Source organism: Musa acuminata, chromosome BXJ3-2 (assembly GCF_036884655.1).
Source record: "Musa acuminata AAA Group cultivar baxijiao chromosome BXJ3-2, Cavendish_Baxijiao_AAA, whole genome shotgun sequence".
Taxonomy (NCBI): Eukaryota; Viridiplantae; Streptophyta; class Magnoliopsida; order Zingiberales; family Musaceae; genus Musa; species Musa acuminata.
Window position 1 is genome coordinate 341,383 of NC_088350.1, and position 69,430 is coordinate 410,812.

Consider the following 69,430-nt stretch of genomic DNA (forward strand, 5'->3'; position numbering starts at 1 on the left):
ATACTAGTAGTTCTTATCATATTTGTAATTTGTTATAGGTTATGGTAAGTCCAAAGAGATTAGAGAGAGGCAAGATGGACCTCAAGATGGACAATGGAGCAAAAGTTGTTGTAGTACCTATTGGCGATGTCACCCTACATCTGCTTGATGAAGCTATTATTGCATTGGATGCATATTATTTTATTCTTTCTATTATCAAAAATATTATTTTCATTTTGTATTTGATAGTTAGTGAATATAAATTAGTGTTTAAGAATAATGATTATTTAATATTATTAGATGATGAGATCATCACGAGAGGAACATTGCATAATAGTTTGTTCATGCTAGACACTGCTCCACACATCATGAATGTAAGTATGTCCAAGAGGAAATGAGATGAGGTAACGGTGCATATCTGTGGCATTGTAGGGTAAGTCATATCCATGAGGGAATGATTCAAAAGTTGCTAATGTATAGATATCTAGATCCATTCGACTATGAGTCATATACAACTTGTGAGCCTTGCCTTCGTGGAAAACTAACCAACTCTCCTTTTAGTGGAATTGGAGAGAGAGCCACTAAGCTACTAGAATTCATACATAGTGATGTATGTGAACCCATGTCAACTCATGCCATAGGTGGTTGCTCCTACTTTATTACTGTTACTGATGATTTCTCAAGGTATGGATATGTGTACTTAATAAACTACAAGTTTGAGGCCTTTGAGAAATTCAGAGAGTATAAGAATGAAGTAGAGAACTAGACTGGAAAGAGTATCAAGACTCTTCGATCAGATCGGGGAGGTGAGTACTTGAGTACAAAGTTCACTCGATTCCTTAAGGACCATAAGATTCTCTCCCAACGGATACCTTCTTATACACCTCAGCTCAATGGTGTATTTGAAAGGAGGAATCATACACTATTAGACATGATGCGGTCCATGATGAGCTTCGCCGACCTACCCATCTCATTCCGGGGATACGCCCTAGAGACCACAGCTTACCTTCTGAACAGAGTTCCAACTAAGTCGGTAGTGTCTACACCATTTGAGATATGAAAAGGAGATGGGTATCATTAACTATCTAGCATTCTATGAGTGGATCAATCAGTGAACTCATTCTCTAGTGAGCACTTGCACTATAGCCCTAGTGTCCATACATGAGCAGTTATGAGACCACCCGCCTCCATCATATGTATGGGTATACAGTACACCAATCTGTTTAGTTATCTCGATGTCCCTTTCGAGTAACCTATGACCGGGATTGTTTAGGATATGTGTTTAAAGGTGAATCGATCTCATTATCGTGATCTTATCGTGATTTGATTCACAGTGCATAGATTCATGGATATCACAATACATTTATGCATCAAGTAATATAAAGTGAGAAAATATCATAATAATAATTAGTAAAACGAATGTGTATTATGTCACATGTGTCATCACTCACCTGATTAGCTTGCAAGGCACCTATGACTAGTAGGTTTGTTTACCTTTGGGTGAGCAACATAAGGGGTCAGTTATCACATATCCATTTATTGTATAGAGAGCGTTGCTCTCCTCGGGAGGGTGACGAACATGAGGTAGCACTAATGGGACTCTCATGTGTCACTCTTGAGTTTGCATACTCTAGATTTAGTTGGGTATTTTAATGTCATGTAATAAGTTGAGATGAAGGCATGGAGTCGGTTGAGGATTTGGCAATCGATGATGACATTATAAGCCGATAGGACATCAATAGCTAAGAACTTGGTCTTCCCTATCTTTAAACAATTTCTTTCCTTGAGGTGACGTAGCGGTCCATCATCCCCAAGGGAGTGATTAAATCTCTGGTGAAATCAGTGAGAGTAGATGAGTTGGGTTGCAAGTCTTTTCTACTTAGTCTAATCTCTTGGAAGGTGTCATAATAGAGGATGTTGGCTGAGCTCCCCATATCAACCAAGATCTTCGATAAGGCATTGACAATTCTAAGCGAGATGATCAAGGCATCGTTAGGGTCAGGGTCCAAGTGCTTAACCTCTTCTTCTCTAAACACAATTAGGGTATCTCCCATTAGGCTAAACCTTTTAGCATGGGACTCTTGCACATAACTTTTGTGGGAAGATAAGTTGTTTTCACCCAAATCGAGTCCCCCAACTATCATGTCCACAACTGTTCGATGGGTCGTCTTGGTCTTAGAGATGTCCCTTGAACCCGGTGGAGGTAGCAGTTAAGGTGCCCCCTTTAAATAGAAATGGTGTGGACATTTCTTGTTTAGCAATGTCATAATAATCCTCCATCTATTGTTTCATATCATAATAATCCTCGGTGTTATGCTCATGGTCTTAGTAGAAATGGTAGAACTTGAAATAATTTTGCTTGTTTAGCAAAGTTTAAAAAAGAGGATGCAGTGTGTGGAGCAAACCTTTCTCCCTTATCTGCGCAACATCTTAGAATGAGATAAGTTTAATGGGTGAATTCCTAATGAGGAAGAGTTTGGTCCCCTTGGTGCATGTCATTGTGAGGTCGATTTGAGTTATTTGGCCGTGAGCTTTTCTCCTATTTGATAGCCTTCTTGAGCTCTAAGTTTCTCTTCCTAGTGATTATCGTTTCTGCCACTATATGCTGATTCGCCTCTTGCAACTAAGTTTCTGCAACTATGTGTTGATTGGCCCCTTGCTAGAGGAAAGTGGTTGGTGGCCGGGTGATGATTGAGTAGAAAAACTTTGAGGGCTGGAGGCAACCAATATAGGCATTAATCAAGACCGATGAGCTTAGATCTACCATTAGCCTAACCTTATTGTTGAAGCGTTTGATATAGTTAGCAAGAGACTCCTTGTCCATCTGTCATATGTCCAACAAGGAAGAGGTAGACTACATCGGTAATTTGTAACTGATAAAATTAGACTCAAACTCCTTCACTAGTTTCCCAAATGATGAGATCGATTTGGGATGGAGTTTGGAGAACCATTCACTTGCCGCCACCCTAAGAGTTGTTGAGGAAGTGTGGCACATAAGTGAGTCCACCATCCTAAACAACGTCATTTGGGCTTCATGGGTTAGAACTCACTTCATAGATCTCTAAGGTTGGTATTCTAGACCATTGCAGAATTGGTTCTTCCATGATGCTTTTAACAAAAGGAGACTTGAGGTAAGGATTGGCCTCAGGTTGCTTTCCCTGTCTTATTTCCCTTTTAATGTCCTTTAACCATTTATCTATCTCAAAGAGTGATCCTACACATTAGGAGGGGGTTCGGCTGACTGGGCAATTGAACTTCTTGGTCCGTCCACTTCCTAAAGAAGATGATTAAGTGGAGCTAATGGGGGGGTGATTTGGAGAGTTGTCTTCTTAGTGTGGCTTGGTCTCAAGTGGGCACAATTCTGCCATTATATTGGGAGTAGGGGCTGATGGTGGTACTAGAGTAGGAAAGTCCGGGGGTGTGAGGAGTGGGATGTACCTCTTGTTGTGCTAACTTGGTCAGCTAAGGAGATAAGGGGCTATAGATTGGAATACTCCTGTCAATAATTGGACTTCCTGAGCAAGGTTATGAAAGGCTTCAGCGGGTATGGTTATGGTCTGTGCTAGTGGAGCTGTTGATTGGATGGGTGGTGGGTTAGTCTCCAAGTCTCCAAACAATCGACCAAAGATCTGATGATTGAGTGATTGGAAAGTGGGGTAAGCAGGTCCGGCTAAGGGTCTAGGCTGGATTGGTCCTCAAAGAATCAATATTAGAGGATTCGAGAAGGTGCGTTTGGTGGAGTCGGGCTCAGACCCCCCTATCCATTCGGCCTACTTGAACCATTTAGGCTATTGGGCTCCTTGGGGTTTGGCTTTGATGGTCTTGTAAAATTTTCTTTAAATATTTTGGAGGCCCTCCTTCTAGCACTAATATGTTAGTATAGATTATAATTGTTCAAGTTGGAGTGAGATGCGGATCCAATCGAAACTGGTTCCAAGCCTATCTCAATTCCCGATGGTAGTTCTTCGAAGTGCTGATTTTGTAAAAACTAGGTCGAGGATATTCTCGACAAATGCTCCTCCGACAATCAACTTAATTCACAAGTTTAGATTACTCGAACTAATAAATTGGTGTTGAAAGAGAAGTCGTGTGTAAGTACATACTTGAAGTTTCCTTTTATAAGTGATTCAAGAGCAGTTATATCCGAGATTGTTAGCAGCAAGAGAACATACGATATTTTGGGCAAAGATATAGTGTGATGTTCATTATTCTTGAGGCCCATATTATCTGTCGAAGTCAATTACGAGGTTCGAATAGTTAAACATTCAACCATGTATGACTTGAGATGACCACGCATCATCAAATCCAATCGTCATGTATAAGCCACGTTTGATCGATAGAATCTTCGGACCATCAACCTCTAGGCCATGTGTCACTATGTGGTAGTTACGGTCTCCCTTAACTAACCTAGCTAGCATAACAAGAGGCATATCCCACTCCTCACACCTCAACTTTCCTACTCTATTATCACCATCGGCCCTTGCTCCCAATATAATTAGACTTGTTGAGCAAGGTTATGAAAGGCTTTAGCGGGTATGGTTTGTTGGGCTGACAGCCCATATTCAACACATGTGGGCTTTATCAGCCCACAGCCCACACCCCCTCTTGACCTAACTCTAGATCAATATAAGGGGGGTGTGGTGGCTGCGTTTTGACAAGGAGGTGGCTGTGTTTTTTGGGTAGAAAAGGGCAGCAACATGGTGATCTTCGCAACAGCAAAGAGGAGAAGAAAAAGGCAAAAAAACAAGAGAAAGAAAGAAAAGAAAATAAGGACAACGCAAAGAGACTATTCTCATCTCAAGTTAGATCAAATCTACAGTAGACTCTTGTTATGATTACTTGGGGAGGTTTTAGATATCGTGGACAGTGACATGATCCTTATATCCCAATTATTCTCTTGTGATTGTTGCTAGGGTTTAGGGCAAGAGATTGAGATTTGTATATTCATTATTCTCATAGTGGATTATCTCTAGTTTGCCTCGTGGTTTTTACCCTTCACATTGGAGGGGTTTTCCACATATATCTTGATGTTCTATTTGATTATGGTTTTTACCCTTCACATTGCAGGGGTATTCCGCTGCATATCATGGCCTGCTAGTATTTATTCATATATAAAGGTTATTCCGTTTTATATCCCCATCAACTGGTATTAGAGCAAGGGTTTTGGTGATTTAATTTTTGTATTTGAACATGGAGGCCAGTAATGTTTCTCGCATGATTAGTTTAAATGGAAACAATTGGATGATATGAAAACCAAGAATGGAAGATCTCTTGTATTGCAAAGATTTGTATGGACCTTTACAGGGGGATAGTGTAAAACCCACAACTATGACAGATGATGAGTGGAAGAGGTTAGATCGAAAAACAATTGGGTTTATTCGATAGTGGCTTGATGATAGTATCTGTCACTATGTTTCTACTGAAATTTCTGCATATTCTCTTTGGAAAAAGTTGGAAAGTCGATATGAAAGAAAAACAACTGGCAACAAAGCTTTTTTGATCAGAAAACTTATGAATCTAAAATATAGAGAGGGTGCTTCTATTGTTGAGCATTTGAATGAAATGCAAAGTATTACTAACCAGTTATCCTTTATGAAAATGTCTCTTAATAATGAGTTGCAGGCATTGTTACTTCTTAGTTCATTACCAGAAAATTGTGAGACACTGGTGGTTTCCCTCAGTAATTCTGCGCCAGATGGTGTTGTCACTATGAGTCAAGTAACAAGCAGTTTGTTGAATAAGGAGTTGAGAAGAAAGAGTTTACCAACATCTCAGAATGATTCACAAGCACTTATCTTAGAGAACAGAGGAAGGTCAAAGTCTAGAAACAGTTCACGCATGAGTAGGAGCAAGTCAAGATCAAGAAAAGATATTGTTTGCTATAACTATGGTGAGAAAGGACATTACAAGAACTAATGTAAGGAACATAAGAAGAGCAAGAAAAAGGGAAAAGAAATGGAGTCTACAGAGTCAAAAGATAATATCACAACTACAGTATAAGGTGGTGATTATTTGATTTTATCTCCTTCTAATGATATTTTTTCTTGTGTGTGTCAGGATCTTCAATGGGTGATTGACACAGATGCTTCTTATCATGCTACACCACGGAGAGAGTTTTTTGCTATATACAGGTCTGGAAATTTTGGTGTTGTCAAGATGGGCAACTATGGCACAACAGACATCCTAGACATGGGTGATATCCATTTAAAGACCAACCTTGACTGTAAGTTGGTGCTTAAGGATGTGAGACATGTGGTTGACTTGAGGCTGAATTTAATTTCAGTTGGAAGGCTAGATGATGAAGACTATGATAGCAGATTTCATAGAGGGCAATGAAAGCTCAGTAAGGGTTCTCTTGTTATAGCTAATGGAAAGAAATGTCATACTTTGTATAGGTTATAGGCTAAAGCTTATGGTGAGCAGTTAAATGCTATAGAAAAAGACTTCAACATGGAGTTGTGGCATAGGTGACTAGGACACATGAGTGAGAAGGGGCTGCAAGCTCTTTCCAAGAGAGAGGTATTGTCAAACCTCAGAGATATACATCTGAACCCTTGTATTGATTATTTGGCTAGTAAACAACATAGAGTTTCATTTGCTAGTCCTGCTTTGTCTAGAAAAATGCATGCCTTATACCGTATTTATACAGATGTATGTGGTCCTTTGAGGACAAAAACTCCTGATGGATCTGTTGATGTTTTTGGTATAAGTGGTGCACTTTATTTTGTCACTTTTATAGATGATTTTTTCAGAAAAGTTTGGATCTATGCTTTGAAGACCAAAGATTAAGTTATTAATGTCTTCAAAGAGTTTTATGCTAGGGTTGAAAGGGAGACAGAAAGGCAATTGAAATGCATAAGATCAGATAATGGTGGTGAGTATACAGGATTATTTAATGATTATTGCAGGTCACATGGGATCCAACATGAGATGATAGTTCCTGGTACACCTCAGCATAATGCTATTGTAGAGAGGATGAACCTCACCATCATGGAAAAGATCAGATGTATGCTTTCATAGGCCAAGCTACCCAAAAGGTTTTGGGATGAGGCTTTGAGGACTGCAATTGATGTGATCAACTTATCACCATGTACAACCCTAGATGGTGATGTTGCAGAGCATGTATGGTCAGGGAAAGATGTTTCCTACAGGCATTTGAGAGTGTTTGGTTGTCGTGCATTTGCACATATTCCAGACAATAAGAGGTCCAAGCTTAATGGTAAGTCTAAAGAATGTATTTTTCTTGGCTACTCACATGATTATTTTGGTTACAGGCTTTGGGATCCAGAAAAGCAGAAGGTGTTTAGAAGTAGAGACGTAGTCTTCTTTGATGATCAAACTTTTGAAGATTTGAAGAAGAATGCACCAGCCAATACTTCTGTAGAAGGATTAGCAGATTGTGACTCAATTACTCCTCTAGTATATCAAGGTGATGGGAGAGATGTGCAGGAAGATAGTGTAGAGCCTGATGTTGATCTACCTGCAAGACATGTTGAGCAAGAAGAAGTTGGAGAGCAACTTCCCACAGAACCTTAGTTGAGAAGATCTTCTAGACAACGTCAACCTTCCAGAAGGTACTCTACAAATGAGTATATGATGCTTACTGATGTAGGTGAACCAGAGAGTTACCAGGAAGCAATTGTAAGTGAGCAGAAAGAGATGTGGTTAGTTGCTATGCAGGAAGAGATGGATGCTCTTCAGAAGAACCACACTTATGATTTGGTGCTACTACCAAATGGAATGAAGGCCTTGAAGAACAAGTGGGTTTTCAGGTTGAAGACTCAAGAATATTGTTCTCAACCAAAGTACAAAGCTAGATTGGTTATGAAAGGCTTTGGTCAAAAGAAATGTATTGACTTTGAAGAGATTTTTTTTCCTATTGTTAAAATGTCTTCTATTCATGTTGCTCTTGGTATTGCTACTAGCCAGGACTTGGAGGTTGAATAGTTAGATGTGAAGACAGCTTTTCTTCATGGGGATTTAGAGGAGGAAATGTTGAATCTCGGATTTTGATGATATAATCAATTGGTGGGTTAATTGATCTAATCCATAGTATTGAGTTAAGTGTGCAGGATTAACTACGATAACCAGAAAACATAAAGCAAGGATACCGGAGTCGAGCTCGATGGACGTTTAAGAGACCGAAGAATCATCGGAGATGCTGCCGGAACCAACCGAGAAGAAATCGGGAACGTATCGGAAGTTCGTCGAAGAAATCGTCGGAGGCTCGCGGAGATCACCGAGAAGGCTCAGCTACTCGTTAAAGTCATCACAAAGATTGGGAGCTTGCAGGGAGTCCGTCGAAAGAAGTTCGTCGGAAAGCTCGACGGAACAAGACTCGACGTTCGCGGTTAAAAAACTTGCTTAGGATGTTTTTTTTTGTGTTATGTAGTTCACCTGTAATTAGGATTAGGATTAAGAGATAATCATATATCCTGGTTAGGGGCCAACTAGGCCCAAAGTCAGATTTGGTTTGGACTAAAATTAAGCCAAACAAATGAATTGGAGAGCCAGGCGGTGGCACCGCCTGGCTGGGCGGTGACACCTCCTTGGCTGGGTGGTTGCACCGTCCAGCACCCGAGCGCTGGGCGGTGGCACCGCCTGGCTGGGCGGTGGCACCTCCAGCACCGGGAACCCTAAGAGAATTCAAATTTTGGAGCCCAAAATTTGAATCCTCTTGAGGCCTATAAATACCCCTCAAATCTCAGCTGAGGTTACAACTTTTGAGAAGCATTTTGATTGAGAGAAAAGTCTTAGAAAGTCTTAGCAAGTCTTGTTTTCAATTTGCTAGAGAGTTCTCCTCCTTCTTTCTTATTGAAAATTTGTAAGAGGTTGAGCTGCTTGTAAAAGGTTATAAGAGGGGTGTTTACCCTTCCATTTCAAGAGACTTGCTAGTGGAAGGTGGGAGCCTCATCGAAGAGGGGCCTCGCAAGTGGAGTAGGTCATTTGACCGAACCACTCTAAAAATCAGTGTAATATCTGGTTTGCATTTTATTATTGTCATTTACATTACTGCAAATCTTCTTACTGCTTTAGTTCCTTATTACCCTTGCTACGCAACTTTAAGAATACGCTTTCAAGTTAAACTTTTCAAGTTCCGTTCTTATCGTACGAAAGATTTTGTTAAAATCGAAGTTTTAATCCGCTGCACTAATTCACCCCCCCCTCTTAGTGCCGCTCCGATCCTAACAAGTGGTATCAGAGCGAGGTTATCTCTCATATTTGGTTTAATACCCAAGAGAGATGGCTTACTCCGGCATGCAAGAGGGCCACTCTATTGCACGACCACCTTTGTTTAATGGGTCGGATTACACATATTGGAAGACTCGCATGAGGATCTTCCTCATTTCTATGGACTTTGAGCTTTGGTCTATTGTTGAGAATGGATTTCAAAAATCTTCTCTTCCGATGAGCGAATGGAATGAATCGGAGAAGAAGGTTTTTGCTTTAAATGCAAAGGCTATGAATGCCTTGTTTTGTGCATTAGACAAAAACGAATTTAATCGTGTTTCAATGTGTGATTCGGCTTTTGATATTTGGAGAACTCTTGAGGTCACTCATGAAGGCACTAGCCGAGTGAAAGAGTCCAAAATCAACATCCTTGTGCACTCTTACGAACTTTTCCGAATGAAACCAAGTGAGTCCATCGGAGACATGTACACCCGGTTTACGGATGTCATCAATGGACTCAAAGCTCTTGGTAAAGATTTTACTAACTTTGAACTAGTAACTAAAATCTTAAGATCCCTCCCTAAAAGTTGGGATCCAAAAGTTACGGCCATTCAAGAGGCCAAAGACCTTAAAGCATTCCCTCTTGAAGAACTCATTGGGTCTCTAATGACCTACAAAATGACATGTCAAGCTCATGACGAGCTCGAGAACCCCCTTCCAAAGAACAGGAAGGATATGGCACTCAAATCACAAGAAGACCACTTGAAAGGAACATCAAGTGATGAGGACAGTGACAATGACATTGCACTTTTGACTCAAAAATTTAAAAAATATTTAAGAAAGAACAAACTTAAAAATAATATAAAAAATAAATTTGAACAAAAGAAGGACTAAGTGATTTGCTATGAATGCAAAAAACCGGGACACTACAAGAACGATTGTCCTTAAGCCAAAAAGAGGACATCAAAGAAGAAGGCGCTCAAGGCAACATGGGATGATTCAAGCGCGTCCGAAGAAGAGGAGTCCAACACTGAGCAAGTTGCTCATTACGCGCTAATGGCTTTAGAAGAAGAGGTATGTGATTTATTTAATAAAGATTTATCTTTTGAAGAACTCTCTATCGCTTTTCATGAATTATTTGATGAATGTAAAACTGTTAGCAAGAAGTTAAGTATCTTAAAGAAAGAGCATGCTTTGCTACAAGATAATTTTGATAGTCTTCAAACTCCTCTATGCTCTAAGTGTGAGCATTTAGAAGCAATAAAAAATGAAAATTTGCTTCTTAAGGAAACCTTAAACAAGTTTAAGGTTGGTAGCAAAGGATTAGATATGATCCTTGCACACAAGGGTCACATCGCAAATAGAAATGGAATTGGATTTGTAAAAGGATTACATCAAAATCCTACCACTTTCATAAAAGGACCTACATTACATGTTTCCTCTTATATGAAATGTAACTTCTGTTACAAATCCGGACATATTGCCTACAAATGTCCATTTAGGAAAATTAGTTCACAAAAATTAATATGGGTTCCTAAAAGAACTATAAAGGATTCAAAAATAAATAACAAGGTTAGTGGGTCAATTTTTGAGGCACCCAAAATCAAATGGGTACCTAAAAATCATCCTCTTTTGTAGACAAACCCACAAGCTAGGAGCAAGAGATGGTATCTCGATAGTGGATGCTCAAGACATATATGACTGGAGATCCATCTCATTTCTCTATGCTCACTAGCAAAGAAGAAGGGTACGTCACCTTCGGAGATAACAACAAAGGCAAAATCATTGGCAAGGGAACTATTGGTAATAAATTTAGTTTTTCCATTGATGATGTTTTACTAGTTGATGGATTGAAACACAATCTCTTAAGTATTAGTCAACTATGCGATAAAGGTTATATCGTTAGATTTGAATCAAATATGTGCAATATTGAAAAACAAAATCATAACATGACTATGATTGCTTTAAAACAAAATAATGTCTATACCATCAATCTTGATGAACTAGGTAATGAAATGTGTTTCTCCGTCGTAAATGATGATGCTTGGCTTTGGCATAGGAGATTAGGTCATGCAAGCATGAAAACAATATCTAAAATCTCATCTCAAGAATTAGTACGAGGGATTCCGAATATGAAGTTTATTAAGGATAAGGTATGCGATGCATGTCAACTAGGCAAACAAATTAAAACAAGCTTCAAACCAAAAAATCAAATTAGCACCACTAGACCATTACAATTGATCCATTTGGACTTATTTGGACCAATTGATACAACAAGTCTAGGTGGAAGCAAATATGCTTTTGTGATTATGGATGACTACTCTAGATACACTTGGACCTATTTCTTAGCTCACAAAAGTGATTGCTTCAAGTGTTTCTCTAAGTTTTGTAAACTCACTCAAAACGAAAAAGGCTTCATGATTTCATCAATTCGGAGTGATCACGGTGGTGAATTCCAAAACCGTGACTTTCAAAATTTTTGCGAAGTTAATGGGTACAATCATAACTTCTCAACTCCAAGAAATCCTCAACAAAATGGAGTAGTTGAAAGGAAAAATAGAAGCCTACAAGAAATGGCAAGAACTATGTTAAATGAACATAGTTTACCCAAATATTTTTGGGCCGAAGCCGTAAATACGGCTTGTTACATCATGAATAGGGTCCTAATAAGACCATCTCTATCAAAAACTCCCTATGAATTATGGAATAACAAAAAACCAAATATTTCTTATTTTAAAGTTTTTGGTTGTAAATGCTTCATTTTAAATGAAAAGGATGCTCTAGGTAAATTTGATGCTAAATCCGATGAAGGCATTTTTCTTGGTTACTCCTCCGTTTCTAAGGCCTTTCGTGTCTTTAACAAAAGGACTTTAGTAATAGAAGAGTCTATTCATGTAGTTTTTAATGAAATTTCTGATTTAAAGAAAAATGATTTTGATGATGATCTTGATTTCGATAATTTGAATTTAAACGAACCCCCTCCTCAAAATAGCCATTTGAATGCATCTTCTTCCAAAATTTCTTTACCCAAAGAATGGAAGTATGTAGATGCTCATCCAAAGGAGCTAATTATAGGAGATACAACAAAAGGGGTTCAAACTCGTTCTTCTTTCAAGAATTTTTGTGCTAACGCCGCTTTCCTTTCTCAAATTGAACCTAAATGCATTGACGAAGCCTTAAAAGATGATTTTTGGGTCATTGCAATGCAAGAAGAATTGAACCAATTTGAGAGGAATGAGGTATGGAAGCTTGTTCCTAGACCAAGTGACCACTTAGTCATAGGTACTAAGTGGGTCTTTAGAAACAAGCAAGACAAAAATGGTATCGTGGTTAGAAACAACGCTAGATTAGTGGCCAAAGGTTTCAACCAAGAAGAAGGTATCGATTACAAAGAAACCTTCGCTCCCGTGGCTCGATTAGAAGCCATAAGGATGCTCCTTGCCTATGCTAGTAGTAATAATTTTAAACTATTTCAAATGGATGTCAAAAGTGCTTTCTTGAATGGTTTTATTTCCGAAGAAATATATGTCGAACAACCTCCCGGATTTGAAAATTCTCTTCTTCCTAATCATGTATTCAAATTGACTAAAGCTCTCTATGGCTTAAAACAAGCTCCTAGAGCTTGGTATGAAAGGCTTAGTTCCTTTCTTATTTTAAATAATTTTACCAAAGGCAAGGTTGATACTACATTGTTTATTAAACATTTTGAAAATAATTTTCTTATTGTGCAAATTTATGTTGACGATATTATTTTTGGCTCTTCGGATGAATCACTATGTGAATCATTTGCCAAATGTATGAGTCATGAATTTGAAATGAGTTTAATGGATGAATTAACTTTCTTTTTAGGATTACAAATCAAACAACTTAGTGATAGTATATTTCTTAACCAATCCAAATATACATTAGAATTGTTAAAACGATTTAACATGGATAATTCAAAAGCAATAAACACCCCTATGAGTACTGCGACTAAGTTAGATATGGATGAAAATAGTGAAAATTTCGATCAAAAAACATATAGAGGAATGATAGGTAATCTACTCTACCTCACCGCGACTAGACCAGATATTATGTTTAGTGTAGGACTTTGCGCTAGGTTTCAATCTAATCCTAAATTATCTCATCTAAAGAGTGTTAAAAGAATATTTAGGTATCTTAAAGGAACTCCAAATTTAGGATTGTGGTATCCAAAATCTGAAAAATTCGATCTAATAGCTTATGCAGATGCCGATTTTGGCGGATGCAGGATAGATAGAAAAAGTACATCCGGAACATGCCAATTTTTAGGACATGCACTTGTTTCTTGGACTTCCAATAAACAAAATTCAGTTGCACTATCTACGGCGGAAGCTGAATACATTGCTGCAAGTGCATGTTGTGCACAAGTCATTTGGATGAAAAATACATTAGAAGACTATGGAATTCACTTTAAAAATATTCCCATAAAATGTGATAATATTAGTGCCATATGTCTTACTAAAAATCCAATTCAGCACTCTAGAACTAAGCACATCGACGTTAGGCATCATTTCATACGCGATCATGTCCTTAACAATGATGTTGTTCTAGAATTCATTGACACAAAGCATCAATTAGCAGATATATTTACAAAAGCTTTGAATGAAGACCAATTTGAATTCATTAGAAGGGAATTAGGTATGTTAAATTGTCCCTAAGAATAAACTTGTTTGAATGGATTTTCCATAAAGTTTTTCATTCTCTCTCCGTTCCTCGGTGACTTGTTAAATTATCTTATCCTATCTTAAGTCAAACACCGCTTCCATCTGATCAAGATTAATGATTTTATGATATTTTGAATCTCGAAATTGATTCTGATGGCTTGATTATGAGTTTCAAGTTGACGAATTGAATTTGAATGGATTTGTATTCGAATTATGATCTTGACTTATTGGAGTTACTACTTAAAATTTTTTTTCTTATCCCAATCTCTTCTTTGTACATCTACAATTTTTGTTATTTATAAAAAGAAGAGATTTGATAATATGGATGAATGCTGAATTTTCCTTTAAGATGAACTCTGCGTAAATATTTTAGCATACTTAATTTTGAATGATAAAATCTCTGTATGATCAATGATAATATAGATGAGTGATGTATGATTAATGATAAAATCTTTGTATGATAAATTATGTGCTTCAAGTCTCATTCCCTTTTTGTTGATGACAAAGGGGGAGAAAAGTGATGACTTGTATCATTTTAATAGCATGACTTATATGAATTGCAAAAACTTGTGTGATATGAATGTCTTATATGACTTGCAAATCCTTAAAAATATCACAAGATTGATATCATGAAATTTATATTGAAAATCTTTATCTTCTGTCGTAGCAAAATTCGTCCCTTATCACAAGATTGATATCATAACTTATATGAATTGCAAAAACTTGTGTGATATGAATGTCTTATATGACTTGCAAATCCTTGAAAATATCACAAGATTGATATCATGAAATTTATATTGAAAATCTTTATCTTCTGTCGTAGCAAAATTCGTCCCTTATCATTTAACTTATGATTTTCATCGAAGTTTCGTACTTACTATTGTTTAATGAGGATAACGATAAGTTCTACGATTAGAACTTATCGGGTTATGCTTGAATCCAATGGGATGGAATTCAAGTGTTTTTTTATCTTCTCATAATATGGCATATAGATAGGGGGAGTTATGTTTAACTCCGTCATCAATTGATTGTCATCATCAAAAAGGGGGAGATTGTTGAATCTCGGATTTTGATGATATAATCAATTGGTGGGTTAATTGATCTAATCCATATTATTGAGTTAAGTGTGCAGGATTAACTACGATAACCAGAAAACATAAAGCAAGGATACCGGAGTCGAGCTCGATGGACGTTTAAGAGACCGAAGAATCATCGGAGATGCTGCCGGAACCAACCGAGAAGAAATCGGGAACGTATCGGAAGTTCGCCGAAGAAATCGTCAGAGGCTCGCGGAGATCACCGAGAAGGCTCGGCTACTCGTTAAAGTCATCACAAAGATTGGGAGCTTGCAGGGAGTCCGTCGGAAGAAGTTCGTCGGAAAGCTCGCCGGAACAAGACTCGACGTTCGCGGTTAAAAAACTTGATTAGGATGTTTTTTTTTTTGTGTTATGTACTTCACATGTAATTAGGATTAGGATTAAGAGATAATCCTATATCCTGGTTAGGGGCCAACTGGGCCCAAAGTCAGATTTGGTTTGGGCTAAAATTAAGCCAAACAAATGAATTGGAGAGCCAGGCGGTGGCACCGCCTGGCTGGGCGGTGACACCTCCTTGGCTGGGCGGTTGCACCGTCTAGCACCCGAGCGCTGGGCGGTGGCACCGCCTGGCTGGGCGGTGGCACCTCCAGCACCGGGAACCCTAAGAGAATTCAAATTTTGGAGCCCAAAATTGGAATCCTCTTGAGGCCTATAAATATCCCTCAAATCTCAGCTGAGGTTACAACTTTTGAGAAGCATTTTGATTGAGAGAAAAGTCTTAGAAAGTCTTAGCAAGTCTTGTTTTCAATTTGCTAGAGAGTTCTCCTCCTTCTTTCTTATTGAAAATTTGTAAGAGGTTGAGCTGCTTGTAAAAGGTTGTAAGAGGGGTGTTTACCCTTCCATTTCAAGAGACTTGCTAGTGGAAGGTGGGAGCCTCATCGAAGAGGGGCCTCGCAAGTGGAGTAGGTCATTTGACCGAACCACTCTAAAAATCGGCATAATCTCTGGTTTGCATTTTATTATTGTCATTTACATTACTGCAAATCTTCTTACTGCTTTAGTTCCTTATTACCCTTGCTGCGCAACTTTAAGAATACGCTTTCAAGTTAAACTTTTCAAGTTCCATTCTTATCGTACGAAAGATTTTGTTAAAATCGAAGTTTTAATCCGCTGCACTAATTCACCCCCCCCCCTCTTAGTGCCGCTCCGATCCTAACAAGAAATTTATATGGAGCAACCAGAAGGCTTCAAAGTCAAAGGTAAAGAGAACTTTATCTGTAAATTGAAGAAGAACTTGTATGGGCTAAAGCAAGCTCCAAGACAGTGGTACAGAAAGTTTGATTCATTTATGATAGAAAATAAATACAAAAGAACGGCTTCAGATCATTGTGTATACATCAAATGGTTTGTTGAGGATTTTATTATTCTCTTACTTTATGTTGATGACATGCTTATTCTTGGGAAAGATATGTCTAAAATTAATAGATTGAAGAAGAAGCTGAGTGAGTCTTTTGCAATGAAGGACATGGGGCTAGCAAAGCAAATACTAGGTGTACAGATTTTTCGTAACAGGAAAAATAAGAAGATTTGGTTGTCACAGGAGAAATACATCGAGAATGTATTGGAAAGATTCAGTATGAGCAATGCAAAACCAGTTGGTTCTCCTCTTGCAGGTCACTTCAAGTTGTGCTCAGAATAGAGTCCATCAAGTGATAAGGAGAAGGAGAAAATGCAAAAGGTTCCTTATGCTTCAGTAGTTGGAAGTTTAATGTATGCAATGGTATGTACGAGGCCAGACATCGCATATGCAGTTGGTGTTACTAGTAGATTTCTTGCAAATCTAGGCAAAGAGCATTGGGCAGTAGTGAAGTAGATTTTTAGATATCTTAGAGGGAGCTCTAAGGTTTGTTTAAGCTTTGGAGGTGGACTACATGTGTTGACAGGTTACACAGATGCAGATATAGCAAGAGATATAGATACGAGGAAGTCTACTTCAGGTTATGTACTTACTTTTGTAGGGGGAGCTATGTCATGACAATCCAAGTTGCAAAGGTGTATTGCTCTCTCCACCACAGAAGCAGAATATATTGCTACTATAGACATATGCAAAGAAATGTTATGAATGAAAGAATTCTTACAAGAATTGGGGCTGAAACAGAAAAATTATGTGGTGTATTGTGAAAGCCAGAGTGTCATCCAACGTTTCATTCCAAGTCAAAGCATATAGATGTCAGATACCACTGGATTCGAAATGTATTTGAAGAGAAACAGTTGCAGCTTCAGAAAATTCACACAGATGACAACAGAGTAGACATGTTGACAAAGACTTTACCAAAAGAAAAACAGGAGATATGCCGACAGCTGGTCGGCATGGCTTTACATTGAGGAGTTATGGAACAGCCTCCCTTATGGGCTGAAGGGGGAGGTTGTTGGGCTGACAGCCCATGTGGGCTTTATTAGCCCACAGCCCATACCCCCTCTTAACCTAACCCTAGATCAATATAAGGGGGGTGTGGTGGCTGCATTTTGGCAAGGAGGTGGCTGCATTTTTTGGGCAGAAAAGGGCAGCAATGTGATGATCTTCACAGCAGCAAAGAGGAGAAGAAAAAGGCAGAAAAACAAGAGAAAGAAAGGGAAGAAAATAAGGACAATGCAGAGAGACTATTCTCAATCATCTAGCAGTGTTCTCATCTCAAGTTAGATCAAATCTACAGTAGACTCTTACTGTGATTACTTGGGGAGGTTTTAGATATCGTGGACAGTGACGTGATTCTTGTATCCCAGTTATTCTCTTGTGATTGTTGCTATGGTTTAGGGCAAGAGATTGAGATTTGTATATTCATTATTCTCATAGTGGATTATCTCTAGTTTGCCCTGTGGTTTTTACCCTTCACATTGGAGGGGTTTTCTATGTATATCTTAGTGTTATATTTGATTATGATTTCATTTAATTTTGCTGCATATCATGGCCTGCTAGTATTTGTTCATATACAAAGGTTATTCCGCTTTATATCCCCATCATGGTTATGGTCTGTGCTAGTGGAGCTGTTGGTTGGATGGGTGGTGGGTTAGTCATCAAGTCTCGAAACAATCGACAAAAGATTTGATGATTGGGTGATTGGAAAGTGGGGTAAGCAGGTTCGACCAAGGGTCTAGGCTGGATTGGTCCTGGAAGAATCAATATTAAGGGGTTCGAGAAGGTGCGTTTGGTGGAGTCGGGCTCAGACCCCCCCCCCATCCATTCGACCTACTTGAACTGTTTAGGCTATTGGGCTCCTTGGGGTTCGACCTTGATGGTCCTGTAAAGTTTTTCTGAAACATTTTGGAGGCCCTCCTTCTAGCACTAATATGTTAGTATAGATTATGATTGTCCGAGTTGGAGTGAGATGCGGATCCAACCGAAGTTAGTTCCAAGCCTATCTCAATTCTAGATGGCAGTTCTTCGAAGTGCTGATCTTGTAAAAACTAGGTCGAGGATATTCTCGACAAATGCTCCTCTGACAATCAACTTAATTCACAAGTTCAGATTGCTCAAACTAATAAATTAGTGTTGAAAGAGAGGTCATGTGTAAGTGCATACTTGAAGGTTCTTTTTATAGGTGATTCGAGAGCAGTTATATCTAAGATTGTTGGTAGTGTTAGGATCAAGAGCACTAAGAGGGGGGGGGGGGGGGGTTTGAATTAGTACAGCGGAAAACTTTCGAGGATTTAAAACGACGTTCGTACGATGAAATCGTTTCCGACGTAAAACCGTTTTCGGAAACTTAACTTGAAAGCGAGTTCGTAAATGAGTGCAGCAAAAGTAACGAGGAAGTAAAGCACATATGGAGGTTTGCAGTAAGGTAAGCAACAAGAATAAATGTAAACCAGAGAAGACGAGAGTTTATAGTGGTTCGGTCAATCGTGATCTACATCCACTCCTCTGATTCCTCTTCCGTCGAGGCCACCGGCATCCACTAACGATCTTCCTTTACTAGGAGAAGATTAACCTCCTTCTTACACCCCTCTTCTCCTTTTACCGGGTTTAGGAGACAACCCTTACAAGCACTCACTCTCCTCTCTTAAACAGAATTCTAACACTTAAGCTAGAGGAGGAAAATTCTAGAGATTGCAGTAGCGTTTTCTCTCTTTTAATCTCTCTATGCTTGTGTATTTTACCCAAGGATGGGAGGGGTATTTATAGGCTCCAAACTGGTTTGAATTTGGAGCTCAAAAATATCGTCTCCTGGATTTCCGAGGTCCTGGCGGTACCACCTCCTGACTGGGGCGGTACAACTGCCTGGCAGCTCGGAGACTGAGCCTCTAGGCGGTGCCACCGCCTGACAGGGGCGGTTGCACCACCTAGTCTCGCTCGGAGACTAAGCCCTGGCGGTGCCACCACTTGAATAGGGCGGTTACACTGCCTAGCTTTCCGGGGAGATCATCTCCTGGGCGGTGCCACTGCCGACCCTGACGGTGCCACCGCCTAATAGGAATTATGGTCCGAATGGGTTGATTCATTCGGCCCAATTTGGGTCTGTCAAGGGCCCAATTGCCCCCAGATTAAGTTAATGGGATTACCTCTCATTCCTAACTTAATCTATATGCTAACTACGACATTGCTTAAGACATTTACTGCAACTTGCTCCGGAGCGTCAATCGCTTCTTCCGGCGAGCTTCCAACGAACTTCCGTCGATCATCCGATGAACCCTCGATGATGCTCCTGCGGACTTCCGGCAAACTCCTGGACTTGCGACGATCCACTTGGCGAGTTCCGACGAGCTTCTTTTGGCAAGCTCCTGGACTTCTCGGATTTGTTCCTGTAGAACCTCTGACGACCATTCGAACTTCCGTTGAACTCTCGAACTCCCAACGTGATCATAGTCTTGACTCCGGCGCAACTCCTACTGCATGTCTTAGTTCCATCGTAATTAATCTTGCATATGTAAAATAAAACTTCGATCGAGACAATTAATCCTAAGCAATTAACCAAGTTGTCCGGCATGTCATTGGTCCCTCGACGCTTCGTCTGATTATTCGGCGCATCATCCTCTCTTGCGGCCTATTACCCAATCGGCTAGTTGACTCCGCAACTCTGATATCCTTGGCACAATACCCGCGCTTCTTGGCCCGATGCCCGAGTCCACGGCCCGAAGCCTTTTGTCGATACGTCGACCGATCCACCGGCCCGACGTCCAATCTTCTCATATGTTCCTCCGGCACAATATGATTTTTCCTACTTTAATTGTCTCATCTTGATCGAAGCATCCTGCGTCACTCAAAACGCAGATTAAATCATAAACATATATCAAATAGTTTCATCATCAAAATACGATATTCAATAGGTAACAAGAGAACATACGATATTTTGGGCAAGGATATAGCGTGATATTCATTATTCTTGAGGCCCATGTTATCTGTTGGTGTCAATCAGGAGGTTCGAATAGTCAAACATTCAACCACGCATCATTGGATCCGACCGTCACGTGTAGGCCGTGTTTGATTGACAGAATCTCCGGACCATCAACCTCTAGGCCAATGTGGTAGTTCCATGCCCACAATGCCATTTCTAAATATATTTATGCTTCGGTGGAACAACCACAGTAATCCATCTCCGTTTGCTCATTACTAATTTGATATCCTTTTGAGTATGTTACAAAAAGAGTGATTCTTGGTAAGCAACTATGTCGTAAGAGTATCGCATGAGGGGAAAAGTTAAATCATGAGGGTTCAAAAGAAAAAAGAAAAAAGAAATCTTTTAATTCTTTTACATTGGGAAACAGGTTGAGTGTTGTTGTTTTTAGTTCTTTTAATTTGGGAAACAGGTTGATTGAGAAAGATTCACTTATGCTTTCTGTTATTACCTCATTTACTGCAGATTCGTTTCAGCTCAGGGATCGTTAAGATGGATATAGCAAGTCACACCATTAGGATGAATTATTTTTATATGATTAGTATGACTAGTCATCTTTGATGGATCAATTATTTCTAACTTTAATTAATTTGTTATAATAAACCCAGAAGCATTATAACGTGCAAAGTTGCGAGTCCAACGTTTAGGAAAAGAAACAGAGAAGATGTGAGCCGCTACGTGTACTGACAGTCGCCTACGGACATTCATAGAGTGAAACTGGTCATCTCACAGTCACATTCCTCTCACAAGATGAACACAGAAAACTACAAAAACAACGCACATGGTTTGGAAGATGAGAATCTTGGTTTGATATTAACACTACCTGAAAGCTTCCTATACTTAGTAGCCATACTTTGAAAGCATGCCTCTTGGTCACCAAGAAAGCAGGGCATGTGGCGCCAGAAGACTTCAATCACCACCATTTGTTTATTGGTGCAGTCCTCTTCTTGCTCTATCCACCAAGTTTGACGTCCATAAAAGCCATTGAAGCCAGCAGTCTGACACAAGACATTTACCAGGTCTTATGGAGCTATCTTCCCCACAGCTAGTCTGCTTCCTCCTCTTGCCTCTCTCCCTCTGCCTCTTCTTCCTCTACAGGAGCTGGTCAGAGCAAAGCAGATGCACTGGCCTCAAGCCCTACCTCTTGCTCGGTCTCCTTCCCCAGTTCCTCAAAAACCGGCACCGATTTCTCGACTGGATCACCGACGTCCTCGTCCACAGCCCCACCCACTCGATGACCTTCCGGAGCCCGGGGCAGGTCGGAGGTGTCATCACCGCCAACCCCTCCAACGTCGAACACGTGCTCAAGTCCAACTTCGAGAACTACCCCAAGGGCGAGCGCTCCTTCCGCATGCTGGTGGACTTCCTCGGCCATGGCATCTTCAACTCGGACGGCGAAGAGTGGAAGGGGCAGCGCAAGCAGGCGAGCTACGAGTTCAGCAAGCGCTCCCTTCGCAACTTCATGGTGGACACCATGCAGTCGGAGATTGCCCACAGGCTGCTGCCGCTGATGAGGAGAGCGGGAGAGAAGGGCGAGACGATGGATCTGCAGAGCGTCTTGGAGCGCTTCGCCTTTGACAGCATCTGCAAGGTCGCCTTCGACGAAGACCCCGCGTGCCTCGCGGAGGACGCCGTTGCCGATGCCACTTCCTCGAGCTTCATGAGAGCCTTCGAGGAAGCGCAGAACCTGATCGTTGGCCGGTTCATGGATGCTTTCGAGATCACGTGGCGGGTGAAGAAGCTGCTCGACATCGGGTCGGAGAGGCGGCTGAGAGAACTGCTCGCGGTCGTGCACGGTTACGCCATGCGGATCATTCGAGCAAGGAAGGAGAAAGCCTCAGAGCTGGACGAACACCACGACCTCCTCTCTCGATTCGCCTCCAACAAGAACAACTCGGAGGAGTTCCTGCGAGACATCGTCACAAACTTCCTCGTGGCAGGCAGGGAGACGACATCATCGGCCCTGACATGGTTCTTCTGGATCCTGTCGACGAGGCCCGACGTGGAGAAGAAGATACTGGACGAGGTCACAAGTGTAAGGACCATCAACAAGAACACAAGCGAAACGTTCAGCTTCGACGAGCTCCGAGAAATGCATTACCTCCACGCCGCGGTGACGGAGTCGATGAGATTGTATCCTCCGGTACCGATCGACACACAGTCATGCCTGGAAGACGACATCATGCCCGACGGGACCTTCGTGGGCAAAGGATGGTTTGTGACTTACAGCGCTTACGCCATGGGGAGGTTGGAGGACATATGGGGGCGAGACTGCACCGAGTACAAGCCGGAGAGGTGGCTGGAGAACGGAGTCTTTAGACCCGAAAGCCCGTTCCGATTCCCGGTGTTCCATGCAGGCCCAAGGATGTGTCTGGGGAAGGAGATGGCGTATGTACAGATGAAGTCCATCGTAGCCTGCGTGGTGGAAAGGTTCGAGATCGACGTGGTGGGGAAGGAGAAGACCCCCGAGCACGTGCTGTCCCTCACGCTGAGGATGAAAGGAGGCCTGCCAATTAAAGTCAAGGAGAAGGTTAAGCAGTGCTGTTAGCATCAGTAGAGTGTGGTGGTCGCATTTGTATTAGGCAAAGATGTTTGCATTATGTTTTGCTTGGATTGTTGTGTCGCAGCTGTTGAATCCTAGTTTCTGATTGCATTCACTACTTGGTATCTTGGAAATGGAAGTAGTAGTACAACTAAGCAGCGAGTGCTTTCTATTGATAGGCTTCGTTAATTGAGATGGTTTCTTTCTACATCTGACAGTGGTCGGTAAACTTCAAAATAAATGTCATCAGACATCCAGATTCCAGTCAACCCAATCATGCCCATTCTGACACATCCAGACAGTCTAACATGACTGAAAGATTAAAAAAAGTCAGACTAAATAAGCTTTTGGATTATGATCATATCCAATTTCTATGTACAGTAGCTCTATCTAGTTTAACTTAGATTCAAATAGCCGAAAAAAGTCAATATGATATCAAAGTCAAACGATCTAGATTGAAGTTACTCGGTAAAACAAAATAAAAAAGAATTTAAATCAGGTTGTCTAAGGGAAGTCAGATGCTTTAGGTGACCCAAGTGGTGTCAAACTATGGTTTGACCTAGTGAAGATGAGTCAAAGCAATAGAAAGACATGAATAAGTGCTACCTATACAAAGTTGGAGAAAAATTAATCCTCACAAGTAAGAGAGAAATATGCATAAATTTACAAAAAAAAAAAAAAAAAACTCTCTCAAAGTGACTCCTTTCCAATTGATCGGTGAGATAATCAATCCACACACACATGGAAGAAAAGATGTTAGGGATAAAAAAAAGACATAGGTGACACAGAAATTAAGATTCGATTAGGAATAGTTCTACATTACTATAATATTAAAAACAGAGGCTATATAATTTTTTTGATTGTAACGTGAAACAATTTGATTCAAACTCAAAAAAAAAAAAAACATACATGCTTCCATCAATTAATTTTTGAAAAGATCATAGTACTTGTATCACCCACTTAACATAGTAAAAAGAGTTCAAAATAAAAAATATTTCGATGAATGCAATAAAGTATCACCTTGTGTGATAAAATAAAAAATATTTCGATGAATGCAATAAAGTATCACCTTGTTTTAGTTTTGCTTCTTTTTTGACCTCATCCAAAGCCTCCTCGTTAGCCCAATTTCGGTTTCCATTACTTTCTTCAATCTCCCTTTTCTCCTTTATATGATGATGCATAAAGTTCTCAGGTTTGGTCTTACAAACTCCTCAAATTCTCTAAATTAGGCCTACCTTAAAATGATAATGCCATTTTATATAAAGTCGAGCATACAAGCCATTGCAAGGTGTTGAGTCCATGAATAGATTGTATGCATGATTATGGAACCAGTTTAACAAATAGACTGTATGCATCCAACCTGATATGTGTTTGATAAATAAAGCACACATGATATCGAACATACCTGATTGATATGAAGAAAAGTTTACCAATAATCTGAGCAAGAACATGTCCAGTTCCTGAAATGGTGAAAGCGGCTACGATCTCGCACAATTATTTCCCTCATGTAGATCCCAGATATGAGCTTTGTACTCAAGTGGCAGTCACCACAGACTCTCAAATTCTTCATAATTCTGATAGGAACACTCGGATCGGATGTAAGGAGAGCAAAGGCAATAGCCAGCCTCTCACTGTGGTAGGAGAGAGCATCTTCCTTATCCTCCTCTTCAACATCAAACAACACTTCCTTTGTTCTTGGCATGTATCCAAACTCATGCAATCTTCTGTCCATTTCGTCGAGCATCTTGTAGATCTCCTTCAGAAGAGGGTGAGTTCTGTCTCCCATCAAGAACTCGTGCATGGATCCCTCAACCTCGACTAAACTAGAACCAGGTGTTTTATCAATACCCTTCTCCTTCATCACCTTTCTCACCTGCATAACACCGTCCCATCGACAAATCTTGGCAAACATGTTTGACAATAAAACGTAGTTACCACCATGCTCAGGCTCCGAATGTATCAGCTGTGCAACCGTACGCTCTCCGATCTCCAAGTTATTATGAATTCCACAAGCTGTTAACAATGACCTGTAAAGGATCGCATTTGGCTTCATAGGCATGGATTGAATGACCTGCTCGGCCTCCTCAAGCTGTCCAGATCGGCCCAAAAGATCCACCAAACATCCATAATGCTCCATCTGTGGCTTGATTCCGAAATCCTCTTGCATTTCGTCGAACAATCTCTGCCCCTCATCGACCAACCCTGCATGCGCACAAGCGCTCATGACAACTACAAATGTCACCTCGTCAACCCCCACCCCCTCGCTCGTCATCCTATGGAACAGTTCAACTGCCTGGTGACCACGCCCGTTAGTCGCAAGTCCCCGAATCATGGCGTTGTAGCAGAGCACATCTTTCTGAGACAATCTGACGAACAGTTGCTCCGCAAGATCTAATCGTCCGCATTTTGCATACATATCGATCAAAGCCGTAGCCACGACCTGGTTCATGATTAAATGATTCTGCTCGATGTAGGCATGTGCCCAGATACCCTGGCCTAGGGCTCCCAGATCACCACAAGCACCGATCAAGGCCACGAGCGTGATCTCGTTCGGCCTAAACGTGGAGGAAAGCTGCAACTTTCGGAAGAGAAACAAGGTCTGCATGCCGGAATCAGCATCCTCGACGTCGCTATAGCACCGAGCATAGGCCGAGAGCATGCAATTCCAAGCGGGCAGGTCAGGGTTTGGAATGCGGTCGAACAAGCGGCGGCCAGATGACACGTCCCCGCAGCGGGAGTAGAAGCTGAGCAGCGCGGCGCGGACGAAGTGGTCGACGGAGTCGTGGCCGATGAACTTGACGACGTGGGCGTGAAGGGCGCGGCCGACTGGGACCCACGAGGGGCCGGCGGCGGCGCAGGCCTTGAGGAGGGAGGGAAAGGTGTGGTTGTTGGGCTTGGGGGAGTGGGGCTGGAGGAGGAGGACCCGGGAGTAGAGGGAGAGGGCGAGGTGGGGACGGCCGACGTCGGCGAGGGAAGAGACGAGCGTGTTGGGGAGGAAGGGGGAGGGGGAGGAGGAGGAGACCAGAGGCTGGCAGAGGAGGGCGGCGGCGTGGGGGAGAGAGGGGAGAGGGGAGGGGAGCGAGGAGAAGAGGAGAAGGAGGCGGGAGAGGGGGTAGGTGTGGCGGGCAAGGCCGGTGGTGATGAAGTGGGCGTGGAGTTGGTTGAAGGCGGACAGGGTTTTGGGGCACCTCTCCAAGAGGAGGAAGGTGGGGTGGCGTTGGCAACCGCGCGGGGTGGTTGGAATGCAGATGCTGCGACGTCCCATTCGTTCATTCTCGCCATTCCAATGTGATTTAATGATGCTGTAAAACTAGATTCATGTAGAACCACATCATAAATCTTTCACGGTAGCCACACTACATCCCCAAAAAAGTATAATTTAAAATATGTGAAGAATTTTTTTGTCATCTCCAATTGAGATCTTAATATTAAATAAAAATATATTAAAAAATTTAATTCAAAGGTCATTATCACTGGGTTAATTATATATTACTTCATGTTATTATATATCTTTTAATATTTTGATTTCTATATTTTTAAAGTTAAATTAAGAATGTTATACAGTAGAATATTTAATTTTATTTTTTTCTTTGACTAAAATATCATATATATACTTAGTGGTAAACAAAGTGAGACAGAGTTAACATTTGCTGATAAACTCTATAGTATTTTTATCATTAGATTCAATGGGAGAAACGAGATTAAATACTTTACTTTTATAAGTATAGTAATTCTAATATAATTTTTTAAAATATAATAACAGAGATACTAAATATAATTAATTATAGATAATATATAATTAATCTCTTATTTTGACTTATTAAACACATATTGTATAAATATTTCTTAACTCTTAAAACTCATTAATATGAAAGCTATTTATATATTTTGACACATTTTAAATGCGATAACAATATCAAAATATTAAGAATTGAATTATAAATTTTGTTTAGATAATCTGAAACAATCTTTTGAAATCATCACATCAAATTTAAGGGCTTAAATGTTTCTAGAACGTCAATTATAATTGTTGATATATGTAAAATAAATATTTGGGAGATTATTTATATTCATTTTGAAATAATAAAAATTTAATTGACAGCCAACAAGAAATGATTTATTAAAATTAAAATCCATTTGATCAAAATTTCAATTCTCAATTATTTTTACTGTAATTACGTCATAAATTTAAAATAAAATAAAATTGATACAAAATTGAAATATGATTTCAGCTTAAATTTATAACACTAAATCGTTTGGTAATGAGAAATTTAGAACCGAGAGAAATTTATTCCCCTCAATTGATCCCTTCACCATTAGATATTTTCTCGTATGCGACAACGGGAAGAACCCAATCTTAATCAACGAATCGAACGGTTGCAATCTTTCGATCAAGCTAAACATCAATTTCCTCTTCCCCTCCCCTTATCTCCCTTCTCCCAACCCCGCGCTGCAGGCCTCCAAAAGATCTCCATTGATGGCCGCTTAAGCCCCTCTCACGGACACAAATGGAACTCTCCTCTTCTCTCCATCGTCTCCCCTCCTTCGACCTCTCTTTCTCCTCCTCTCTCTCCGCCGCCCCCCTCCAGTCCCACCTTAAATTTCCCCACTCACGCCGCCCGATCCCCCGCCGACGGGCTCTCGCCGTTGCCACCAAAACCCCGCAGGAAGCACCCCCCAACAGCCCCCAGCGCCTCCTAAGAGAGCTCGCCGAGCGCAAGAAGGTCGCCTTCCCTAAGAAGAAGGTCCCTCCGCGGCGCTTCATTCTCAAACCCCCCCTCGATGATGCCAAGCTCACCCAGCGCTTTCTCAACAGCCCCCAGTTGTCCCTCAAGTCTCTACCTCTGCTGAGCTCCTGCCTGCCGCCGTCCCGGCTCAACAATGCCGATCGCACCTGGATCGACGAGTACCTCCTGGAGCTCAAGCAGGCTCTGGGGTACCCCCTTGAGCCGTCCGATCGGCTCGAGGACGACGCCAATCCCGCCAAGCATTTCGACACACTGCTGTACCTGGCGTTCCAGCACCCGGTGGCTGGCTGCGAGCGGACCAACGCCAAGCACGTCAGGAACGGCCACTCCAGGCTCTGGTTCCTGGGGCAGTTTGTGCTCGAACTGGCGTTCGCCGAGTATTTCCTTCAGCGGTACCCCCGGGAATCGCCTGCACCAATGAGGGAGAGGGTGTATGCGCTGATCGGAAAGAGGAATTTGCCCAAGTGGATCAGAGCTGCGAGCTTGCACAACCTGGTCTTCCCTTATGATGAGATGGATAAGATGATTCGGAAGGACAGGGAGCCCCCGGTGAAGTAAGTCTGCTTAAGTTATTATTCTTTTCATTCTTTTGCCTCCTAAATTTTTTGTTCTACTGATTAATGTTTGCTAAATTTGATAGTGGCAAATTAAGTTCTCACGACAATGAGTTTATAAACTAGGTTAGGTATATTAATTTGCACCAATGTTGGCACTGACAAGCTGGTTTCTGTTTGGGATGTTCACTAGGTTTCAGATGTCAAATTCCAAACACTTAAAATATTTTGCTATTTGTACTGCTTTTTACTCCATTTAGTTGCAATGATCTGAAAATTTGAAAAAACATGCTTTATAAATATGATTTTAATGCATCTTTCACCAAAATAATCAAATTTTATTTTTGTTGCTATTCAAGTTGTAGAGACTACAGAAATTTAGGGGCAAAGAGGTAAGTTCATGCGTTATTTCTGACTCATCTCCATAGTTGAATCCAAAAGCATGATTTTCTTTTTTACCATTTTGATTTGAGTATTTTGCATTATACTTGTTGGAGCATTTTCCTGTTCTGAGATGTGATGGTTTTGGTCATGTTTACTAGTCCAAAAAATATTGACTTACTGAACCATTAGATGCAACTAACCTGTACAGCAATCGGATTCTGATGTCAGTTTGAACTTTTCTATTGGATGAGCAAGCTTTTTCATTCTCAACAGGCTGCTCCAAGACATAGTTTAAACTTACAAGTGGAAGGAGTTTGGTTTAGGATAGCATGTTGAAGTTAATTATATGCACCACAAGGAAAATCTGATATGAAAAGACTTCACTTTGAGATTTTTCAAGATATGAATCTTTTGATACCGTGTTCCTATGTGGTCCAAAAGATGATCTAGTAGCAACCAACGAATAACTTCATGTGCAAGGTTCAATAGGAGATCTCAAGGAAAAATTTTTGGTAGAAGAGACTTCAAGAGAAGATCCAAAAGAAATTCTTGTAGTTAAAAAAAAAGGATTTGATCAAAGAATATTCTGCTAGGATTGTGTCAGATGAGCATCTTAATGCAAGCTTCATGCATGGTTGAAGAATAGATTAACTAAGGAGATCATAAGGAACTGCCATTCAGTGGGGTTTACAACAGGGATAAAGCGAACAGACCATTAGTTTGAAGTTTTAACATGAGTTTGAAGATCTGTATGTAATGGATCAAGGGAAGCAACTGGAGGCAAGTTCATGGGTAGTTGAAGTCCTTGCTTGGATTTCCACCAAACCTATTAGAATGAGAACACTTGTGAAAGAAGTTCCTATAAGAACTACTATAATTAGGATGCATAATTTAATGTGAAAGTTCTACTGGTAGTTGTGTTACTTCATATCTCAGTGGATTCTGATATCCTCATGGATTGATGAGTCTCATCATCAATTTTTTGTTACTCTTTGGTTAGAGCTCAGGCACATTCAAAGTTCTCAAAAGGTGGTCTCATATCCTCTTTTATTTTTCTTGTTGTCTTCATTCAGGTATGTATTCTGGGCATTGTTTGGGGCCATATATTTGTGCTTTGGGATGCCTGAAGTTTACCGTGTACTTTTTGAGGCATTTGGAATGGATCCAGAAGATGAGAGTTGTCAGCCAAAGCTGAGGCGACAACTGGAAGATGTTGATTATGTTTCAGTGGAGTTTGAGAACAAACAACTTAGCTGGCAAGATGTTGCTGCATATAAGGCATGAAGCTTTTTGCGGCCTTTCTTTCTATTGCTTACTTTTAAATCAATCCTGATGCAATTTTCTACTTTCATGTAATCACATTCTATCTTTATGCTGGCTCTAAACTTTTTGGACCTATATTATGCTGCAGCCTCCACAAGATGCACTTTTTGCTCATCCAAGGCTTTTTAGGGCATGTGTGCCACCAGGCATGCATCGGTTTCGAGGGAATATCTGGGACTTTGATAGCAGACCCAAAGTTATGGAAACACTGGGCTATCCTTTGCCCATGAGTGATCGAATTGCAGAAATCACTGAGGCCAGGAATATTGAACTTGGCCTTGGTCTTCAGGTAAACCACTGAATAAACTGTTCCTCAATGTGATCATTAGCTTCTTTTTGCAGAATATGATTTAAAGCTGTATACCTATTTGATAGGTTATGAAATTATAATTGTGATCATAATATGTTGGGCAACTGTTCATCATGGAGCCTGAGAGTCCATAATTTGATGAATCTACGTGCTATGGCCATCTAATCATAGGTTCTGTCCAAGCAATTCATTCTTGAGGCTCTCAAACTGCCACTTTATACATTCATGATGATAGGATGTATTTTTGTTGAAATCCCTAGTACCTTTACCACACAAATTTGACCCTAGCTTGGCAAAGCAACTGCTTTTGCAACCTAGAAATGGCTGACTGATAACTGGTATAGGCAAATTAGGGGGAAAAGGAACTTGCATGACCACCTCCAGAAACTATCTGAAGTATCATCCTGGGAAGACTTTGACACTGTTAATATCCGGGATGATGTTCAACTTTAGCGCATACAGTTCAAGAAATTCATAGCTGTGGTTGCAGATGTTTGTGTTGTTTGTGATTTGGGAAAATTAATATTAGAGCAGGAAGATGGAGATTTTGATGATATACATCTATCAAGGGATACAAATGGCTTTGAAATTCTAACTTGTTAGTTAATCCACTAAATAATAGCAGGATGATGTATCATGTTTACTAATTCAGGCATTTTGTTTTGAACCCTGTGAAATTTTGCTGACCAAAATGGTTATTTGCTGACCAGCATTGCTGGTTTTGTGAAATAATATTTAGTTAATCCACTAAATATCCAGCGGCATATGGATGCTGGTTATTTGCTGATCAAAATGGTTCATGCTATGCTGTGCTTTCTCAGCCAGCATAATTAATGTGTGATTGGTTCTACAGGAAATTAAAGAGAAAGAAAGTAGAGAAAAAAATTCTGTCAGTTAATTTTTATCATGGGTGACCAAGGGAGATTAGTCATTCAACATGGAAAGTGTGTTGCATTGCAAAATGAGCATGGGACTAAGGGGGAGATTGCTATGGAGGAAAAAGAAAGGGGGCAGGTAGCAAATTTGATGTGGAATTTGAAGGCTCTTTGTAACTCTGACATGAGGAGTATTTGGTTCTTAAATTTTTCATGAAAATTTTTTGATAGTCAAACTGGGTACATCTTGTGAATACTCTTTTCCCTAATGATATTATTTTACAAGGAGCATAATGTAATCAGGTTAGACATCCTAGGGTCATGGTGCTATATTTGACAAATGGAGGTTTGAATCATATTATCACAAAAATGTAGGGTTTGAAACAAATTTTTATTTTGCTGTTAAGGTTGTCATGACTTGGCAATAGAATAAGGATGTCAGGATGCGAAAAATAAAAATGGCTTAAAGCTGAGATGAATACAAATTATTAAAAAAATAGGTAGTTTGGAACAAGGTATGTAATATCGTATCGTACCGGTGTTTCGAGGTTGGCTTGGTATGGTACGGTACCATGTATCGAGTGGTACGTCAGGGCGTACCAAACGGTACGCTATGGCGAACTGAGCGTTACACCTAATTTAGGTGTAAAACCCTTCGAAAATACCTGAAATTTTTTTAAAAAGTTAGGATAGGGTTTTGAAGTTAGAAATAAATATAGTAATAGCATAAGTTTAGCAAAATCAATGTAAATTAGGTAAGAATAGTATCACATATCTTTTTCGGGCTTTGAAGAATATCTTGTGCAAGGTTCGTATTTCAGTCCATTACGGATTGTCCTTATGTAAATATTGAAATATCTATAGAATAATCATTTGAATAGGGGAGTATAAATGTGAGAAAAAAAGAGTTTGTAGAGTTTAGGAGAGTATGAGAATATAATGGAGTGTCCTCTTGTAGAGTTTAGGAAAGTACAAATGTGAAAAAAAAATGAATTTAATATAGTTTAAGAGAGTATGAGAATGTAATGGAGTGAAATAGGGGAGCAGAAGGGTTTAAATACTATGAGAAAGGGCTCCAACCGTCAATTTGACCGTGAAGCACTGTAGCACTGTTACAATGCGGTAACGATCGAAATCGACCGTTACCAAGTTGTGCCGGGCGGTAATGGTCGAAATTTCGAGTGTTGCCGCCCGATATTACCCCGTATTGTCCGATACGGGATGCTTTTAAATATTCCGCCCGGTAGCGGGCGGTCCGCGTGCCGGTATGCCGTCGGACCGATACATACCGCCCATACCGGGCGGTACCATTCAAAATTGCATACCTTGGCTTGGAAATTGGTTGTCAAATCTTTGGTTCTTGTTTAAATATTGTTATAACCAAGGTTCGCTGTATCGTACCATACCGACGTTTCGACCCGGGCTCGGTACGGTACGGTACCGGTGTATCGGACAGTACATCAGGGCGTACTGAACAATTTTATATTTTTTCACACTGTAGCAGTGCTACAGTATAGTACTGTAGCACTGTAGCGGTACCGGGCGGTACGCTTCGGTATGGCAAACCTTGGTTATAACATTCTTTTATTGATCCTTTTTTAGATTATTTTGTCTGCTTGACATATGACTCATTGGCGGTATAGATTTTTGTACAAATGTACAACTATTATTACATTATCACTATGAATCTGATCTGCTATTACTGTAGTATCGATTTGAAATTTTCATAAACTTAATTAATGTTTCCAAGTCAAGTAGGAATAGTTCTTCCAATGGGTATGCTTGGGAAAATTTTTGTCTTATCATCGTCTGCCTGAGAATCATGAGGAAGGAAATAAATTGAAAACCTGTTTAAACATATCTAGCAAACAGCCAATATTATGTCATCGCACAAACATTTTTTTAATTTTGAGCAAGAAATAAATTTCAGTTTGATACTGATTTTGGCTACATGTTGGATTGGTACAGAGAAGGCCACATATACTTTAGACATCATCTTCAAAAAGAAAAAGAAAGAAAAAGGTTTTTGCTATTCTTCCTTCGTGTCTTCCTTCAACAACCGACTTGAGTGTCAAAGGGGGAGACCACCAGATAAATTCTTGGGTCCATCATTTCCATTGTGTACCTAGAAAAAAACCTTTGACATGGACAGCCAACTAAATTGCTCCCATAACATGACACTCCCTTGCACAGAAGTGAAGGCCAGGACAACTCCTTGATCCAATTCAGCATAATGATCAAAATTCATCTCGTGCGAGAGGTCTTTATCTTTTACTTGATTCTAACATAACAAGTTCCCTTAGTAAATTTTGCGACATGATTCTTGCAGATAAACATAATTAGAAATCCATATAAGGTGGGATTGCTTGATCCAGTTTTGTTTTCAATTGTTTTGGTCGTTCAACCACAAGCATTATGATATATGTGCTATTTGACCAAAGCAAAACTAGACAATCATTTACTAGAGTGCAAATCGACCCATGCAGCCTGTTTCATCAGCAGTATGTAGGCGTCAACTCTTGTAAACTTTCATGTTATTATTCCTCTCTTTTGGAAAAATCTTTCTACGTTCATTGTTGTACAATATATGACCTCTGGTTGTAACTGATTGAAGATGGGAGATGAAGAAAGCCTTTAGAGTGCTCAGCTGCACATTCCTATGAGAGAGACCGGGTTTGATCTCAGTTTCTCTCTCTAAGACGTTGCAACGAATGGAGAAAAAGACTCCTTAGCTGCTTATACATGTATCAGCGCCTTGTCCTGATCCCACCCCCCCTTTTTTTTTTCACTCTTCGTCTTCTAATTGCACATTAATGCCTTCCACTAACACTCAACCTTTTAAGTTATTTAAACAGCAAAATGATGGTTTATAAAGAAATGTTCATTTCTTAAACTATTTTAATGGCATCTGTGTCACTGCCATACTGAGAAAGTTGGAAGGTAGGCAGCAAAAAATGGCTGCAACCAGGATGAGGAAAATAGTATTGCAATTGCCATCTTGACCATTTCTAGTGGAGGCAACAACCACCTTATCATCATAGGTAGATTAAAAAGAAAAATATGAGGACTCAAGAAAACTGGAAAGATTAAAGGAAGCCCTCAATAATTGAGTACCACCACCTACCTTGAGTTGTAGCTTGGTTGAAGGTACTAGAGATATATTGCGGCATCTTCTAAAACTTTGTGGTCATGTACCAAGCTGAACAATCAAATCATCATATTAGTTCATTGAATGCTTGAGCGCTTCATTAGTCATTGCTGTGGAAAGTTAGTGATCATCTAATGTCCATCCATAGAGAAAGCTTAGGGGTAAATTGAATCACTGGTCAGCTGCAATAGTTTTGGTTGGTTCATGAACTAACCCTTCAGATAATGATGTAAAGTAAGGGAAAAGAAAGAACAAATTGGGAAGACTTGTAAGGGATACAAGAGACAAAAATGGGGACTCTAAAATCTCATATGTTGAAAAATTGTAATGATACGTGCAAACCAACTGGAGTTGAATAAATTTCAAATAGCTGGTTCAAAAAGGTTAGGTGAAGAACCAGTAAGGTCAATTTTGTTCATTATTCATGGACACAAAAATTGCATGCAAGCAATGGGCATATAAAAAATATGTAAAAGAATTTGAGGAAGTTAAGCTAATGCTGACAAAGATATAGATAGAAATTTGACCAGATAAAAGATTGCTAATTTGCAAATCCTGAGAAGGGTCACATTCTTGTTTATCGATGAAAGATTTATCTCTTTGCTTTCTGATATCTTAAGATTTCATCAGTTATGCTCATTGTTTCCTTCTATCAATGATAATGAAGATTTTTCTTTCCCTAGTTTACGCTAATAACATCATAATGTATTTCCTTTTAAGTTTCATAAACTACTTTTGTTTCTGCCAGCGTAAACATGATTCAGCTTGTATTGATCTGCTATTCTTTGTCAGTGAAATCTAATGCAAATTCATTTGGCAGTTGTGCTTTCTACATCCTTCTAAATACAAGTTTGAGCATCCTCGATTTTGTTTTGAGCGGTTGGAATACGTTGGCCAGAAGATTCAGGTACAACTTTCAGAATGAAGCTATTCATATAGGGTTTCCTTTCCCTTGAGTCTGATATTTTGGAATACTGAAAAATGATATTTTCTCTAAATAGAAAATATGATGCTCACTCAATTGTTGAATTGAAGTTGTACAACAAGATCTATCTTGTATAAACACCTGTTTACGTTTTCTCCTCTGCAGGATCTTGTGATGGCTGAGAGATTACTAATGAAGCATCTTGATGCCCCTGGTAGATGGTTACAAGAGAAGCACCGGCGAACGCTGATGAACAAATTCTGTGGCCGATACTTGAGGGATAAGCATCTTCACCATTTCATCATCTATGGTGAGCTAGCACAAGACAAGTACGAGCATAACCGAAGGCTGAGAAATCCGGCCACAACTGCAGTACAGCAAGCGATACATGGTCTTGCATACACTGTCTATGGTAAACCAGATGTCAGGCGTTTGATGTTTGAGGTGTTTGATTTTGAGCAGATCCAGCCAAAGGTTGTTTGAAATTTTGAATTGCTAGAATTCTACTCTTTTGTATTGCTTTAATGATTTATTATCACATGTTCCCAGTGCCCGTTTCATCCAGTTGTGAAAGCATAGATTCTGTGCATTCATTTTGGATTTATGCTCTTCAAATCCTTGGGAACAAATGGATATTGATTGGCAGAGATGTTTTGGAACTAAACATTTGTAAAGTAGATAGATTTCGGTGAAAATTATTTAAGACGACGAAAAATACTTTTTAAGATGATTGGACATCTCCAAGGGAGATCTATTAGTGTTCTAGATAAATAATGAAGTCAGCGTCGGACATATTTTATTTGAAACAATAAGAAAGATATTTGATTGTTCTTAGTTTGACTAATGACATTACTTCTAGAAGCTTGATGATGGATAAATATTTGTGGTCGTCCCCAAATAGTTAGAATATTATGGCAAATATTGTTCTTAGTTTTCTAGAAGACTCATTCTATTAGAGTCAAATAGTTAGAATATTATGGCAAATATTGTTCTTAGTTTTCTAGAAGACTCATTCTATAGAGTCAAAGATGATTAATGTTCTAGCCAACTACCCCTTGAATTGTTTAACTCAGACTGAAGAAAAAGGCAAAAGAGGATAGTGCAAACTATTCAAGCTTGAGTTATATGTCACAATTAGATAAGGTTCAAATACATCAGTTTTCTAGTAGGAGGGTGACAATTGATTGGTCACAATTTGAAGAATGTGACTATAATTGTTGCTTGCAGTTCCTGTAGTACACTTATATATCTGTTTTAATGCACCAATATTTCAGTTTCCATTGCATACTGTTCACAAAGTTCTTTTATATTTCTATTTATAAGATTAATAGGGAGTATTTTTTTTACCTTCACAATTACCTAGCTCAATTACTTGATCATTACTACATGATTACTCTTAAAGACAAAATGGGAAATCAATCAATCACCAGATGAAAGCCTTATTAGTTGGATTTGTAAAGAGATTATACTTTCAATGACAAATGCATACTTGAAAAAAAGAAAAAAGAAAAGATGTTGTTCCCCCCAGATATGATGTAGATTACTTTTAAATAGGCCTGAGGCTCAAGTCTCTGGTCCTATGCGATCGAGGTAGATTGGTATTTCTTTTAATGAAGTATGTTTCATTGTTCTCATGTTGAATTGGTTCTAAATGAAGTTAAATTTGGATTTTTAGAAATGTTCTATGATATTCTGATGCTTCTCAATCCATTTATTATCATCTTACAAAGTCCTATATTCTCTTTGTCAATTTCTTTGACTTGAATGACATGAAAGCATTACTTTTAGCAATCCAATCCCATTGCTAAATAAACAAAACTTCCTTTTTTCTTTGTTGTCTTCACCAGCCTCCTCTATGCTACCATATATATAATCCAACTAAGAGGAGAGGGTAATCATCCAGCAAATTGGTTCATTAATTATGTTAGGACTTCTGCTTCTTATTGTAATTGGCATGAGGATTTACCTCCTATCCTTGATTTTTAGTTTGTAGTGATGCGAACGGTGTAGACTCTAGTAGTAAACTCTTCAATTTCTGATTATAAACAATGGCAAGACTGGGGGAAGGAAACAAGAGACATGGATAAAAGGAAGAAGGTGGGATGGCAACCAAAGCAATAGAAAGCTAAAGGTGAGATATGAACATCTAAATGATTTAGTTTATAATTCTTTTCAATAAAAAATTGGCTCCCTTTGATCAAATTTTGACAAACAACACCATGTAACATCATTACCTAACAAACACCTAATCCATGTTTCATTATATTCAAAATTATTGTATTCACTAATTAAATTGTTAACAAATCCACAATTATCATGAACTTCTAATAAATTTATATATAGAATTTACCATCAAGATTTGTTTTGTATTATATATAATATATATATATATATATATATATAATAATAATAATATTGATCTGATGATGATATATTAGATCCAGGATGATAATTTAAAATCATATTTGATAAATTTCTAAGATTCTTAACTAGTCTTATTGATAAAGATATTGATTTAAAAATAACGAATCGAATTCCTGCTTACTCCTTATACATATTATTTTAGTCGAATTGTTGTGATAATTATATTTTGATAAACTTGAAAGTATTAAGATAGACAAATCTTCCTAGGATCAACTCCAACCACATTATAGTCAATATAAATATTGTTAACCTTATTATTGGACCCATAAATAGGAAGAATGAACAAATTACTAAGTTAAACAAAATACAAAACATATATAATGACATTTTAAATACACCCTAGGTACCAAAACACCGAATCAAATATGGATTTGTACCTCTCAATTTCATAAAGAATAATAAAAAAAAGTATATCGAGCATTGTCGATACATGTCAAAATCATAAGCACTAATCAGTGCATAATAATCCAATTAATTATATATATCATGATACATAAGTTGATTCTAACTTTTTATTTTATAAATAATAAATAATGAATGCGATATTCAATCCTTACGCCTTACTATCAATAATCAAAGTATTAATCTCGTTGATATCCTATCATCACATCCTTATCCTTCTGGTCAAAGATGACCGAGAACTCTTTGTTCAAATCCAACAAGGACCGGTTCACCCAAATAAATGGCCAATGATACATCGAAATTGATATCTTCTAAGCACTAGATGATACGAGATGCGGTGCCTTCCTATCTAAGTATGTTGTAACCTAATAGATAATAATATGAAATGATATGGAGGGTAATAAACAAATACCAGATACTGATTGGGAAAACGACTTCCCTTTAAAAGAATCGGTGGAACATCACCAGCTGACTCATCCACCCAACAAAAGAGAGGAAAAAGGAACCCAAACTTCCCCAGACAAAAACCCTAGTCATCACTGTCACTGTTGAACTCTTATCTACGAGAAACCAATACTTTATGCACCTCATGCTTATGCGTTGCCTTCTCATCTTTCTTGTGATTGGAGGTGGAAAACAGGAGTCACTTCAAGACTGGACAGCAGTAAAAATATTTTAAATATTAGTCGATACAAAACTTAAAATCTCATTAAACATAATTTAAAATCTTTTTATTGATTCTGATAAGACTATTTAGTCCCATTGAGTATGGAAACAAAAGGTTCGTAACTTCATCAGATCTTTTTTATCTTTAAAAATATTTTTTGAAGCTCATATGATTTCAAAAAATAAAATTCGAACAATTCCGACCTCCCGATGATTTATCACTCAAGTTAGTTAACATTATGTCAAATAAAGTTTTCCTATAATTTTTTTTGATAAATAAGTCTAATACATCATCATATTAATACTTTGAATATAAAAATACATCGAATGATATTTCAAAACCTTAAATATAATTTTTTCAACATGGTAATTGCAATTAATTTTTATAAGAAGTCATAAAATTTATGGCCGAACAGTTGATCGATCGATCAACGGGGGTCGGATTGTGATAATTTTCACAAAGATTCATATCTATATATATTATATATATATATATATATATATATATATATATATATATATATATATATATATATATATATATATAGAAGGCGATGGACTTCATTACTTCAGTTAGTCCAAAGAGAGGGAAAGGAGGCGACCCCCTCCCCCTCCCCCTCCCCTCAAACGAACGAGTCTTGATCCCCCTGTGCGCGTGCGAGAGCGAGGACAAACCCCTCGGATTCGGAGCATTATCGAACTCGGATTGGTTCTCGTTGGACCTTTGCTCTCCTGGTTGAATTTGCTCCCGGGCATCCCTACCTTGTCGTGGAGTTCTTTTCGTTAATGATTTGAAGGGTTTATTCGGTCGTTTGTTGTTCTTCTGGTGGCGGTGGAGATGCTGGCGGTGTAGTGGATGGGGAGTAGTAGGAAGGGTGGAGGTGGTCCACAAGATGCTAAGGAGGCCGTTGTCGGAATGCCGAGCTTCGTTTCCTCGCTCACCGTGGCTCACCCAGCGTATGCGAAGCTTGGTTTGAATGATTTAGCTCTCTGCATCGCTTGTTTTCACTTTTCATGCTCTAATTTGTGCTGCCTTTCTCGAGACTAAAAGGAAGCGATCTTTCTGTTTCTTTGATGATATCTATTACATATGGAACTAATTAAGCATCTGTTTGGGGAACTCGAATTCCAGGGCTATTGTTAAAGTTATATATAAAAGGGGTGTCATATGATCATAAAAGTTTTCTTCTTCTCTTTCTCTTCTAACATTATTATTATTATTATTATTATTATTATTATTATTATTATTATTATTATTATTATTATTATTATTATTATTATTATTATTAATGAAAGAGGAAGAAAACTTGCATGTTTTATTCTTGTCATTGGAACCCTATTTATAGGGTCAAAGACAATCTAATCAGTATCCAATCAAGCAATTAGTATCTCATCAAGGGATATGAAAAATCTAATCAATCCTCTACATAGTAACTTTGACATGACGTCATATATTTTCCCTGGCTATGATGAGCGTTTGTACTGTTGAGAATAACAGTTTAGTGCTCTTAATGTATTGTTGATGTCCTTGCGTTTGGGAAATAAAATATGTTCTTGCACCATGAAGAGTTGGAGTGAGTAGTTTAGTACATTTGTGCATGTAGTTGACTAACGAGAAGGTTTTAATAGATGTATGTCTAACACTTGATGATGAGGAAAAAAAAATACAAAGTCAACAATCATGGTTTGATCAAAAAAGAAAGAAAAGAAAAACTTGGGAGTCATTCTGGCAAGTTCAAAATTGTCAAAATTAGGATGCTCTTGACACGCATGGTAATCATCATTTTTTACTGTATAAACAACAGAAAAGACATCAAATTTGCTTTGAAATGTTGTTATCTTTGACTGATATAGCGTAATCTAGGATGGAAACCATGGCAAAAAACTCAAAAGTGATCTAGATGCATGTTGGAGTGAGCAATTTGACCCAATATCACTTCTGGAAGCTTCATGTTCTTTTCTCATAGTAGTTTTTTGTCGTTCCCCAAAAATCAGTCTGCAGAAAACTTACATGATGCTCAGGAATTTGCTGCGCTATCATACTTTTTGGTTGCTCTTGAATGTCAATTGTCATAGGCAAAAGAGTTGCTTTGGTGGTTGAATCGATTTCTAGTGGCACAAGATTTTAGGTTTTATTATATCTTCATCTGGTTCTCCTTTGTCATGTTTCCTACTGCCAAACAACCTCTAAGAGAGCTATAAAATGTGACTAGCTACTAATTTAATGCTGACATGTTAGTTTCTAGTAGACTGAAGTCTTCAACTTATTGTTTACACCAAGGTATGCAATTTCATACCATACCGGAGTTTCGATGTTCTGTCATGGACTTAGCTGGTTTTGCCTAAGTTATGCGGCATCCTTACGTGTCCGTCTACAAAGGTCAGCCTCCCCGAAGCCTCCCATGGTCCCTTAGGACCCACAAAAGAGAAAACGGGTTAGAGAAAACGTCTCATTCGGGATCCACAAACAAACATTTCCGAAAACACTTCATAGACAATGCAAATTACAAACAAACTTTACAAGCTCTGAACAGTTGCACAACAAAGAGTCAAAATGATCCATTACAGACCGAAAATCTCTCACAAGTGTCAACATGACACAACCTTTATTTACAAGCCTAAAGCGGTCATCAACCCAACTAAAATGGGACTATTAAGCCTTCGACTGTCCCTCTATATGTTGTACAAAGCATGAACATACCAAAAGACATGGACATACATAACCATTACATCAAACATCCTGTTTAGAAGTTTGTCCGTGATAATTCGCTCGGTACGGTACGAAACTGTATACTGAGCAGTATATCGTTCGGTATATATATATATATATATATATATATATATATACATACATATACATATATATATGTATATATATATATACATACATATATATACATACATATATATATATATATATATATATATATTTCGGCAACGTCGCCTTATATATATATATATATATGTATATATATATATGTATGTATATATATATATGTATGTATATATATGTATGTATATGTATATATATATATGTATGTATGTATATGTATATATGTATATGTATATGTATATATGTGTGTGTATATATATATGTATATGTATATATATATATGTATATGTATATATATATATGTATATGTATATATATATATATATATATATATATATATATATATATATATATATATATATATATATATATATATATATATATTTCCGTCCGGTAACGGGCGGTCCGTGTACCGGTAAACTAATGGACTGGTACGTACTGTCCGTATCGGGCGGTAATATTCGAAATTGCATACCTTGGTTTACACTTCTCTAGATTGATCCTAGAAATTGTTTAGGTCTTCAGTAAACACTAAAAATATGCATAACAGGGAAAAATAGGTGTTAGAGCCTGTTCAACTGTTGTACAAGTTGTAGCGCTTGCAACTGCTGAAGTTTTTGTCTGGACTTCAATGCATTGTTGATGGAGTGCTTTGACATTGTGGTTATCAGTTTAGATTGTCTTTGCTGTCATACCAAATTATAGGATATCAGCTTATTCTCTAATTCAAGAAGACCAATCATATAATTATGTTTTGTGGTACTTAATTACTTTAAATTTAGTGGTTTCATATTAGTATGTTTTCCATATGGTAACTGTGTAATGCTAAATCTGCTACAACTATATTTTAACTGACAACATTTTCTCTTCCATCTGTTTGTAACTGAATGTTTCTTGTTGCCTCAGTACCACAGAAGGAAATATTCTGCATACTTCTCGAGGTTCTAATGTTGGGACACTTGAAAAGTCTAATATATTTCAAATAGAGGAAGCTACGGATCTAAGCACAAGTGTGTAACTTTTAATCAGTCATTTATCTTGATTCTTGACATGTGGCACTTTTATGCCTCATTTTTTTGTAATAATTCTAAATTGCAAAATACCTTAGTGTAATTAGGTGGCCCTTTTTATATCAAAATATAAATAATTTTCAAAATAGCCCATTGGAAATTTCCTTAAAATTTTAAGTGGGTTTACTATTTATAGTTCTAAATTTGGGTTATTTCAGCTACTATTATCTATTTCTCTGCATATTTTGGAGAACATAATCAGAGACTTATTACTCAATCTTCTTTACAGATCCTTTACCTAATAAAAAGTCAGGCAATCTCAATCTTAAAACAAGTGGTCTCTCTGTTGCCTCTGATCCTCTTCAATTTGGTGTTTATGACAGTGTGAGTTAGGACGACTTTTTTTGGAGTGCCTTTATTAATGTTATTGGTCTAAAAAGAATTTCAGCTACAATTGATCCTTTATCTGATTGCAGCTTGTTGCTTCATCTGGGATGACTTTGCTAGCAAAAAGAGCTGGGACTTTGGCAGTGACAATTCAGAAGGCACATCAACATACTCTGTTGTCTTCATCCAGTGCTCACATTGAGAACTGGGGAGAATCTACCATGGCAGATACTAGTCCTTGGACTGATACATCAACCGATGTCGACACTGATGAAAAGTACCAGACGGTAGTCTTTTTTCTTCAGCACTGTTACTCATATGGTGTTTACTGTTTAGCACTTCGATATTCTTATCATTTTGCTGGGAACCTAATCTTTTGTGGTTTATACTTTATCTACCTCATATACGACTCTGATCTCCATGGACTGCTACACTGTGACAGATTGATGATAATGATATCAATTCAAGAATACGATACTGGTCCTCCCAAATACTCATATGGGGTCCTGTATGTACTGAGGGTGTATTGATACATCCTAGCGTGATCGATGATAAATAGTTGTTGCACTCAAGGATGTAAGTTTCAACAACATGGATTAATTCAGCAAGTTGTCGAATTCAAGCGCTGAATACTTTGCGGTGCTGTCAAATGGCACAGCCTATCATTCCACTGCCACTTAGTGGAATTAAAATGCTTGAAAACACTTGTACACCTATTTAGTTCACAAAATTGAGATGATCTCTAGCTTCTACCAAGTGGAATATTGTATGTGACTCATGAATGTGTGACATTTAAGCATATTGTCTTCGAGATTTGACCCTATGGCACTTAAGTCCTGGTATGGTTGGGCTCAGGTTCAGTCATGTTTAAGTTGTTCCACAATGGAAATTAGTAATAATAAGAAAAAAAGCATTTCTAAGATATTCTATTTTTTTAACCATGATATAGGAATATTAGAGCTGAAAGCTTATCTGGAACCCATGGTTTAGTTCATTGTTTTTTATTAGTGCATTGATATGAAAAAATATTTTCCATGTGTAAAGTGTGCATGTCTAGTTGAACTCCATGATAGCCTGTTTCTGTGGGTTACCAAGGATAAGCCTTTCAAGGAAATTGAGGGGACTGCATATGCCACCCATAGAAGTCTGACTATGACTGTTGTATGATATGTCATGCAAAACCTGAGTTAAATCACCATACTTAGAATGTGGAACATTTAAGGCTATGGTCCAGATGCAAATCATGGTATTCCAGTTTTTTTAAGGATAGGTTTGTAGTGTTATAGTCATGTCCCACTTAAGTTGGTTCCAGCATTTGCCTGGCTCTAGCAACAACGTTTCATGTGATCTTTTTTACTATGACACTAGGAGAGTGGATCTATACAGATATAAAACAAAAGCTGATATGATTTCAGCTATATGGAGTATTAGAAATCACACATCCTTCAGTATTCCAGGATAGTCAGCCTGAGAAACAAATGATTATAAAAAAAAAATGCTATTGCAGTGAAGATTGTAATAATCTATAAACATCACTGCACCAGCACTCGATTATAAAATTCAGAAAATGCTATTGCAGTGATGATTATAAATTTATAATAATCTATAAACATCACTGCACCAGCACTTTCTGAATTTTATAATCAGAAATGCTATTGCAGTGATGATTATAATGGACAGCCCCTAAGCTATATACAAGGTGTTGCTCTGTGTTTAGTATATTTCCTTAATTGTAACTTTATGCATTGCATGACTTGCATAGCTTAGTTTATTGTTCAATCGGTTGTGGATTTCCTTGGTTTTTCTTTCTATTGGTTTGTATGTTCCGTTTCGTGACTGAAGCAATAAATTTGCTGATATAAAAGTACATGTCTCTGGGGATGAGTTCTCATACTTCCAACTGTTATCTTTAGTTATCATTATTATGACATTCTTCATTGTTGAGTCTTGTCTTCCATGGTATTCTTATCTATTATTCTTGTTGGGAGGGAGGAAAAAATGGAAACCAAAAGAATAAACCTAGAGATCAATAAATAAAAAACATATTAGTAAATAGACACAAGATTAATATGGTTCGGCAAATCCCGCCTACATCCATGGAGGAAACCAAGTTCTTCACCATGTGAAATCCACCTTTGAGTTATCTCCACTCAGGCACAATCTCTTTATACACCCTCTCATATAAACATCGAGGAATTTATACTTTTTTCTCTCACCCTTTCTAGAAACCTTAGAGTATCTTCTCGACACCTTAGAAAGAAACTTAGAAGTACTCAAAGTATTTCTCACTTCTGGCTCTCTCCTATCAAAACTTAGAGATACATATGATATTTATAGAAGAACCCAACTCTAATTTCCAGGGTTTTCTTAGGACTCCTTTTTGTAATAGGATTCCTTGCCCTCCCAGGACACTGGCTTCAGGAATCGTAAAATAGTTGCTAATCCCAACAATTCTTTATCTTCTTGTTCTATAAAAAGAAGATTGTTGCTAATCCCAACAATGCTTTATGTTGATCGCACTTCAGAATTATATCTGTTTGTTCTATTTCAGTATCAACCTTGGGGATCCCTCATCTTCCTTGTAACATTGTGGAGAGATTAGATTTGATCTGAGCCTTAACTTATGATCAGTTCATTGATATCAGATGCTTTTCTATTTGTCTAGTTTGAAGAAAGGCAAGTTGCAGATGTTGCAGCTTCTGATTCAAGTGACAAATCAAAGGATAAATCAGATATCAAGGTAGGGTTTTAATAGCATTGCCTCGCATCTGCAATAAATCTTCTGCAGTATTACAGCTAATTGTAGGCCATTAAGTACATCTCTTGCAATAGAATGCAGCTTGATTATAACAAATTATATTATTTTACAGACACTTCGTAGACTTGCTCAAAACAGGGAAGCTGCCAGAAAAAGCCGGTTAAAGAAGAAAGTAAGTCTGTTATTTTTCTTCTTGTTACCTTTTTTTTTGCAAGTCGTGGCACTTCTAATTTTGGCCAAATGCATCACTTGAAATACTACTTCTGTGAGTATCTTTGCCACTTAGCAGTAGATGGTCATTCTAGGCCATTCGAGTCTTTTGAAGTACATGATTCTCCAATATTTTGAATGAGATCTAAAGATTTAATCTGATCAGGAGGCTCAATTTTTTTTGTTACACATGTATCTCTTGAAAGAAATGTAATAGAAACATTTTGTCCATTCTGAAAAGCTTACTTGAGTTGGTTAATTGATTTTGCAGTCTTAGGTTGAAGTTGTTTAGGACATAGGTACATCATACACCTGCCAATGCAGGGTCTATGTACACAACCTTACCCCTAAGTATACGCCATACTTTATATCAAGTCAAATTATCCATTAAATCTGTGCTCGCGCAAGTTGCTCATGTTGCCTTTCTATACTTTATCTGACCATGACAATTAATTTCAAGTGATCGAAACTGTATCTAATTCAATTTTCTTCCTAAATGATCCAGTTGATTCTCAGCTAATCCTGACTAGCTTTCAATATGTTCCAGATGGTCTATTTGTTGCCAAGATCCTAGTATTTTCAAGTTCTGGTCAGGATTTACAACCATTTTCTATCAATCAGATGTTCCAGATGGTCTATTTGTTGCCAAGTTCCTAGTATTTTCAAGTTCTGGTCAGGATTTACAACCATTTTCTATCAATCAGAAAGTTAGGATTAGCTAGTGTCAATTTTCAAACAGCACTGATCTTTGATTTATTTGGGTCCATTCCATGCCTTATTCTGTTGATCCAGACAATATTCTCCAATCTTGATCAGGATCTTGCTAATCTTATTGTGGGTAGTAATTGTCATGCACCAAGATTCGATTCTGCATGCAATAGGTCCCCATTGTACCGCTACACATAATAGCTCTTTTTTGGGTTTATATATATGTGTGTGTGGGGGGCTAGTCATGCACCAAACCAAGGATTGAAATTTCGTACCATACTAGAGTTTTGAGCTTCGCTTGATACGGTATGGTACTGTGTACCGAGCTTGATATGGTACGGTACTGTGTACCGAGCGGTATGCTAGAGCATACCGAGCGGTACACCTAATTTAGATGTAAAATCCTTCGAAAATATCTGAAAATAAAAGAAAAGTTAGGATAGGGTTTTTAAGTTAGAAATAAATATAGTAATAGTATAAGTTTAGCAAAACCAATGTAAAGTAGGTAAGAAAAAAATCACATATCTTTTTCGGACTTTGAGGAATAGTATTGTGTAAGGTTTGTATTTCTGTCCGTTACGGATTGTTCTTCTGTAAATATTTAAATATCTACAGAAAAATCATTTGAATTGTCAATTCATAAATCGTTATTTTGTAGATTTTAGGAGAGTGTCAATGTGAGAAAAAATGATTTTGAGATAGTTTAAAAGAGTATGAAAGTGAAATGGAGTGAAATAGGGAGAAGATGAGTTTAAAAACCCATGAGAAAGTGCTCTAACGACTATTTTGACCGTTGGAGCACTGTTACAGATCGGTAATGATTGAAATCGACCGTTATCGAGTTGTGCTGAGCGGTAACGATCGAAATCGACTGTTACCGAGCTATGCCAGGTGGTGACGGTCGAAATTTTGACCGTTACCATCCGATACGGGGCGATATTGAGCGTTCCACTCGATAGCGGGCGGTCCACATACCAGTATGCTATCGGACCGGTACGTAAACCTTGCACCAAACACAAGGATTTTGTCCTGTCTTTTAGAAGGCATTCTTAGTAGACTTAACTACACTTGTTGTGTCAAGGATTACATGTAAGGGGGCAACTATGATATTAGCATATAAGTTATATCTCAGAAGGTCACTTTCGAAAATCATATGGACCAGTACTTCTGGTAGTATTGTCCTGCCCAATCTCAGATATATTTCCATATTTCTCCAAAAGTACCACCTGTATTGTCACTTTCGAAAATCATATGGACTAGTACTTCTGGTAGTATTGTCCTGCCCAATCTCAGATATATTTCCATTTTTCTCCAAAAGTATCACCTGTATAGGATTACACATTCAACTAATGGTCAAATGTCACCACTCAAAGCTTCCTCTTGCAGAATGTAGAGTTTAGGCATACTCAAAATATCTTGAATGCATAAGCATGCACAAGTCTTCCCACTTTTGACAGATATACTAAAAGTAAGCCTGGAACATTCATAGCATTTTTTAAAATTAAGGAACTTAGCATATAAGCATAGCTAACAAGGTGTCATCCTTGATCCATCATATTAGGGAATAATTTATCAAGCTATAATATCAAAATATTCATCATCTTTACATAACATTGTTATTAAGAAGACAAATTCTCAGTATCAATGTTTCAAATGGTGGCTTGACCAGTGTGTATTGATAAACATTTAGGGTTTTAACCAAGGGACAGTCTTGGACCATATAGTTTAATAAAAATAAAGATCAACATTTATTTTTTATTATTTCTTTCCTTAATATATAATGATGGTATACGACCATAGGTAAGTATTCTATCCATATCCAATATACCTTGCTCAATCTATTGAGTTTAGATTTCATATCAAAGTAAGGTTTGATAATAACCTTACATTTTTATTATAAAACCATAATAAAATACTCTAAAGTGAACATCACACCACTTACCTTATCCAAAAGCTCTGGAGTCAATTTAGGGTACATAATTAAGGGAAATTCAAGGGTCAAGTCTAGAAAAGTTCGCTTCAGAGAGTAGGGTTTACAAAAGGAAAATTCATAGAAATAAATTTGTCAAGTTGCTAGTTTCGAAGAAGATACTAAATTGATATGTTTAAGCCAATTCCATACTTTGAGGAAATTATGAAAAGTGTGCCAAATAGGAGTAATAATGTCCAAAAAGTATCAGCATATAGGATTTCAAATTAACAGTCCAATGGTACCACCAAATTCTTTCCCATATTACCGTAAGAAAATTTCATTCATTCCCAACCCAAAACAAGTTTGAGTTTCCTAAAAAAGGGCTAACAAATAGGGTAGAAACTTAAGAAAATGGAATAAAAATTGTGAAATCGGTGTCCACTCTCTAGGGCTACAAAATTGGAATATATAGAAGCAGAAAAAAAATGAATTTCATCTAGAACTAAGGGTGATATGACTTAAATCCCAATAACACATGAAATTCAGAAAAAGATTGAGCATTGGACACTTCCTTGACAGCATGAAATGCTTCTACAATGCTGTAATTGCAGAAGTCACAGCTATAGCAGCTATAACAAGAAGCTCTTAAAGAGAAAAACAAAGAACAAAAAAGAATTCATAAAGAAATTTGAAAATTTTAATAAAAGTACCATGAAAAATGATTTATTCTTATAAAAGAATTTATAATACCAAAATATCATATTTAATGCCTCATATCAAGATTAGATGAAATATCAACCGCATAAATCTGTCCAACATTATCATTCAATATCTTGACATGTATACTCATTTATGTTAACCATGTTAAGTCTAGTCAACCAAAATTGTCAAATAGCGGACATGGTTAGATTCAGTGTTTCACATATTTTCTTTTTTGCATATGCTGATGTAATTTTAAACATAGGTATTAGGTGTTAATGTTTAATTTCTGGTATTTGTTTCATCTGGAAGTTGGATTAACTGTCCATTAACCATAGTTAGTTGCTGCATTATTGAACAAATGCTGTTATTTCTCCATTAGGCATACATTCAACAACTAGAGAGTAGCAATTTGACGCTCAATAAACTTGAACAAGAGCTTCAGCGAGCTCGCCAACAGGTATGGAACTATTATTATTTCCAACTGTATCTGATCTTTCCGTTTGCATTTCTGTTGAACAGGTTTAATATATTTGGTCTTCATTACATGATCATTGCTTGTCTAGGGCATCTTCATTTCGAGCTCTGGAGATCAGTCACATTCAATGGGTGGAAATGGTACACTATAAGAATCTCTAATCTCATTCACTGAGATATGTCTTATTAATATGGGCAATCTGCCTTCAAACATAAAATGATCTTTTAAATGGGGATGATATGTGAACTATCATGGATCTTGCATGATTATGTAGTTGGCAGTGTTAGATGTATTTAGAAAATAACTTCTTTTTAAAAAAATTAAATATCTTTTTCAAATTCCCTTTGTTTTTGGAGGATCATGCATATAATGCTGCAACTCAAGTGTGTAAACCTTTAAATCAACTTGACCAATGAGCAGTTTTTGTTTGAATTTTTATACTTCGTAATTCAAGAGTCTTAAATTAGGTTTGGATAAAGCAAATCAAACTGACTTAAAAATGGAGGCTGACCTTGGGTTGTGGTGTAAGGCAACCTCATCCAGATTTATACATCTATACTTAGGTTTACATGTATGCTCATTTACATGGGATTCAGTATATACTCAATTATGGGATTCAGTATATACTCATTTACAATATCTATACACACACACACACACACACACACACATATATATATATATATATATATATATGCAGATTAATTAAAAAAGTCAAATTTCATCATTTCATCTTCCTAAATCCTAATTCTCAAGTCCCAAAAGTTGTCACAACACCTTTCTTCTTCCTCCAACCTTGGAACTGCTCTCTCTTGGAGTTAGTCTTTTTCTGGGAGTGATGGATCTTCTACCCAGAAGATTCAGATATTGGAGTCAACTCTTCTATCCAACTAACTTTGACAGGATCTTATCCCTCTTTTTTTCCTCTTTACTTTGTTTTTACGGTCTATCGGTATTTTTGTTATGATTTATTATTCAAATGTAATATGATTTGCTATGTTTGTAGAACTTACAGTACCATCTTGTTTCCTTGTCTAGCAAGTTTGAATTTTGGATAATACAAGCAATTAGATATTATATCATTCAGTTTTTTTTTTTAATTTTTTTAATGTTCCAAATTTGAATTTTTCATCAGTGTTATCTTCTAGAATGTTTCTGTCCTTATCCATCGTTGACTGGTTAATCTGAAGCAGTCCAATCTGATCAAACATGATTTCCAAACTGATATCCTGAATTTGAAGTTAGGTTGGTTTGTGTTGAATGTTGACTCTGTTGGAATAGGCTTGGGTCGAAAGTTTCATTACTTGGTTAGGGCTGATGATATTGTCTACCCAATCAACCTGCATAGTCTTTACCCTTGATAATTAGCTCATTATGATTTCTTTGTTTGCTAAATTTATTTAGTCCAAATGAGATGTATAATCAATTCTTTGTTACAAGGGAAAGAAAAGCTTGATATTTTTCTAAGTGCAGTTGAATTGGGCTTGGGTTAAAAGTTTCATTACTTGGGTAGGGTTGATGATACATCTTTAAGTGCAGGTTGTAAAATTATTATAATTAATTATTTGCTATAAGGGAAAAAAAGGTTTTTTTTCCAAGTGCAGTTGATTTGGGCTTTGGTTGAAAGTTCCATTACCTGGGTAGGGCTGATGATACACCTCTACCAACCTGGCTAGTCTTTACCCTTTGATGGAATATTCAGAGCTTGTGGTTTCTTTGGTGGTTAAATTTATTAAGTCCAAATGAATAAGGGGAAAAAACATGATATTTTGCTACATAGCCCATATTAGTTTCATTAGATATGGTTTGAACATTACCATGTCAGTACTCGTTAAATATTTTATTATTAAACCTGCAGGAGCTCTAGCATTTGACATGGAATATGCACGTTGGCTGGAAGAGCAAAACCAGCAGGCTAAAGAGCTGAGGGCTGCAGCAAATTCACATTCTAGTGATGATGTTCTTCGAGTCATTGTTGATGATGTTATGAAGCATTATGATAAACTTTTTCGTATCAAGAGTGTGGCAGCCAAGGCAGATGTTTTTCATATCCTCTCGGGAATGTGGATGATGCCTGCAGAGAGGTGTTTTCTGTGGCTGGGGGGCTTCCGGTCATCTGAGCTCCTGAAGGTGCAATTTTTCTGTTTCAGTGTCCTTTTCCTACGTTGCTTACAGCATAGAAATAACTGATTGTGTCCAATAGGGAAACCTGTAGATAATTTTGGAGATTGTCATAAAAGATACAATACGCTGCATGAAAAAGCGATAAGCCTTATAAATTTAAAAAATGGTGGTTTTTGTAGTTAAATTTAGTGAACTTTTCCCTAGAATCTCATCTTTTTCTAAGTTACCTGTTTTATTGTGTGCTTTCCACATTACATGTGATCCTACTCTTAAATTCTGTTAACTTCATATTTTCATTCTGAAATTTAAAATTTCATAGCTTTAGGTGTTATAAAATTTCTTCTCTTTAGTCTTTCCAATGGTTCTCCTGAATTCTGGAGTACTTATCGAGCAAGGTTCATCTATGCTGCAGATACAAGTTCAGATTGTTTTCCACATGTAGTGCAAACTTATTGGTTCAGACTATTCTTGTTAAATGCTTGTCATATGATTTGTCTTGTCAGATGAAATCTTTTCTCTAGCCACAAGTCACAGGCCTGGCAAGTTTAACCTTTTGAAAAGGTTACTTTGAAGCCTAAGTTCCAACATTTAAAATGTCATTTTCCAAGTTCTATGCAGAGATGTACTTCTACTCTGTTACACATTGGTAGACTTTGTTGTGCAACCAACATTTTTTCTTACAAAATAAAAAAATAAACAAAAGAAAAAAAGTGTATGATTCTATCTGCAGTTTGTTCATTATCCGGTATCGACGCTTCTTTCTCGATCTGGAATTCACAAAGGATTTTGGTTCAATCATCTGAATGTTCGCAGCGTGTTTCTTTTTTTTTTGCATGTTAATCTGGTATATGGCAATAGTTACAGCATTTTTTTGGGGGATCTACTTTTGCCTATTTAGCTTTGTGCCAACTGGGTGTTACATTTGCAGTTACTTGCAAGTCATTTGGAACCTCTTGCCGAGCAGCAGTTGGTCGGGATATGCAACTTGCAGCAATCCTCGCAGCAGGCAGAGGATGCTCTTTCGCAAGGGATGGAAGTGCTACAGCAGTCGCTGTCCGAAACTTTGGTTTCTGGAACTCTTGGGTCTGCAGGATCATCGGGGAACATTGCGAATTACATGGGTCAGATGGCAATGGCCATGGGCAAACTTGGGACTCTCGAAAATTTTCTATGCCAGGTTTTTGATGATTCACCTCTGCCTCAATCAATTATTGTTTTTTTTTTTTATATTTATGTTTTATATAGCTATCTATTTTCGTTTTCAGGCTGACAACCTGCGCCAGCAGACACTACAACAACTGCAGCGCATATTAACAACTCGCCAGTCTGCTCGTGCACTTCTAGCCATACATGACTATTTCTCGAGGCTCCGTGCATTGAGCTCTCTGTGGCTTGCTCGGCCACAGGAATAAACAAGTATGCTCAACTTGATCATAGAAATAGTGTTTGTCCAAATATGATTCGTCACATTTCTTCGAGGTTACGATCTGGTCAATTAGACATAAGAAACGTCTAACGATTTCAAAAGTAATATTTCCATGGGAGATCCCAGCCTCTCGTCTTGTATTATGCTTTAGTAACTAAATATTTATTCTGCACGGTTTAAGTTGCACATTCCGGAGTCTCCTAATAATGTCTATAGATTATCCATGGATAGGGTCATGAGAGACCTGCATCAGCTCTTCAATAAAAAAAACTTTGCATTGATCCACTATATGCTTCCTCATCTTTTACCAATGCAAGTTCTGTTAGGATCATATTTCTGCTGGGCTAATTACTCCTGTAATTGGCTATTGCGGCATCAAGGTTCTTGAACTTTTAAAAATCACACATTTGGGTCTTTATAGTTTTGATATTTTTATAATTTAGTCCGTTTTTAATTATGACGCTTCTTTGACAAAGATCTCCTCTACATGTGACATCACATGCGGAATTGATGATTAAATGAATGGCAAAATAATTATTTCACCCATTAATTAATAGAATGAATCGTTGAGTACTTTGATTAATGGCAAAATAATTATTTCAACCATGGTTGTCGGGGAACTCACCATCAAGGTAGGATGGCAAAATGGTTGGGACATAGTTGAGCTTTTGGTTGACCCTGAAGCCTCAACAAAGCTTTTGCGAGGAAGCTTTGGAAGTAGCTTTGTGAGGAAGCTTTGGAAGTTTCCATGTCAAGTGACAAGCAGTAGATGTCTTCATCTCCAAGGTCGACGTCCAAGCCACTGAAAAGCTTCGAGGAGGAAGAGATTGGTCTCCAATTGTCAGGAAGCGAAGATAACTGTCGATCGGACCATGGAAGGCAACTCGAAGACCACCTCTGTTGTTGATGCTAGAATAACATTGGTGCTTGCAAATCGGATCGCAAACTCACATCCAACAAAGGCAGCAATAATAACAGTCATAGGAAGAAATCATTCGTCACTGTCGTCGTTTTCTATATTACTAGTGGCAGTGGCAGTGGCAGCGTAATTAAATCTTGAGTACTATCGTCGTCGCCTTAAGTTGCATAAAACAATCAACAAATATGTACATCTATAATATATGAAAGGAAATATATTAATGCGAAAGGGTTTGTAACAAATGTAGAAGATGACACATACCTCTTTGGCTTTTTTATCGATAGGCTTTTTGAGCGATAGCACCGAGCTTCTTAATTGGGGAGACGAGGTCCATCTTTTGCATCTCGGAGCTTCTAGGGATCCACCTTCCCCGCCACCGTTAGTCAGCTTGATGCTTTCCAACTCAGGCTTCATCTCTTGCACACCTAAATCATAATTCAATCAAGTGAACAAAAGATAATATATTTTTTCTCATTCATTAATCTTTTCTACGTATAAAGAAAAACATATATAAGCTGATTGCAAACTATATAATTAAGATAATTAATTTTATATAATATTTCATTCTGATTCATTTCCTATAATATCAGCTAATTTGAAACTGATTAAGTGGCCAAAAATAAGAGATAGATATCCTTAATTATGAGATTATAAAATACCTTAATAATGGGATTTGAAATCCCTTAATCATGAGATTTTTTACACTATTCCTCAAACTGGCTCGAATATATCATTTATTCCCAACTTACTAGTTAGATTCTCATAATAAAATGATATTTAAGACTCATTGGTAAGAATATCTGCTAGTTGCTTCTCTATAGAATATAAGATATATAGATAATTCTTTTTTCACTTTTTTTCTTTATGAAATGTCAATCTACTTCAACATGCATTGTTTTCTCATGGTATAATAGATTATGAGTAATATTAGTAGCAATCTTATTGTTACATAAAAGTCTCATAAGAGTTTTAGTGGGTATTCATATTTTTTTTAGAAGCATTTTTAGCCACAAGAGCTCACAAACACCTTGTGCTGCTGCTCTTCAAGTTACCAAATTACCTCCAACAAATGTATAATATCTTGAAGTTGATCTCCTATTGCTTATTAATCTTGCCTAATCAACATCAATGAAGACCTCAATTATCATATGATTATCGTTTTTGAATAACAATTCTTACTCCGGAGTACTTTTCAAATATCCAAGGATCCTATATACTATTTCTAAATATTGTTCATATGGTGAATGCATGACTTACTACATTCACTACAAGTATGAGATAAATATATTTTGTGAAACAAATATCTTATTCTTTGATATCGCTATTTTCCTACCTAAGACATATCTTAGTCGACCAAGATATTTACTTTCAAACTCTTTAGCTAGGATATGCCTCAATTTCAATTATGAGATATCATTGCTTATTAGGATAATATTATTCACATAAACTATAAAAATAGTAATATCTCTATTATATGAGTATTTATAGAACATGGCCATTAACTAATCTTGTGAACCTCAAATCATGCATATGCTGATTGTTTGAGACTATAAATAGGTCTTCTCAGCTTGCAAATTTTCAAGCTATACACATTATTCGAGCTATACAAATTTTCAAACCCGGGTATACTTCATGTATACTTCTTTCCCCAATTCTCCATTAAGAAAGATATTTTTTAAATTTAATTGATGTAAAAGTCATTCAAAATTAGCTATAAGGGATAACAATACTCAAATAGTATTTAATTTTTGCAATAGGAGCAAATTCTTTTTAGTAGTCAATACCATATGTTTGAGTAAATACTTTTGCAACCCATTTGGTTTTGTATTTTTCAATAGAATCATATATCTTATATTTAATAGTAAATACTCGTTTACATTCCACTAGATTCTTCCCCAGATGCATCAAACTGAAGTATCATTCTTTTAGAGCTCTTATCTCGCTCATCACTATCTCTTTCTATTATGGAATTAATATAACATCTTGTATACTTTTAATTTCTAAACCAGATGAGTGAGTTATAGAAGCCTTAAAGGCTATCAATAGGACACATATTTAGACATTGGATGCATTATACAAGATCTAATTCCATTTCTATTGATAATAGAAATATTAAGATCTGAGAAAGGAATAACTTGTATCTATGTCTGGATCAGTCATCGGTTTAGATTTTTGCCAGCACTCGGGAGGGTGATCATCATCCTTTTTCGATATTTCATTGCTTTGAATACATATGAAACTCAGGTGCAATCACAATGATATCTCTCCTTTAATTAGACTATCCAACATGTTGTAACATTAGAGATTTTAGTTATAGTGTTAGAGATTTTGATTCAAGAGTATTAATAGGACTAGTTAGTTGTTAGCTAAGTAGGTTTAGTAGAGTGAAAGTAAGAGATAAATTTGACAAAAAAATAGGGACTGATAGAGATAATTCTCAAAAATACTCTTCTTAGTAATAAGTCTTTTAGAAATATATTTGGTTTTCAAAGAATACAATATTCATAGTGATAAATATTTTTTTTAATATAAGATCATAATATTTATAACCCTTATGAGTCGGAGAGTAGCCTATTAATATACAATTTAGTGCATGAGGTTCAAATTTAGTGCACCCAAATATCTTAGTGAACGAGAGTTAAATAGGTTTATATGTGAATAAGTAAAGAAAAATGACCAACATGTGTTTGAAAATTAAATATTTGGTAAGCATTCAATTAATCAAATATAAAATAGTAAGAACGAAATCTCCCCAAAGATATTTGTGAACATAAGTGGTAAATAAAAGAGTAAGTTCTACTTGTAGGTGCCTATTTTTTCATTCTGTAATACCATATTATTGAGGGCTATCAATACATAAAGATTGGTAGATTATTCTATACTCTTACAAGAAGGAACTGAAAATAATATTCAAGTATTATCTACCATTGTCAGTTCTCAAAACTTATATTTTTGTTTGGAATTGATTTTGGATCATAATATGAAAATACTTAAAAGCTTATTTAGTATCAAGATTTTCTTTTAAGAGGTAAACCCAACATACTCTTGTCATCAATAAACATTGAGAAGGAAAAATAGTGTGATGGTGTTTTACAAATTAACAAATTTTACATTGAGAAAGAGATCTATTATTATTTCTGAATAATGAAGCTAAAAACTTTTGCAAATAAGAAAAGCTTGGGTGGCCCAATCTATATGGCTATATAACATTATTTCACTAGTACGAGTGTTATTATTTATTCTCAACTGAGCTTGTCCATTTCAAGTAGCAACCTCTTCAAGATAATAAGTCTTTTACTCTCTTTAGCACTGTCAATTGTCTTCCCTAAATGTAAGTTCTGAAATTCACAGTGAATAAGAAAAAAATTAGCAATACAATGCAAATTCTTTGTGAGTTTGCTAATAGACAATAGGTTACATGACAAGTTATAATTATAATACAGGTTACATGACAATAGGTTACAGCGCAAAATTTAATACAAAGGAATAAAAAATTATAATTGCACCTTTTTTGCTAAAAAAAAAGTGATTCACCAATAATTTTTATTTTAGAGTTTCTAGGATAAAGTATATAGGAGGAAAACAAGTGTAAAAGGCTAGTCAAATGATCTACTACATCTGAATCTATAATCCAAGGAGCCTTAAGACCAAAAAAAAGCAAACAAAGTTATGAAACAATTGCCTTTCTTAGCCAAAGAGCAAGATGATGAAGGAGAATGATTAGGATTTTGGGATTGGTTCAGAAACTTAAATATTTGCTCAATTTGTTCGTTACTGAATAGAGGTATTTCAACTCCGTTAGAGGTGATGGTAGATTGATTATCTACTTGAAATTCTTGGATATTAGCCTTATTTGGAACTTAATTGCTCTTCGAGTTTGCTAGTTTTTCATGTATCTTCTAGCAAGTTTATCTTGTGTGTCTTGGTCAATGACAAAAATCATACCACTTTGCTTTTATCATCTCTCTTTCACTGATTATGCTGCACAGCATTAGTAGAAGAATTAATTTCAGCTATCATAATAAGTATAAAATTTTCTACAACCATAGATGGAGTAGAAGATCCCATCATAACTTATCTTCCATTTTCCACCCTCCTTAACTTCAGAGAATATAGTAACAATGAATATTTCTTCAATATCCATCCACCACTTTGTTTAGTTCTTTATTTAAATATACCAAAAATTGAAAGACTTGATCTCTCTTAAGCATTTTTATGTTAGGATCCAGAGCGGCACAAAGAAATTAGTGCAGTAGTAAAATCATGTCTTCAAAAATGTTTCATTTCGATAAAACCGGTTTCGTAAAGATGTTAACTTGAAATTGTATAGAAACATAGTGAAGGAGGAATTCAGTTTGCAATAAAGTAAATAGCAAGAAGTAAATGAAAACTAGATTTTAGAGTGGTTTGGTCAATGTGACCTATATCCACTTTCGGCTTCCTCCTCTGATGAGGTCATCGACGTCCACTATTGATCTTCTTTCAATGGGTGAAGATCAACTATCTTTTTACATCCCTCTTCTCCTTTTCAAGGGTTTAGGAGATAACCCTTACAAGTACTCACTCTTCTCTTACAGAATTCTAAACTTAGAGCGAAGGAGAGAATTTCTAAAGAGATTGCAGCAGCATTTTCTCACTTTTGAATCCTCTATGCTTATGTCTTTTAACTAGGGATGAGAGGGGTATTTATTGTTGAATCTCATATTTTGATAATGAAGTCAATTGATGGATTAATTGATCTAATCCATATCATTGAGTTAAGTATGCAGGATTAACTACGATAGCTTGAAGACATAAAGCAAGTTTATCGGAGTCAAGTTCGATGGGTGTTCGAGAGTCCGCCAAAAGTCCGAAGAATCGTCGGAAGTGTTGCCGGAACTATCCGAGAAAGAATCGGGGACTTGCCGAAGTTTTCAGAAGTCCGTCGGAAAGATCGTTGGAGGTTCGCGGAGATCACCGAGAAGGTTCGGATACTTACCAAAGACTCGTTAAACTCGCCATAAGACCAGACAGAGCCTGCTGGGAGTCCGCTGGAAGAAATCCGAGGGTGTATCGGAAGTTCGCTGGAAGTTCGCCGGAAAGCTCGCTGGAAGGAAACTCGATGTTGCTAGTTAAAATTTGCTTAGGACTATATTTTAATTTCATAGTTTGCATATAATTTGAGTTAGGATTAAAGGTTAATCTTATAACCCAGTTAGGGGCTAATTGGGCCCGAGTTTGGACTAGTTTGGGCCAAGTTTGGAGCCCAACCAGTGAGTTGGAATAGTCCAGGCGGTGGCACCGTTAGACTGGGTGATGGCACCGCTGGACTGGGCAATGGCACAGCCCAGAACCTGAGAGGTCCGGCGGTGGCACCGTTAATACACCGCCAGACTGAGCGGTGGCACCGCCCAAAACCCGAGAGGTCCGGCGGTAGCACCGTCAATACACTACTAGACTGGGCGGTGGCACTACCCAAAACCCAAGAGGTCTGGCGGTGGCACCGCCAGTACACTGTCAGTGTCAGACACTGATAGGCGATGGCACCGCCACTAACAGGCGGTGGCACTGCCAGCACCAGAAAACCCAAAAGCAATTCAAATTTAGAGCCCAAATTTGAATCCTCTTGGGGCCTATAAATACCCCTCAATTCTCAGTAGAGAAAACACCTTTTTGAAAAGTTAGAAATTGAGAAAAAGCTTTAGCAAAGTCTTGTTTTTAATAGCTTAAGTGTTCACCTCCCTCTTTCTCTTTGAAAAATCTATAAGAGTATGAACCACTTGTTAAAAGGTTGTAAGAGAGGTATTTGGTCCTTCGCAAGTGAATGTAGGTCATTTGACCGAACCACTTTACATTGTGGTGTTCCTTGAATGTGTGAGTGTTTAATTTTATGAACCACTTATCTTCTTAGCAGCAAACTATTCGATTTTCTTCTCCCTACTCTTAACTTCCTTTACTCGAGCTATTTTAGCTAAGTCATCCTTCATCGAATCAAAATCTCTACACATTTACGAAATCAATTTCAAACTTACGAGTTTTAATCCGCTGCACTAATTCACCCTCCCCTCTTAGTGCCGCTCCGATCCTAACAATTGGTATCAGAGCAAGGCTCACTCTTATATTTGGTTTAATACCCAAGAGAGATGGCTTACTCTAGCATGCAAGAGGATAAGTCTATTACACGTCCGCCTATGTTTAATGGGTTAGATTACACATATTGGAAGACTCATATGAGGATCTTCCTTATTTATATGGATTTTGAGCTTTGGAATATTGTCAAAAATGGATTTCAAAAATCTTCTCTTCCGATGAGCGAATGGGATAAATCGGAGAAGAAGGTTTTTGCTTTAAACGCAAAGGCTATGAATGCCTTGTTTTGTGCACTTGACAAAAATGAATTTAATTGTGTTTTGATTTGTGATTCGGCTTTTGATATTTGGAGAACTCTTGAGGTCACTCATGAAGGCACTAGCCGAGTAAAAGAGTCCAAAATCAACATTCTTATGCATTCTTATGAACTTTTCTGGATGAAACCAAGTGAGTCCATTGGAGACATGTACACCTGTTTCACGAATGTCATCAATGGACTCAAAGCTCTTGGTAAAGATTTTTCTAACTTTGAATTAGTAACTAAAATTTTAAGATCCCTTCTAAAGAGTTGGGATCCAAAAGTTACGGTCATTCAAGAGACCAAGGACCTTAAAATATTTCCTCTCGAAGAACTTATTGGGTCTCTAATGACCTACGAAATGACGTATCATACTCATGAAGAGCTCGATAACCCCCTTCCAAAGAACAAGAAGGATATGACACTTAGAACACAAGAAGACTACTTAAAAGGAACATCAAGTGATGAGGACAGTGACGATGACATTGCACTTTTAACTCAAAAATTTTAAAAATTTATAAGAAAGAACAAATTTGAAAATAACACCAAAAACAAACTTGAACATAAAAAGGACCAAGTAATATGCTACGAATGCAAGAAGCCAGGGCACTTCAAAAATGAATGCCTCCAAGCCAAGAAGAAGCAACCGAAGAAGAAGAAAGCTTTAAAAGCAACTTGGGACGACTCAAATGATTCTGAGAATGAAGAAGCTAGCAACAAAGAGGAGGCAAACTTCACGCTAATGGCTTTAGGAGGAGAGGTATGTGATTTAATTAATGAAGATTTATCTTTCGATGAACTTTCTATCGCTTTTCATGAATTATTTGATGAGTGTAAAACTATTAATAAGAAGTTCAATCTATTAAAGAAAGAGCATGCCTTACTACAAAATAAGCTTGATAGTCTTCAAACTCCTCTATGCTCTAAGTGTAAATACTTAGAAGCAATAAGAAATGAGAATTTGCTACTTAAAGAGACCTTAAACAAGTTTAAGGTTGGTAGCAAAGGCTTGGACATGATTCTTGTAAACAAGGGTCACGTTGCAAATAGAAGTGGAATTTGTTTTATTAGAGGATCTCACCAAAATCCTACCACCTTCATTAAAGGACCCATATTACATGTTTCACCTTATCTGAAATACAACTTTTGTTGTAAATCCGGACATGTTATTTACAAATATCCATTTAAGAAAATTAGTCCACATAAGTTGATATGGGTTCCTAAAGGAATTATAAATAATTTAATGATAAATGACAAAATTAGTAGATTAATTTTTGAGACACCCAAAATCAAATGGGTACCTAAAAACCATCCTCTTTAATAGGCAAACTCACAAGCTAGGAGCAAGAGATAGTAGTGGATGCTCAAGGCATATGATCGAAGATCCATCTCATTTTTCTATACTCACTAGCAAAGAAGAAGGGTATGTCACCTTCGGAGATAACAACAAAGGTAAAATCATTAGCAAGGGAGCCATAGGTAACAAATCAAGTTTTTCAATTGATGATATGTTGTTAGTTGATGGATTAAAATATAATCTCTTAAGCATTAGTCAATTATGCGATAAAGGGTACATCGTTAGATTTGAATCTAATATATGCATTAATTGAAAAACCAAACAATAACATATCAATGATTGCCTTAAAATAAAATAATGTCTACACCATCAACCTTAATGAACTTAGAAATGAAATATGCTTTTCTGCTTTAAATGATGATGCTTGGCTTTGGTATAGGAGATTAGGCCATGCAAGTATGAAACTAATATCTAAGATTTCATTTAGAGAGTTAGTACAAGGGATTCTCAATATGAAGTTTATTAAGGACAAAGTGTGTGATGCTTGTCAACTAAGGAAACAAATAAAAACTAATTTCAAACCAAAAAATCAAATTAGCACCACTAGACCATTGCAATTGATCCATTTGGACTTATTTGGACCAATTGACACAAACGAGTCTAGGAGGAAGCAAATATACTTTCATAATTGTAGATGACTATAGTAGATACACTTGGACCTATTTCTTGGCTCAGAAAAGTGATTGTTTCAAATGTTTCTCTAAATTTTCTAAACTTACTTAAAATAAAAAAGGCTTCATGATTTCATCAATTCGGAGTGATCACGGTAGCGAATTTCAAAACCGTGACTTCCAAAATTTTTGTGAATCTAATGGATATAATCACAACTTCTCTACTCCGAGAAATCCTCAACAAAATGGGATAGTTGAAAGAAAAAATAAAAATTTATAAGAACTAACAAGAACCATGTTAAATGAACAAAGTCTACCTAAGTATTTTTAGGCCGAAGCCGTTAATATGACTTGCTATGTCATGAATAGGGTTTTAATAAGACCATCTCTATCAAAAACTCCCTATGAATTATAGAATAATAAAAAACCAAATGTTTCTTATTTTAAAGTTTTCAGTTGCAAAAGCATTATTTTGAATGAAAAGGATGCTTTAGAAAAATTTGATACTAAATCCAATGAAGGCATCTTTCTTGGTTACTCTTCCGTTTCTAAGGTTTTTCGTGTTTTTAACAAAAGAACCTTAGTTATAGAAGAGTCTATTCATGTAGATTTTAATGAAATTTTCGAGTTAAAGAAAAATAATTTTGATGATGATCTTGGTTTTGATAATTTAAAATTAAATGAACCCCCTCCTCAAAATAGTAACTTGGAAGCATCTTCTTCCGAAATTTTCTTACCCAAGAAATGGAAGTATGTAGATGCTCATCCAAAGGAGCTAATTATAGGAGATATATCAAAAGGGGTTTAAACTCGTTCTTCCTTCAAGAATTTTTTGTGCTAACACCACATTCCTTTCTCAAATTGAACCTAAATGTATTGACGAAGCCTTGAAACATGATTCATGGGTTATTGCAATGTAAGAGGAATTGAACCAATTTGAGAGGAATGAGGTATGGAAGCTTGTTCCTAGACCTAGTGACCATTTAGTCATTGGTACTAAATTGGTCTTTAGAAACAAGTAAGATAAATGCGGTATCGTGGTTAGAAACAAGGCTAGACTAGTGGCCAAAGGTTTCAACTAAGAAAAATGTATCGGCTACGAAGAGACCTTTACTCCTGTGGCAAGATTAGAAACCATTAGGATGCTCCTTGCCTATGCTAGTAGTAATGATTTTAAACTATTTCAAATTGATGTCAAAAGTGCTTTCTTGAATAATTTTATTTCCGAAGAAGTGTACGTTGAATAACCTCTTGGATTTGAAAATTCTCTTCTTCCTAATTATATATTTAAATTGACTAAGGCTCTCTATGGCTTAAAATAAGCTCCTAGAGCTTGGTATGAAAGGCATAGTTCCTTTCTTATTTTAAATAACTTTATAAAAGGTAAGGTTGGTACTACATTGTTTATCAAACATTTTAAAAATAATTTTCTTATTGTTCAAATTTATGTTGAAGATATTATTTTTGATTCTTCAAATGAATCACTATGTGAATCATTTGTCAAATGTATGAGTCATGAATTTGAAATGAGCCTAATGGGAGAATTAACCTTCTTTTTAGGATTACAAATTAAACAATTTAGTAATGGTATATTTCTTAATCAATCTAAATATACATTAGAATTGTTAAAACGATTTAACATGGATAGTTCAAAAGCTATAAACACTCCTATGAGTACTTCCACTAAGTTAGACATGGATGAAAGTGGTGAAAGCTTTGATCAAAAGACATATAGGGGAATGATTGGTAGTTTACTTTACCTCACTGCAACTAGACCGGATATCATGTTTAGTGTAGGACTTTGTGCTAGGTTTCAAGCTAATCCTAAATTGTCTCATCTTAAAAGTGTTAAAAGAATCCTTAGATATCTTAAAGGAACTCCTAATTTACGATTATGGTATCCAAAATTCGATAATTTTGATTTAATAGCTTATGTAGATGTCGATTTTGGCGAATGTAGGATAGATAGAAAAAGCACATCCGGAACATGTCAAGTTTTAGGACATGCACTTATTTCTTAGACTTCTAAGAAACAAAATTTGGTTGCACTATCTACAACGGAAGCCGAATACATAGCTATAAGTGCATGCTGTACACAAGTTGTTTAGATGAAAAATACGTTGGAAGACTATGAAATTTACTTAAAGACCATTCCCATAAAATGTGATAATACAAGTGTTATTTATCTAACCAAAAATCCAATTCAACACTCTAGAACTAAGCATATTGACATTAGACATCATTTTATACGAGATCATATCAATAATAATAATGTCATTCTAGAATTTATTGATACAAAGCATCAATTAGCGGATATTTTCATAAAAGCCTTAAATGAAGATCAATTTGACTTTATTAGAAGGGAATTAGGCATGTTAAATTATCCTTGTGAATGAGCTCGATTGTATATATTTTTCAAAAAATTTTCATCTTCTTTTTTGTTTTCATGGATTTGACTTCTTTCTTATTATTGTAAACCTCTATGCTACCTTGACATGCATTTGACATTATCCTAGTATATGATGTTGGATGTTTCTTTCCAAAATTTTTTCAATATTTTGATGGCACCTTCATGTTATTTTGGATGATTTAATGTCTTCCTTGAATGATTGATTTTAATGCCAAGTTAAAGCTTTGTTAATTTTAACATCTCCTTTTCAAGAATTTTTTTTATGAGATGATTTTATGAATGGCTTCAATGATCATGAGTTTTATACTTGAAAACTTATCTCCTTTTTGTGGATGACAAAGGGGGAGAAGAATGTGCAAAAGATTGATGACTTATGCAAATATAAAATTAGCATATGTTTCGTAGTGCAATAGTTTATATGTTATATAATGCAATGAAAAATGTCTTATATGTGTTATATTCCTTAAACGCATCGCAAAAATTTTTTAGCATATCAAATATGAAAGTTTTTAATTAGTTATCATATCATGTTTATCATTTTTTTATATATATATGATAAGCAATCATCTCATGATCATATGAAATCATGCCTTGCATTTATATCATGAGATCAATGTTGAAATTTCATATTATTATTATTTCTTATCGAAATAATAATTGTCATTTATCATTCGGCTTGAAAATAATTTTCATGCCTTGAAATTATGAGAAATACGAAGTTTCGTATTTGCTCATGCTTATTAAGAATAATGATAAGTTCAACGGATAGAACTTATCGGTTTAGGCTTGAATTCAAAGAGATTGAATTCAAGTGTTTTTATCTTCTCATAATATGACATATAGATAGGGGGAGTTATGATTAACTCCGTCATCAATTGATTGTCATCATCAAAAAGGGGGAGATTGTTGAATCTCGAATTTTGATGATGAAGTCAATTGATGGATTAATCGATCGAATTCATGCTATTGAGTTAAGTGTGCAGGATTAACTATGATAGCTTGAAGACATAAAGCAAGTTTACCGGAGTCAAGTTCGATGGGTGTTCGAGAGTCCGTCAAAAGTCGGAAGAATCGTCGGAAGTGCTATCGGAACCAACCGAGAAAGAATCGGGGACTTGCCGAAGTTTTCAGAAGTCCACCAAAAAGATCATCGGAGGTTCGCGGAGATCACTAAGAGGGTTCGGATACTTGTCAAATACTCGTTGAACTCGCCACAAGACCGGGAGCTTGCTGGGAGTCGGCCGAAAGAAATCCGAGGGTGTATCAAAAGTCTACTGGAAGTTCACCGGAAGGAAACTCGATGTTGCCGGTTAAAATTTGTGTAGGGCTATGTCTTAATTTCATAGTTTGCATATAATTTGGGTTAGGATTAAGGGTTAATCATATAACCTAATTAGGGGCCAATTGGGCCTGAGTTTGGACTGGTTTGGGCCAAGTTTGGAGCCCAACTAGTGAGCCGGAATAATCCAAGCGGTGGCACCGCCGGACTGGGTGGTGGCATTGCCTAGAACCCGAGAGGTCCAACGGTGGCACCGCTAGTACACTACTGGAGTGGGCGGTAGCACCGCCCAGAACCCGAGAGGTCTAGCAGGGGCACCGCCAGTACACTGTCAGTGTCAGATACTAACAGGCGGTGGCACCGCTACTAACAGGCGGTGGCACCACCAGCACCAAAAAACCCAAAAGCAATTCAAATTTGGAGCCCAAATTTGAATCCTCTTAGGGCCTATAAATACCCCTCAATTCTTAGCAGAGAAAATACCTTTTTGAGAAGTTAGAAATTAAGAAAAAGCTTTAGCAAAGTCTTGTTTTCAATAGCTTAAGTGTTCATCTCCCTCTTTCTCTTTGAAAAATATGTAAGAGTGTGAACCACTTGTAAAAAGGTTGTAAGAGGGGTATTTGGTCCTTCCCCTTCAAAGTGATTTGCTAGTGGAAGTTGGGAGCCTCATCGAAAAAGGCTTCGCAAGTGGATGTAAGTCATTTGATCGAACCACTTTACATTATGGTGTTCCTTGAATGTGTGAGTGTTTAATTTCCTAAACCACTTATCTTCTTAGCTGGTTTTGTCTAAGTCGTGCGGCACCCTTGCATGTCCGTCCGCAAAAGTCAGCCTCCCCGAAGCCTCCCATGGCCTCTTAGGACCTATGAAAGCGAAAATGGGTTAGAGAGAACGCCTCACTCGGGATCCACAAGCAAACATCTCTGAAAACACTTCATAGACAATGCAAATTACAAACAGACATTACAAGCTCTGAACAGTTGCACAACAAAAGGTCAAAATGGTCTATTATAGACCGAAAATATCTCACAAGTGTCCACATGACACAACTTTTATTTACAAGCCTAAAACGGCCACTAAACCCAACTAAAATAGGACTATTAAGACTTCGGCTATCCCTCTACATGCTAGGCAAAGTATGAACATACCAAAAGACACGGACATGCATAAGCATTACATCAAACATCCTGTTTAGAAGTTTGTTCGTGATATTCTCCCCCACTTATTCCTTCGACGTCCTCGTCGAAGCCTTTGCCGACACTACAACTCCTCACCTTTACTGAGTCTTCAATCTTCTGCTCCAGCTGCAATGCACCTCCTGGCTCCCAACTAAAATAGGACTATTAAGACTTCGGCTATTCCTCTACATGCTAGGCAAAGTATGAACATACCAAAAGACACGGACATGCATAAGCATTACATCAAACATCCTGTTTAGAAGTTTGTTCGTGGCATTCTCCCCCACTTATTCCTTCGACGTCCTCGTCGAAGCCTTTGCCGACACTACAACTCCTCACCTTTACTGAGTCTTCAATCTTCTGCTCCAGCTGCAATGCACCTCCTGGCTCCCAGCTGTTCTTCGTTGTTGTTTTTGAGTAGTCAAACATTTGATCCATCATACTGCTTCAACTCACTAATGACTCTGACTTTGGTGTGGGGTTGGCTGAGTTGTGTTGATCCTTGTTGATTCCTGTGGATCTTCTAGATGAAGGAAAAGACCATCCTTACTATGCGCTAGTCTCTCAAATGCCTCATGCTGGTTGAACTGAGTGGATGCTTGTTGGAGCTTTAACAAGCATCGCCTCGTAAAATTTCAAAGCTTTTGGTCCTTCCTCTACAAAATTTGCTCATTGACTCTTCTTTCACTTAGTTGTCACTTCCAAGTAGATTCGCATCACTTCTGCTTTCGATTGGCATTCTATTGGGAAATGAGGTGGACAAGCTACTCTTAGTAGCACTGATCACCGTTGGTGAGGATTTGACAACTATTGTCTTCCACTATCTTCGAAGGGTCTTTGAACATGTGTAGAGCTCCTCTGCTGGATAGATAAGAGAATTGGGGTACTCGGTTTCGCCCATTCTCTTAAGAGTTGAGAAGGCAAAGGTTACTTGACTTCGCCCGCCGACTCGAGGTTCTACTCCATGCATCGAACTAGTTACTAGCCTTCGCTTGTTCTTTGCTCACACTTCTGAAGCATTTGAAGTGTTTGCACTCCTTGCGTTGAGTTAGTTACTGTGATTCACCTTCTCAATGCCATCGAACTTTTAGAATGCAGGAAGTTTTCACCCCAACTTGGAGTAATTCTCTCATAGGTTTGGTCACCTCTGGGATTGTACCGTTTTCTCCATCAACATTGCCGCCTACTCCATAGAGTAGCAAAGGTACAGCACCGCGTACTGCCTGCTTCGTTCCTTGGTCATGCACTCTTGATTGACCTAAAGTCCTTCACTTTCAGCTATCTTGATGAGAAGCTCATTGACACCTGTCTTATGAAGTTCCTTGGCCTTTGCCCTTCAGCCTTGTCTCGATACTTGGAGTTTGCCTTTGCATTCTCCACCTCCTCGGCCCCTTTCACGACCAAGCACTCTCCCTCCATGAGAGCAAGGGATCAATGACTTTCATAGAAATCCCCCCTTTGCGGTACCATGGCGCTGCCATGCACATGGCACTACTATCCGTCGCCTCGCATCTACATCCCTTTTCTTCACAATCAGTATATATGCCTCTATGGCACTCCTCCGAGTCCACCTTCATTCTAACTGATGCTTGATTTTGGGTAGCTAAGTCCCTCTAGACTCGTTGTCGCTTCCTCGCCCCTTTTGACCCCCTACTTCAACACCTTTGTGTTCTCCAAGCAGCTTCCTTTAGTCGATGGAAAGACAGACTGCAACTCCTATGCATGGCCTCTGCCATCACGTTGTAGGATTTGTACCGATTCTATTTTCCTTAGCTTCCTTGGTAGCAACGTTCGCTTACTTGACCTTGTCCTCTGACTTGTCGGGCTCCCTTAAGCGAATATGGGCTCTGGAGTAGTCCAACCCTCCAACTGGTTTGATCATACCTCTGCATGATCAAGTCCCTCCCTTGGGACTCACTGGTACTTGCATTCGAACTTTTCCCTTGGTGGAACATAGCCCCCATATGCTGATGACCAAGGCTTTCATCCGATGTAAAATTCGATGTATGCACGGAAGACCCACCTCTACGGTACCATGGCCTTTACTCCTTGATTCCATAGCCCTTCTTACCGTTGTGTTGTTCACCGAAGTGGAGCTTTCAATAGCTCCCGATCATACCTCCGTATGATCTAGTCCCTCACGGGACTATGTCGTATGTCTCGCATTGCCACAAACTATTCCACCACAATCCGTTGCA

General features: G+C 37.6%; 4 protein-coding genes across 7 annotated transcripts; 3 read left to right on the forward strand and 1 right to left on the reverse strand.

Moving 5' to 3' along the window:
• Window positions 1-20,972: 20,972 nt before the first annotated feature.
• LOC103973795 (pentatricopeptide repeat-containing protein At5g43790) lies at window positions 20,973-26,093 on the reverse strand. 2 transcript variants are annotated; one of them, XM_065140210.1, is made up of 4 exons: window positions 24,213-26,093; window positions 23,877-23,970; window positions 22,367-22,771; window positions 20,973-22,282 (listed from the first exon to the last, which is right to left on the reverse strand). In XM_065140210.1, the coding sequence occupies exon 1, from the start codon at window positions 26,070-26,072 to the stop codon at window positions 24,234-24,236; it is 1,839 nt and encodes a 612-aa protein (XP_064996282.1). In that variant the 5' UTR covers window positions 26,073-26,093; the 3' UTR covers window positions 20,973-22,282; window positions 22,367-22,771; window positions 23,877-23,970; window positions 24,213-24,233. The 2 variants fall into 2 exon arrangements, with proteins under 2 accessions (XP_064996282.1, XP_009386732.2); XM_009388457.3 differs by lacking the exon at window positions 23,877-23,970.
• On the forward strand, window positions 21,290-22,996 carry LOC135631992 (cytochrome P450 CYP94D108-like). Its single transcript, XM_065140211.1, has one exon. It carries the CDS (start codon window positions 21,290-21,292, stop codon window positions 22,811-22,813), a length of 1,524 nt encoding a protein of 507 aa, XP_064996283.1. The 3' UTR covers window positions 22,814-22,996.
• Window positions 26,094-27,224: 1,131 nt separating the features above from the next.
• Window positions 27,225-35,638, forward strand: LOC135630647 (ribonuclease III domain-containing protein RNC1, chloroplastic-like). Its single transcript, XM_065137734.1, has 5 exons — window positions 27,225-28,109; window positions 29,567-29,771; window positions 29,905-30,105; window positions 34,970-35,056; window positions 35,240-35,638. The coding sequence occupies exons 1-5, from the start codon at window positions 27,316-27,318 to the stop codon at window positions 35,555-35,557; spliced, it is 1,605 nt and encodes a 534-aa protein (XP_064993806.1). The 5' UTR covers window positions 27,225-27,315; the 3' UTR covers window positions 35,558-35,638.
• A 3,530-nt stretch (window positions 35,639-39,168) lies between these two features.
• On the forward strand, window positions 39,169-53,396 carry LOC135630724 (transcription factor TGA2.1-like). 3 transcript variants are annotated; one of them, XM_065137884.1, is made up of 11 exons: window positions 39,169-39,537; window positions 42,306-42,409; window positions 42,699-42,793; window positions 42,886-43,083; window positions 45,462-45,536; window positions 45,667-45,726; window positions 49,466-49,543; window positions 49,650-49,701; window positions 51,420-51,691; window positions 52,614-52,862; window positions 52,951-53,396. In XM_065137884.1, exons 4-11 carry the CDS (start codon window positions 42,904-42,906, stop codon window positions 53,095-53,097), a joined length of 1,113 nt encoding a protein of 370 aa, XP_064993956.1. In that variant the 5' UTR covers window positions 39,169-39,537; window positions 42,306-42,409; window positions 42,699-42,793; window positions 42,886-42,903; the 3' UTR covers window positions 53,098-53,396. The 3 variants fall into 3 exon arrangements, with proteins under 3 accessions (XP_064993956.1, XP_064993954.1, XP_064993955.1); XM_065137882.1 differs by having other exon boundaries at window positions 39,169-39,523; XM_065137883.1 differs by lacking the exon at window positions 42,306-42,409 and having other exon boundaries at window positions 39,169-39,523.
• Window positions 53,397-69,430: the final 16,034 nt, after the last annotated feature.

What these genes read in the sequence shown, in the direction of transcription:
- LOC135630647 (XM_065137734.1), top strand. Translation starts at nt 27,316, where the DNA reads ATGGAACTCTCCTCTTCTCTCCATCGTCTCCCCTCCTTCGACCTCTCT. An exon ending in AAGATGTTGCTGCATATAAG is followed by an intron (nt 29,772 to 29,904) that starts GCATGAAGCTTT and finishes ATTATGCTGCAG; the next exon opens with CCTCCACAAGATGCACTTTT. An exon ending in ACGTTGGCCAGAAGATTCAG is followed by an intron (nt 35,057 to 35,239) that starts GTACAACTTTCA and finishes TCTCCTCTGCAG; the next exon opens with GATCTTGTGATGGCTGAGAG.
- LOC135631992 (XM_065140211.1), top strand. Translation starts at nt 21,290, where the DNA reads ATGGAGCTATCTTCCCCACAGCTAGTCTGCTTCCTCCTCTTGCCTCTC.
- LOC135630724 (XM_065137882.1), top strand. Translation starts at nt 39,423, where the DNA reads ATGGGGAGTAGTAGGAAGGGTGGAGGTGGTCCACAAGATGCTAAGGAG. An exon ending in CTGATGAAAAGTACCAGACG is followed by an intron (nt 43,084 to 45,461) that starts GTAGTCTTTTTT and finishes CTATTTGTCTAG; the next exon opens with TTTGAAGAAAGGCAAGTTGC. An exon ending in TTCAGCGAGCTCGCCAACAG is followed by an intron (nt 49,544 to 49,649) that starts GTATGGAACTAT and finishes TTGCTTGTCTAG; the next exon opens with GGCATCTTCATTTCGAGCTC.
- LOC103973795 (XM_009388457.3), bottom strand. Translation starts at nt 26,072, where the DNA reads ATGGGACGTCGCAGCATCTGCATTCCAACCACCCCGCGCGGTTGCCAA.